The following is a 72,089-nucleotide window of genomic DNA, read 5'->3' on the forward strand; positions in this document are numbered from 1 at the left end:
TAGCAACATAAAGAATCTAGCATAATATATGTTTTTAGACCTTTTAATGATAAGATCTTCAAAAACAAAATTAGCTAGTAACATAAAGAATCTAGCATAATATATGTTTTTAGACCTTTTCTTAATGTCTCCTAGCTTAAATCCTAATTCATACAGAACAGACTCACTGAAGTTATAGTACTTATCACTAAGCAACATATATAGCATGTTACCAAGTGAGTATGTCGCAACATCAAAGTTACTAATTTTTTCATAAAAGACTTTAATAAAAGAGTCATAGAGAAAGCTCCACTCCTTTCTAAGGCCTTCTCTTCTAACCTCACCTAGCTTGGCAGGGTCAAAAGAATAACCTATAGAAATAAGCATAGAGCTTACATCCGTGTCAGTGTGTGGAACTAGTGTATTATTCTCAGGAAATTGAAAACAAGCACAAATTTATCACTGTTAATGTAGTAATTTTTACCTTTAAGAGTGAAGGTAATTGTCTTATCCTTTAAGTTGTAAATAGCAGTGGTCCATACAACCTCAACCACTTAACAATAGATGATAGGAGACTCCAACATAGCATATTTCAGTTTGCAACTTCAAATGAAATTCATCATTTTGTGGTAATCTTTAGAAGCTGCAATCTCCTTGTTCACTAGTGCGACGAAGTTATTCTTCTCATAAACAAACCTAGTTTGGGACATGATCTTGACTACTGGTGCCATTGCTGAGAGTAAGAGTAATTGTAGAGAAGAAAGCTTTTGCTTTGGAGACGAAAGAGTTAGAGAAATTGCTTGAAAAAGATAAAAGTAAAAATTAAAAAGGAAATTTGCTTTTATACTATCTCAGAAATAAACGCTTAAAAAATAAAAGCAAAAATAAAATAACCCATCAAATTTGCCCAAAATAGCCGTTTAAAAAAATAAAAATAAACTGTCAAAATTCTAATGATTATCCATCGAAGTATACTTACAGGCTGTAACTAAATTCGACGAAGAATGCCTTGAATTAACGGCTAAGATTGAGAGCAATTCGACGGATAAAGATTAAAAGTACCCAGAATAATATATTATATTTCAATGGATAATGCAATGAAATTCAACGGATATTCATTTTCAACGGATAATGAACATCCGTCGAGATGTAAATTTTGACTTAGCCAAAATTACATCTTTCACAGTAAATATCAAATTTTAATCTGGCTGCATTTCAATTTGCTTAGACATCATAATAAGTTAAGAGTAATTAAGCATACCTAACTCACTTACCAACCTAGTAAAGGTTGATTCATCAAGTGGCTTGGTAAAGATGTCTGCAAGTTTTTCTCACTTGGAACAAAATGAAGTTCCACAATACCATTCATAACATGCTCTCTAATGGAGTGGTACTTGATATCAATGTGCTTGGTCCTTGAATGCTGTACTGGATTTTCAGTAATTGAAATAGCACTTGTATTATCACAGAAAATAGGAATCTTATTCACCTGTAGACCATAGTCCCAGTTGATTTTTCATCCATAAATCTGTGCACAATAACTACCAGCAGCAAAATATTCAGCCTCAGCTATAGAAGTAGAGACTGAATTTTGCTTTTCACTGAACCAGGATACTAGCTTATTTCCTAGAAATTGACAGGTTCATGTAGTACTATTTCTATCAATTTTACAACCTGCATAATCTGCATATGAATAACCAGTTAGATCAAAACCAGAATCTCTAGGATACCAAATGCCAAGTTTTGGTGTTCCTGTGAGAAATCTGAAAATTTTCTTAATAGCTACTAAATGAGATTCTCTAGGATCAACCTAAAATCTAGCACAAAGACAGGTAGTAAACATTATATCTGGTCTACTGGCTATTAAATACAAGAGTGAGTCAACCATGCCCCTATAGCTTGAAATATCCACAGACTTTTCAGTAGTATTTAATTCAAGTTTAGTTTCAGTGGTCATGGGAGTTTTTGCAGATGTGCAATCCATTAAGTCAAACTTCTTTAAAAGATCATAAATATATTTGGTTTAACTAATGAATATTCCATTACTAACTTGCTTAACTTGTAAACCAAGAAAGTAAGTTAGTTCTCCCATCATGCTCATTTCATATTTACTTTGCATCAGTTTGGCAAACTTTTTGCAAAGTTTTTTATCTGTAGATCCAAATATAATATCATCTACATAAATTTGAACAAGTATACTAGAGCCATTGACATTTCTAAAGAATAAAGTTTTATCAACAGTGTGAAATGATTTTCTAAGAGAAACTTTGAAAAGTCTCATACCAGGCTCTATGTAATAACCCCAATTTTTGAGAAATTTTGAAACCCTTATGAACAGTGTTTTTGCTGAACGAGAAAACTTTTCATGCCACGCTATGTAGGGGTTCTGTTATTGATCTTATGGGATATTATTAGTACTCTATGTGGTATATAAGTGTATGTAAAGATCGTCAGAATCCAAATCCGAACACTTTGATTTTTCCCGGAAATCCACTAGATACGGAAAGAATCGATTATAAGGTAATAGGATAAAAAGGATTTAAATTAAAGGATTAAAAGAGAGGATCATAAAAGGAATACAATATATTGAGAAAGGTTAAGGGAACCTAAGTAATAAGATCCCGGGTATGATCCCTCAAACGATAAACGAAAACGAAAGTTAAGCGAACCGTATAACAGATCAGCGGTCATTAGGCAAACGATTAGGAAGTTAATCAAAGGGATTAGTGGGAATGATGTCATCCAACCAATAGAAAGAGGACAAGGAGGGGAGGATTACATCACGAGGATGACATAGGTATGACAAGAAAGGAAGAAGATGTGGTGACTTTTTAACCACACAAAATCAAGGGCAACTAGGTAATTTACTAAATCAAACACAAAAACAAGCCAACCAAGCCAAGCAAATCATTTTCATCAAAACACAAAAACCATTCTCTCATCCAAGCAAGCTTGCTCTCGGCTTTTACTATTGCAAATGGAGGAGAAATTCAAAATCAAAGATCCAAGCTTCCTAAATTGGTGAGTTAATTCCCTAATCATCTTCATGCTTAGTTAGGACTATATCATGAGTTTAAGCCATTAATTCCTTCTCAATCTTCTTCATTTAATCAAAGAAGAAGACAATGAATAGTGTTTTCAAGTTTTTAACTTGAACTTTTTCTTGTTTTTCTTGAAGATACAAGCATTCTTAAGACTTCTCAAAGCTTCTTAAGGCTTCCTAGCTCCTCCCACCACTTCAAGGAAGGTATACCATCTCCAAACCCTAGGTTCCTATATATTATAAGATGATTTTGATTAGTAGGATGATATTGTAGCTTGTTGTTATGATTTAGAGTTTGGGATTTGGAATGGTAGTGAAATGGAATGGTAAATGTTGTGGTTTTGATTTAAAAGAACTTAAGTATGATTAAAGTTAAGTTTAGGCATAAGTATGAATGATTAAATTGAATTGGTTGGGATTGTTATGATGTGATAAGGATGGATGTTGGTTGTATGTTGGATTTGAGGTTGAATCGGGTTGTGATTGTGGGTTGATTGTGAGATGATTTGGAGTTGTTTAAAATTGGGTAATCGCGTAAACATAGCCGTCATAACGTCCGATTTTCTTTGGACTGTTTTTGTGCATAGCATTAGGACCCGAGAACCCCCTGCTAGTTTATGACCACTGCCATGTTTAGATAGCTCATGTTACGAGCTTCGTTTTGATATGTAGTTCGTTCGATTCCGATGCACGGTTTAGGAGAAACGACCGTTTCAAGTAACGGCGTTTCGCGAACGAAACTTTTCCCCTCGCCTTACTTTGAAACATAGGTTAAAGACCAAAAAGGGTTAATTAATGTATGAAACATTTATGGTAAGTGTGTTAGGCAGTTGGTAAGACACTCGCGAAAGAATCGCTTTAAAACTCGTAAAGGTTAAATTATTAAAAATGGTGGAGTCGAGGGTACCCGAGTGACTTAAGCGAATCAGTGAGCGCAAAACAAGCGTTAGAGTCTAAGTTAGTTAAAGTATAGATTTACAAGTGATTTTGGTTTAATTCCAACTTACTTGTTGTTTATAGGTTACCAGACTCGTCCCGAGCCTTTTATCACCCCAAGTCGCTCTGGCAAGTTTTCTACCCGTTATACTGTTGTTGTGATGTATATATGTACTTGCATTATCTTGCGATAGATGCATGTTGGTTAATTAGCAAATGTTGCAATATATTGAAGCATGCTGCTATGATATATATATATATATGCATGCCTGTTTCGTATTCTTTCAATATATATCTGTTGATTCCGTTGATAATACCTATGCTAGAGGATAGCGGTAATTTGCATATACCCTTAGTATAGGGACCCAAAGGTGGAAATATTTTCTAAAATCGGGAGTCGAGGATCCCGAGTAGATTTTGTATATATGGATATAAATATATATATATATACTTATATATATATATATGGTCATAGTTTTCAAAACTATTAATCGAATAAGGTTTATTTGATAACTTTAACTTTATTTTATTATTGAATATTATTTCGAATATTATTCGAAGGCGTATGACTCCTTTTATTTATTTATTTGAATATTATTTGAATATTCATTCGAGGGCTTATGACTCTTTTATATTATATATTGAATATTATTTGAATATTCATTCGAAGGCTTATGACTCAGTTTATATTATTTAATGGATATTATTTGAATATTCATTTGAGGATCTATGACTCCGATTATTTGCTGAGGTATATTCTTTATTTTATTAAAGAATAAGGTGTCAATAATCAAACTTATTTTCGATTATTCAAATAAAGATAATACTTTCATATAAGTATATCTTTGGTTATTTAATACTCGTTTCAAGTATAAGTTTTAATACTTCTACTTCAATTATTTTTATAAAGATTATTCTTTATGGGAATATTATTTAATTAATAATATTCAGTCATTTTCTAAATATTCTAGGGACTGATTTACTTCATTAAATCAGCTTTACTCCAAACACTCTATAAAGTGTTTTCGAGTCTTCAAAATGATTTTTAAAGTCAGAGCGGATCCCAAAACTCATTTTTATATTTAAGATCTTCCTTTTTTAAGGGGATTTAAATACTCGCTCAAAACCTGGGGAATCCGGCTCTATGGTGTATTTTATATTCGCAACGAGGTTGCAGTTTTGGTAAATGAATTGATTACTTTCCCAATGTTCGGGAAGTAAGCCCATCTAATTGAGTCGGCATAAGCGACAGGCCGGGGTACGGTCTATTATTGTGTAAGTGGCTGGGTGGCAGTCCATCAACGCGTAAGAGGCCGGGTGGCGGTCCAGCACAAGGTCCTTATGAGGCCAGGGTGATGACCGGTGGGGGATTCATCCATCTACTAGTAGAAAAGGTTACTTATTGGTATCTTTGCCTGATCAGCAAGATATCTGGTTTATGCCAAAATTCTTTTCCTTTCCAAAATTCATTGGATGTTTCAAACTCTGTTCATACTTTACATAACAGAGGTTCCAGGAAATGTTTAAGAGATATATATATGTGGATATATACATATCGGGACTAAATAAAGTATCTCGTAACTTTATTTCATTCAATAATATTTCAAAGATTGAATCTATTCAAATCTTGTCTTGTAGTCTCATCTATGTGATGAACTTTTGAAACTGGTTATAACTTGAACGGTGGTAGTTCAAGTAGTATTGGGAAAGATATAAGTATATTGGGGTATTTGGTAACCTCATCTTTTAAACTTATATCTAATTAATAATTGTCTTATGAATGACAAAGATTTTCAGAAAAACGTTGAGACAAGGTTAGATATATGAGATCACCTTGCAACGATATTTTTTTATATACAGTTATACACTGGGACTTTGTGTATATTATGCATGGAAGAGGACTTCCAATATTTTGAAAAGTATATATGTATATATACTGAATATTTTGCGACTTCATCGCATTAAGATATCAAACTTGGTTCATTTCTTTTGACCAAGACTTTCATGAGTATTATGAGTAGGCTCATATATTGTAAATCATTATACATATTATTTTGGTGGGCTTGCTGCTCACCCTTACTTTCTTCTTTCATCACACAACAACAGTTAGGAAAGATGGCCAGACTCCAGCAGACCCAGCGCAAGCGCGTGGGAAGCGTCCCGCGTCTTCTCGTTGATGTTGTAGCTGCTATAGCTGCAGAGGTAGATCTATTGTAGATCAGACCATCTACTTTTGAGAATCAATTATGTATAATTATAACTTCTGGCAGATAATGGCAATTAACTGTAAATTTATCAAGTAATCATTTTGGGTTGTAATAACTTTTAAATTGTGGATTCAAAGACTTGTACTTATTTAAGTTTCATCTCTGAGACTATAACGGGTTGTGGTGTGTGTTAGTGTGGGGTCACAGCATAAGGTTATTTATTATTAATTAAGTGAAGTGATATTGTGGAAAGAAAGACCGTGATGACCCGGATCCCCGACCCCGGATCTGGGGGTGTTACACTCTAGGTGCTTGCTTTAGTCCATAAGTGCTTTCAAAAGATAGTAGACATAATCTGGAAAATTGGGGTCTTCAAAACCAGGAGACTGACTGACATAGACTTCCTCCTCTGAATATCCATTCAGAAAGGTACTTTTAACATCCATTTGATAGACTTTGAAATTGGCACGCCATCCTACACTCATGTGTAACCTGTATTGATTCAATAATCCAACAGACCCCAATCTCCTGCACACACACACACACACAAGTTATAGCCTTAGAAACTATGTACGAAATGTATTCTGCTTTTATTACACTCAAATGTACTTTACAGGATCTTAAACAATTATTCGTAACCTCTACATGAAGTTACAATAATTAGTACTAACATCTCATACATATCTGGATACTCTGGTCGATCTGAGACAAAGCTGTAAGGGATTGTCCCCATGATTTCAAGTGACTAAGTCCCACGCCGGCATACTGGTAATTTGTTGTATTTTGACATTTAAAAGAAAGCAAGAGTGAGCAATAATGCTCAGCCATAATAATCAACAGTATGAAAAGATTGTTAAAGAAAATATATTAATCCGTATAAAAATATGTATTTATTCAAATAGTTTTCGTGGTGATACACACCTCTTTTCAAAATAATTCTTTGATTAACTTATTATCCTGCAAATACCTTAATGGTAAACCCAGAACCTAGGCTTGGGTTACGGTATTGTATCTCAATTTCAATTGGAAGAAGAGGACATTCACTGGAGCCACCGCATACGATGATCAGTCGTACTACGGAAATAGTAACATTTTCTACTAGTAGAAGGATGATTTCCTTTTTATTATCGGTTATCACCAAGGCCACATTCGAGCCTTTTTTGTGTCCATCCCTCTCAGGTACACACTTCGTGTATATCCCTCTCAAGACACGGTTTTGCGTCCATCCCTCTCAGGTACGCATACTCCACATGTTCATCAATATATAAGATACCTTCTCATGTGGTTGTAAATTGGTAGTCTCCCCAGTCCACGAAGTACTTGAGTATAACCCTCCTCGTCCTTGAAAGAATATCATCATATATCTGGAACTTACATTGTTCCCCAAGCATATTGCTTGTTGATAGGTACAATTTGATTTATACGTATATATATGTACTTCCGAGAATTTTCGGAGGAAGTACTAAGGATGTGAGTTGACCGTTGTCAACATATTAATTAAATACGGGGGAGTTTCTTTTGAAACTGTATTCTGAATATTTAAAATCAGTTGATATAATATTTTTCGACGATTTGAAAGTATTTGAATGACTTTTTGAAATTCAGAAGGTATTTTAAAAGTAGGCCTTATGATTTTTAAATCATTTTAAATTACTAAATAAATATTTAATAATTAGATAATAATTATTAAATAATTAAACCTCGAATTTATATATATATATATATATATATATTAAAAGAATATTTGAAATAATATTCCTCAACTAGTTTATTTTGAAATAATTAAAGTAATCCTTAATAATATACTTAATCAGGTTTGAAATAAATAATCGTTGGAGAATACTTCTCCTATATTGAATGAATAACTTGAAATAATATTCGTTGCTCAAGTAATTAAATGTAGTTGAGGGAATACGATCTTTGGAAATTGTTTTAAATATATTCGAGGTATTTAATACTTCACAAGTGGACACCGAGTCCCTTGGGATAAAACAAGTACGGACTTTTGATCGTCCAAAACATCTCCGGGATGATTCCCGGGTTTATACTTTATATAAACTGACCAACTCTCGGTCTTACAACTTATACATCACGCTCTACTATAGCGTTAATATTCGTAAATAAAACAACTTCGGAATACTTCCGGGTTTTCATCAAATTATAATGACCGATCCTCGGTCTAAAATATACTCTTCATCTATACAACGCTACTCTCAAGCGTTATCGATTGAAATTCGGTAAACTTTATATAACAAAATCATTAGTATATCGTATGATATTATATGTCACAATTAGTAAATATCGTAGTACAACATCATGTATGTATATAATTTATTTGAAAACAACACAACACAACAGTTTTAAAAGTATGGTTTGAAAACTTGCCTGGAGTCCAAGATACGTTTCCCGACTTCCTCTTATTCCTCGATGGCTCGTAAAATTATATTATTTGGACTATTGGTTTTCTTCGAAAACTCAAGACTTCTGCATACACTCATTTAGTACGTATAACCATAATATGAACTCAGAATCTTAAATTAAAAAATCGTATATAGTGTGGTCGCAAAAGTTTTTATTAAACCGCAAGGTTATTATTTATAAAGGTCTTTTACCAATGTCAAAAGTTTGGGTTCTTACACTTTAGTAACCAATCTAGATTTGTTCCCGACTACTATGCCATTTTCATCCATCTTATTTCTGAATACCCACTTGGTGTCTATAAGATTCTTTCCTTTAGGCTTGGGTACCAGTTTCCAAACTTTATTCCTTTCAAATTGGTTTAGCTCCTCCTACATAGCTAAAACCCAATTAGGATCCAACCGAGTTTCTTCTACCTTTTTTATCTTTTAATTGATAGAAAGCTACTGTAAAGACATTCTTCTTGAGTTGCTTTTTTTTTGTTTGCACTCTTGAAGATGCATCACCAATAATTAGCTCCAATGGTTGATCTCTTGGCCATTTTCTGCGTTGTGGTAGATTAGCTCTAGATGAAGAGGCCTCAAAGTTGTCTTGATGAGTGACTGAGTTTCGATTAGCAATAACTCCCCCTGAGTTTATGGATCTTTGACCTGAAGTTGGGGTAATTTATGATTGTGATCTGTATTGGCTTTCAACTCCTAATGATGGTTCAATGGATGTTGATCTTTACCTTTCGACGGATGATACAGATTATCTTTCAACGGATGGTGCACTTGGTCTTTTGAAGGATGTTGAATTGTGTGCTTCAATAGTTGTAGATTTTTCTGTATTGTCCTTAGATATTGTTTCTTGATCACTTTCATCATCACTATAATCACAAATCATCTCAACATTACAAAATTTGAGTTTCTCATGGAAATCTCCATCTTGCAGTCCTTCAATATTTTTATCATCAAACACAACATGCACATATTCCATAACAATGTTGGTTCTGAGATGGTAGACTCTGTATACTTTTCCAACTGCATATCCAACAAAAATGCCTTTATCTACTTTGGCATCAACTTTCCATGTTGATCAGTTTGATTCCTTAAGATATAGCATTTACAACCAAAGACATGAAGAAAGTTTAATGTTGGCTTCATGTTCTTGAACAATTGGTAGGGTGTCATGCATTTTGCTTGATTAACCAAAGAAATATTATGAGTGTAGCATGCAGTATTTACAGCTTCTGCCCAAAAGTATGTAGGTAACTTTGATTCTTCTAGCATTTTTCTTGTAGCTTCGATAAGAGATCTATTGTTCCTTTCCACCACTCCATTTTGTTGTGGGGTTCTTGTTGCTGAAAACTCATGCATGATCCCATTCTCTTCACAAAATAATCTCATCACAGAATTCTTGAACTCAGTTCCATTGTCACTCCTGATTCTTCTAACTTTGAAATCAGGATGATTATTAACTTGCCTTATGTGATTGATGATGATTTCACTAGCTTCATCTTTGGATTTTAGAAAATATGTCCTAGAGAACTTTGAGAAATCATCCACAATTACTAGGCAGTATCTTTTCATTAATATGGACAATACATTGGCTGGTCCAAATAAGTCCATCTATAGTAATTTCAAAGGTTCTTCAATTGTTAAGTCAAGATTATTTCTGAATGATGCCTTGATTTGTTTACCTTTCTGACAGGCATCACACAATCCATCCTTTGAGAATTCCACTTGAGGAATGCCTCTTACCAAATCTTTCCTGACTAGTTCATTCATAGTCTTAAAGTTAAGATGGGATAGCTTCTTGTGCCACATCCAACTTTCATCTTGACTTGCCTTGCTGAAAAGACAAGTAACAGATTCGGCATTTGATGAGTTGAAGTCAGCTAGATACACATTTCCTTTTCTCATTCCAGTAAAAACCATTTTGTTGTTCTTCTTGTTGTCATAATATAGGCTTCAGAATCGAATGTTACTGAGTTTCCCTTATCACAAAGCTGGCTGATACTCAATAGATTATGCTTGAGTCCATCCACTAGGGCAACTTCCTCAATGATGACATTGTCTTTCGAAATCAAGCCATATCCCACAGTATAACCCTTGTTGTCATCTTCAAAAGTGATACTTGGGCCAACTCTCTCCTTGAACTCAATGAGCAGGGTAGAATCTCCACTCTTGTGCCTTGAGCACCCGCTATCCAAATACCAAAGATTCTTTCTATTTTCATGCACACAACAAAATCAAATCAAGTTGATTTTGGTACCCAAGTTTCCTCGGGTCCTGTTTTGTTAGCCCTTTTCTTAGGTTTCTTAGGCTTGTCCTCATTTGACTTAGGTATATGAGATTCATCCTTAGTCATTTGAGTAGAACATTTGAAACCATTCATTATTACAAAATTATCATGTACATGTTGATTTACATGGAAGAGCATATTTTGAGCAAACATGTTATTCCAGTAAGGCATGCTAAATGGAATTTGAGGCATACTAAATGTAGCATAGTAAGGTTTTTATACAAATGGCATATTATCAAATTGTGCATTCAAATTAGATGCATGCATAACATTCACATGCATGGTAGACATGTTAGGAAAAGAAGGAGGTACAGACATTGGTGTAGGCATACCAAGTTTGTAATTAACTGACAAATGATTAACACTACCACACTTCACACAGGTTTTTCTAGGTGCATATTTATCAGGTGTGGAGTTGTTATGTTTGTTAATTCCTACTTTCCCATTTCTATTGTTTATCCTTTTAGATTCTGCTTTAACCTCAATTTTCACCAGTTTGTCATTCAATTGCTTGATTGACAGATGGCCTACATTGACTCTCTTATTCTTTTTCACTTGACTTGTTTCTCCTGGAACAAAGTTCTTGAAAACTAATCCATATTTCTCATTTAACTTAGCTTGCTGGGATTTGCTAACTGGCTTTCTTTCAGTCAAGGGATGTGGTTCATTGTCTTTCGACAGATAATTTTTTTGATCATTCGACGGATAACATTCATCATCTATCAAATTCACATCCGTTGAAAGTCCTTCTTCCAAGTTGGAATTCAGTTTCTCTATACTCTTTTTTCAGGCTTCATCACAAAAGGATTCTATACCTTGAACTTTAGTAATTTGAGCATGAACATCTCTGGATGATTTCCATGCTTTGATTACTTCTTATTCTCGTTCAAGTTGCTTTCTTAAAATCTCCTCTTTCTTTAAGGATTCAGTTAGTTCATCTTTAGCAGTCTTGCACTCTATCTTCAGTTTCTCAAACTCAACAAATTGAGTTTCTAACACATTGTTTCTTTCACTTAAAAATAGATTGTTTTATTTAATTTTAGTGTTTTCTTTAGTAAGAGATTTGAGTGTTATACGCATATGATATAATTCAGTAGACATGTAATTTATAGCATCATTACACTCAGCTTTAGATAATGTGCTAGATTAGTGGTGATTACCTGATTACTTGAAGAACTAACTTCTGCTTCATCTGATTTGGCCATCAGCGCTAGATTGACATAGCTTGTATCCTCATCTTCATCCAATCTATCAGCAGCCCGATCATTTTCTTGAGTTAGAAAGGCCCTGTCCTTTTGTTTGAGCAAATCAAAGTACTTCTTTTTGTAATCCACAGGCTCAAACTTCTTTCAGTCAGAATCAGGCTTTATGCATTCACTTGCAAAATGACCACTCAAGCCACACTTGAAATATTTGGATTTTGACTTCTCAACCATGTTTCTGTTTGTCTTGGTTGCTCCAAAATTCTTCTTGAATTTGAGCTTGGCAAACCTTCTGGATAGAAAATCTAGATATTCATCTATGTCATCCATATCATCTTGACTAAGATGGTCTTCATGTTCAGCTACTAGCCCTTTTCCCTTGCCTTCACAAACTTTAGGGTTTGGTGCAGATTCCACAGCTTTAACATTTATCTCCTTCTCTTTCTCTTGCTCAGCAACCAATGCAATGGACCCTCCCCTCTTCCTTCCTTTTTCCAACTTCTCATCTTGCTCTATTTCAAACTCATAGGTCTTTAGAATCCCATACAGTCTGTCCAAGGTAAATTTCTTGTAATCTTGAGAGTTTTTTAGTGAGATTGTCATAGGCTTCCATTCCTTTGGTAGAGATCTAAGGAACTTGAGGTTTGAATCTTTGGTCTGATAGATTCTTCCATGTAACTTTAGAGCATTTAATAGTTTTTGAAACCTACTAAAAATGTCAATGAGTGATTCACTTTCTTTACTATGAAAATGCTCATATTGCTGAATCAAGAGTTGTATTTTGTTTTCCTTTACCTGCTCAGTTTCATCACATATAACTTGAATTGTATCACAGACATCCTTAACAGTTTTGCAGTTTATGATGTTGTTAAACATGTCACCATCAACACCATATCACAGACATCCTTATAAACTTGCTCAATATCTAGATCAGACCATTTTGCTCTAGGCTTTGGGATGGATGGCTCATTTCCTGTAGAAACTCTCATAGGGATATGGGGACTTTTCTTAATGTAGTCCACATATCCTTCATCTTGAGAAAGAAGATGCACGTGCATTTTCACCTTCCATTGGTGATAATTGTCTTTGTCCAGAAATGGAATCTTCACTCCAACATCTTTTCCGTTCATCTTGTTAGTTGTTGTGATCTTTAAACTCTTTGTACTTCAAGAGCTTTCTCTGATACCAATTGTTATTCCCAAACAATCTAACAAAGAATTACAGAAGGGGGGTTGAATGTAATTCTGGCTACTTTTTCAATTTTAAGAATTGTTCTACTATGAATATAACAGTGTTTGATTTAGCTAAAGTGCAGAATGAAAGTATTGAAGAAATCAAACACAAAGTAATCAAATACAAGTATTTAAAAACTTTCTGGTGGATTGAATTTATCCACCGGAGATACATATTAATATGAGAACTCTGTGATGCAAAGTTTGCACACAGCTTCCTACAAGTTGAACTTACAAAGAACAGAGAAATTCTTTGCAGATATGGCTTTTTCTATTTCTCTTGTAATTACTTACTTACTTTTATATTGTTCTACTTGCTATCCTTGGTTTATATATCACAAAGTTACATGATAAAAAGACAAACAAATAAGACATATTATTTCTAGTCTAATTGCATGCTTCTTCATTTCTCCATCCAGCTTCTTTAAATATCTTCAGTTTAGCATGGAAATGGAAATGTTTCTTTGTTCTCTAAAACCTGTAAATAGGCTCTCACATTCCATTTGCATATAATCAACACATGTGACTGTCAAGTCACTATCAACTGTATTAGGCACAAAACACGCGCTAATAATTCATGCAAGTATACGCGTTCGCAAGTAATATAGAAATTTCTAGTTCGTTCCCACATAGACTCAGACTAATTATGTTCAATTAACACTTACTCACCAATGTATGATTACTTCTCAATGTCAAGACAATAACACTTAGATTTGATTAGCTAATTATTAACTATAATTAACTACGAGAATTAAATACTTAATTGATACTTGAATTAATAATATTAAACACACATGAGATCATAACTTCATTACTACTTCGTTCAATAGTTATCGTTATTACCCTTAGCATGAAACGGTGATGATATTAATCCAACAACACGAAACTGATAAAAGCCAACTTTCGTTGTACTAATACCATTCTACCAAACATCCACAATTAAGATAGAAGTTGAATAGGCATCAATTATGTTGAGACCCTATATGTCTACAGAATTTGACAACATAACGATTTAAGCACAAGTTATTCCTTATGATTACACAGGGCAAGTAAAACGGCTAGAGTTACCCACTAGTCATGCATACACATACATGAACCTATGCTAGCATGGCAAGTTCTAAACTTCAAGATCCACTGTCGCTTCACAAGAGATTAACACCCCATCTTATATGTTCGCGACACACATAAGACGAATAAGCGCAACCTATGCTAGATATCATACAATCATCACACACTAAGGTATTAAACAACTAACTAAAGAATTCCATAGTAAATCCGTTACGAACCCATGATAGAACTCATCATCACCATGGGTTCATATGAAAACATGATAATAACACACAAGATAAACTAATAAAAACTTGTTAAAACCAGAGTACGTCACAAGAGTAATAAAGTTCAAAGTAAAGAAAACTAGCATCCACTCATACAATGAATAAACGAATCACAAGAAAATGTATGCTTCCTCTTCTTCATTGCGATGTGCTAAAACGATCTTCTTCTTTCTCTCCTTGCTCCTTGATTGATACCACACTTCTGTGAAATGTCTCTGAAAACTACTTATATAGAAGCCCACAAGACCCAGCCATCTCAGAAGTCAGAAGTCCAAAAGAATAAGAACTCTAAAAATCAGTATAAAAAATTACGCCCCTGAGCGGCCGCCCAGCAATCCTGAGCGGGCGACCAGCTTCCTGAGCGGCCGCCCAGCTTTCCTGAGCGGCCGCCCAGCAGGTTACTGGAAAATTCTTTTTTCTGCTCCCATTTTCTGCTGAGTTCTGCTCCTAACTTCCCACGTCCAATGCCAAGCACTCCCCTAAGCTTATTCCTAATGAAATCTCCCCAGAAACGCAAGTTATACCCTGAAATGCACAAACACTAGAAAAACGCATCAAATACATAAAATACTTGATTTTTAGACATCAATTCAAGCCATTATAAGACGTTCTAAGTGGTATAAAATGTCACTTATCAAACCTCCAAAGTTAAATCGATGCTTGTCCTCAAGCGTCACAGACTCAAAAACAAAACAAAAAACTTGCATGAATGCAAACTATATGAAATACAGCGATCCCCCTCACAATGACTAAACCAACCAACTCATGACATCTCAACAAATGCAATTAGGCGAATAAAGATCAATCAAATCATGCAAACTAACATACAACTAGAAACGTGGTGTGTGCGGATGCTTAACAGATATGCTTCGAAACTAGATCAATTATCCTAACTTGATTATCCTCAAGGAAATCACATGATTATACGAAGAATAAATTCTAGCACAAAATTACTTATAACACTTCAAGATCACCGGAGCTAATTACGGAATCATGCTTTTATTCAACACAACAATAAATGCTTACTTGACCGTGCAATGAGTGAGGTCCACAAAAGACTTATACAATGGCATCCATTTAGCGAGCGTTAGGTTAGTGGATCCCAGACTATAAAGGCCTTAGGTCACTAGGCACAAAGTCCCCTAAGAACTTAATAACTCAAATACCAAAGAGCCCACTCGTGATCAATTATGCAGTAACTCTTTATTTATTTTTTTTCCTTTATTTTCAAATTTCTGAGCAAGTGCGTTTCGCTCCATCTTGCTCAACCCTAGACCACTCGCATAAAAATACGAGTCGGCTACTAGCCAATTGACGCCTAGCCACAATTAGCAATGATTTCCAATTTTTACTCCAAATATTTTTTCTTTTCAAGCATTTTATCATTAAGAGCCTATCATAAATTCTAAGCATAATCAATAGATTAACCTCAAAAACTAATAAACCATGACAACCATCTAGTCCTTAAGCATACTCTAAGACTTAGTGAAATTACAAGTGTTTCTAGCATGCATGTCAACCTACAAGACTCACATCACTTTAACGCTATCACTACACTTGCATCAATATCACAAATCAATCTGTAAAGCAATGCGAAAGGGATCATGGTATATGCATGAGCTAAATGATATGATAAATAAAGCTATAAAATAAAATAAAGCTATAAAATAAAATTAAAAAAAACTATATATGGCAAAAATATGCAATTATATGCAACTAAATTATCATGAATATGCAACTACATGACACACACACACAAAAATATTCCTTAACTACCACCCCAAACTTAAAATCTTCACTGTCCCCACTAAAGGTAGTAGAAAGGAACACAGGGTATACCTACTCGGAGAAATCATCATCATCACCCTCAGAGGGTGGAGTATCAGGAGGCGGATAAGCAGAGTCCTCACCAAAAATGGGCCACTGGATGTCAGCTCCAAGGCCTCTGAAAGCAGTCCCAAGTGCAGGGGTGAGCTCCTGAGCGAACCTACTCTGCGACTCATACATCGCATCCATCCTCCTTGACAGCCTCCTATACTGGGCATCAGCCATCCCAACACCTTCCTGAGCTCTAGAAGAGCCTGCCTCATCATGACCCTGACTGGGCCTAGCCATGGTAGCACCAGCTGCTGGACGTCCTCCTGGAAGACGATATCCCAAACCATGCTCCTCGGGCTCTCCACCCATCCACTCCTGCATCGCATTCAGAGTCGCTGAGTCAATCGGAGTGGCCGGCATCTGCAGCTGCTCGTGAGAAGGCCAATGAACTCCCACTGCTCGGTATAGCTTTGTGACAGTAGATGCATAAGGGATGTTCATGTGCTTCGCTCCCCTCAAAAACCTCAGAATCCCTTGGTAGATGAACTCACCAAGGTCCACATAGTACTCCTCATTCAAGATCCCCCATAACAACCTTGTTCGCTCAACTATAACCTCATGTGCATGTGAAGTAGGCAAAATATTAGCAAAAATAAAGGCATCCATGCACGGGCATACTTATTCATCGCAATTGTCGGAAAAGAATGATACTCGTTAGATCCTGTCTTGAACCTCCAAACCATGCCCGGCTGACATAGAGTAGCACAGATCAAATCCAAATCAAAGTCCTCGGGGGTCTTCTCATTCCAATTTTCCTCCGTGGGCTTCCGCTATCGTTGTCCAATCACACGACGAATCTCCGCGGGCTGATAATCAACTGTAAGCCCACGAACAACAGTAAACCCATTCCTGTCCGCCTTCGCGTTCACATAAAACTCGCGAACCACACTCATTGGAACCGCCTCCGGCGACTCACATAAATAAATCCACCCCTTTTCAGCAATCATAGTTAACAACTCACCATCCCTCCTTGATGGTAAAAATCCCCTCTCCTTCAAAATCGGCTTAGCTAGAAGCCTAGTATACTCCTCCTCAGCAGCCCTATCCAACAAACGAGGTCTCGCAGCAGTTCCCCTCGAAGAATCAGCAGTAGGAACGGTGCTACTGCTATCAATAGTTCGGGATCTTTTAGGTGCCATTAAAACTGAGAAAAAGTGTTTAAGAGTTGTATTTTGAGTATAGGAGAGAGTTTTAAGGTTGAAAGTATATGGGAGTGTATATGGAACAGTTGTGTGTATATATAGGGTAGGAATTAGGGTTAAAATTTGATTAGGAGTGGGGTTTGAGGGACATAAAACATGGGTAGTGGAAAAGAAATTGTGGGCTGTGGCTTTATATTTTGATTTTGTGTTTTTCTGATTTTTTTGGATTTTTTTATAAGGCAAAAAAAATTTCAGACAGTCGGGACCTAAGCGGCCGCTCAGCAAAGCTGCGCGGGCGCCTAGCATCCTGAGCGGCCGCCCAGCAAAGCTGAGCGGGCGCCTAGAGGGTCTCTGGAAAATTTTTTATTCGCCCGAATTTTTCTGATTTTTTTTTGTGGTTTTGGATAGGTTACTAACTTCTAAGGGTTCCTATAGTCACAAATCTTGGGTTTCCTCCCAAGAAGCGCTTCTTTTACGTCATTAGCTTGACGTAGAGTACTTCGATCAAGTTGACAATAAAATGGCACTAACCACTTCCTGGTTTGCCGCGTCCCCATAGTAATACTTCAATCGCTGACCATTAACCTTGAATGCTTGGCCCGGATCATTCTCAAAAATCTCCACCGCTCCATGTGGAAACACAGTTTTGATAATAAAAGGTCCAGACCACATTGATTTCAACTTTCCAGGAAAAAGTCGGAGACGTGAGTTGAATAAAAGAACTTGTTGCCCCGGCACGAATGACTTAGGAGATAGCTTTCTGTCGTGCCACCTTTTCACTTTTTCCTTGTACATTTTGTTGTTCTCGTACGCTTGAAGTCGAGATTCATCAAGTTCATTCAACTGAAGCATTCGCTTCTTCCCAGCTGCATCTAGATCAAGGTTCAACTTCTTCAACTCCCAATAAGCCTTATGCTCAAGCTCCGTAGGTAAATGACATCCCTTCCCGTACACAAGTTGAAACAGGGACATCCCAAGTGGAGTCTTGTATGCTATTCTGTAAGCCCAAACAGCTTCATCGAGCTTTAAAGACCAATCCTTCCTTAACTGACAAACAACTTTCTCTAGAATGCACTTGATCTCTCTATTAGACACTTTAGCTTGACCATTCGTTTGCGGATGATAGGCAGTAGCAACACGATGATTTACATTATAGCATTGCATCATTGAAGTGAACTTACGATTGCAGAAATGCGACCCTTCATCACTTATGATTACTCGTGGCGTTCCAAACCTTGTAAATATCTGCTTATGGAGAAAACTCAACACTACCTTTACATTATTCGTCGTTAGAGCCTTGACTTCTACCCATTTTGAAACATAATCGACTGCCAGCAAGATGTACTAATTATTGCAGGACGAGACAAATGGTCCCATGAAATCGATTCCCCAAACATCAAAGACCTCGACTTCAAGAATCATATTTAAGGGCATCTCATCCTTCCTCGTAAGTTTCCCCACTTTTTGGCAATGATCACACCTTAAAATGAACTGATGTGCATCCTTAAACAAAGTAGGCCAGGAAAAACCTGCTTGTAGAATACGAGCTGCTATTTTTTCACCACCATAATGTCCACCATAAACTGTGGAATGGCAGTCTCATAATATCCCCTCCATCTCACAGAATGGGAAACATCTCCTGATGATCTGGTCAGCTCCTCGTCTAAACAAATACGTTTCATCCCACATGTACCACTTCACCTCATGCAGAAACTTCTTCTTTTGAGCTGCATTCATATTAGGAGGCATTATATTGCTGACAAGATAGTTCACAATATCTGCGAACCATGGCTCTTCCTCCTGAACTGCGAACAATTATTCATCCGGAAAAGATTCGTTGATCAATGTCGTATCATGTGAAGTAGAATCTGGATTCTCCAATCTAGAGAGATGGTCAGCTACTTGATTCTCAGTACCTTTTCTATCCTTGATTTCTAACTCAAATTCCTGTAGCAAGAGCACCCAACGAATAAGTCTAGGCTTCGAATCCTTCTTTGAGACTAGATAGCGAATGGCAGCATGATCAGTGAATACTGTCACTTTTGTCCCAAGTAGATAAGATCAAAATTTTTCAATACCAAAGACTATAGCCAAGAGCTCCTTCTCAGTAGTGGTGTAGTTCATTTGAGCTCCATTTAGAGTCTTACTAGCATAGTAGACCACATGAAAAAGATTATTTCTGCGCTGCCAGAGAACTGCTCCCACCGCATAATCACTCGCATCACACATCATCTCAAAAGGTTCTGTCCAATCAGGTGCCGTAATAACTGGTGCAGTTATCAAACTCTTCTTGAGAGTCTCGAATGCCGCCAAGCATTCATCATCAAATTTGAAAGGCACATCTTTCTCGAGCAAGTTGTACAACGATTTTGATATCTTCGAGAAGTCCTTGATGAAACACCGATAGAAACCCGCATGACCAAGAAAACTTCGGATTCCTTTCACAGAAATAGGTGGTGGAAGATTTTCAATGACTCCCACCTTGGCTTTGTCCAACTCAAGACCCTTTCTAGAGACCATATGCCCAAGAATAATGCCTTCACGCACCATAAAGTGACATTTTTCCCAATTGAGCACCAAATTAGTTTTCAAACACCTTTTGAGCACTGAACGAAGATTATTCAAACATTCATCATACGAATGTCCAAAGACGGAGAAGTCGTCCATGAACACTTCGACATTGTTTCCAATCATATCAGAAAATATAACCATCATACATCTCTGAAAAGTGGCTGGTGCACCACATAAGCCAAATGATACTCTGCGAAAAGCAAATTTACCGAATGGACAAGTGAAGGTAGTCTTTTCTTGATCTTCTGGTGCAATGCAAATCTGATTATACCCCGAATAGCCATCCAGAAGACAATAATACTCGTGACTAGCCAACCTGTCAAGCATCTGATCAATAAATGGAAGAGGGAAGTGATCCTTCCTCGTGGCTTTGTTCAACTTTCTGTAATCCATGCATACCCTCCATCCTGTGACTGTTCGAGTGGGGATGAGCTCGTTCTTCTCATTTTTTACCACAATTATACCTCCTTTCTTAGGTATATATTGCACGAGGCTCACCCAAGAACTATCAAAAATATGATATATAATTCATGCATCTAGCCACTTCAGAATTTCTTTCTTCACGACTTCTTTCATGATAGGATTAAGTCGTCGCTGTTGCTCATCAGTCGGCTTACTACCTTCCTCTAGAATAATTTTATACATGCAATACGAAGGGCTGATCCCTTTGGTATCTGCCATAGTCCATCCGATAGACGATTTGAATTCTCTCAAGATCCTCAAGAGCTTGTCCTCCTCACTACCTGAAAGGTCAGATGCAATAATAACAGGTAAAGTAGATGCATCACCTAAAAAAGCATACCTCAAGTGTTCAGGAAATGGTTTAAGCTCCAAAGTAGGTGCTTCCTCAATAGATGGTTTGAGCTTTCCTTCTGCATTCTTGAGATCAGTAGTACCAAGAGATTCAAATGGCATGTCTAGCTTTCGCCTCCATGGAGAAGCATTTAGATATTGTAGTTGCTCATTGCCATCCTCATCATCACTGTCAAAGTCCCCCACCAAGGCTTTCTCTAAGGCATCAGACATTAGCATATGATCAAGTTCTGAAGTTACCGGAGAATCAATCAAATCCACCTTTAAGCACTCCTCGTCTTCTGTAGGGAATTTCATCGCCTTGAATACTTTGAATGTCATATCCTGATCCTGCACCCTCATAGTAAGTTCACCTTTCTGTACATCTATCAAGGTACGGCCTGTAGCCAAGAAAGGTCTTCCCAAGATTATGGGAATCTTCTTATCTTCCTCGAAATCCAAAATGACAAAGTCTGTAGGGAAGAAGAGCTTATCCACCTTTACTAACACGTCCTCCATTATGCCTCGTGGGTATGTAATAGAACGGTCATCCAATTGTAGAGACATGTAGGTGGGCTTTGGATCAGGAAAATTCAACTTTTTAAAGATAGAAAATGGCATCATATTGATGCTTGCTCCCAAATTGCATAGACATTTGTCGAAAGACAACTTGCCAATGGTGCAAGAAATGGTGAAGCTACCTGGAACTTTAAGCTTTGGAGGTAGTTTTTGTTGCAGCACAGCACTACACTCTTCCATTAAAGCAACGGTCTCAAGGTCATTCATTTTCACCTTTCTTGAAAGAATACTCTTCATGAATTTTGCATAACTATGCATTTGCTCCAGAGCCTCAGCGAAAGGTATGTTGATGTGAAGTTTCTTGAACATCTCTAGAAACTTACCGAACTGCTTATCCAGCTTTTGTTGTTGCAATCTCTTAGGGAAAGGTGGTGAAGGATAGAGCTGTTTCTCCCCTGTATTACCCTCAGGTAGAGTGTGTTCAACAGTAGTCTTCCTTGGTTCCGCCGCTTTCTCCTTTTGCTTCTCTTCTTCATCAACAACTTCAGCTTCTCCGTCTTTCGCTTTTTCAGCATCAGCAACTTTTCCAGACCTTAAGGTAATAGCTTTGACTTGCTCTTTAGCTTCCTTCCTGCCTGGCACTTCAGTATCGCTGGGAAGTGTGCCAGGTTTCCGGTTGAGCACTGCATTGGCTATTTGACCAATTTGATTTTCCAAGGTCTTGATAGAAACAGCCTGACTTTTGCACAACTTGAGCTCCTCGAAATCAGCATTAGAAGGTGGAGCAACACCTCTTTGTTGAGGATATAATTTCCTTTATGCGTAATGCTGTGGTTGCTAGAATCCAGGTGGATTAAACTGTTTACTTACGCCTTGCTGATATGGTTGCTGAATAGCATTCTGATTGTTGTTCCAGCTGAAATTGGGATGATTTCTGTTGTTCGGATGATATGTAGCTGGCACAGGCTGCTACGGTCGCTGATAATTATTCACATACTGAACAGATTCCTTCACAAGAGAACACTGATCCGTAGCATGAGAACCTGCACAAAGCTCACAGACCATAGCTATCTGATTGACTCCATAAGTGGCTAAAGAATCGACCTTCAAAGACAGCGCTTGGAGTTGCGCTGCAATAGCTGTAGCTACATCAACTTCCAGAATACCTGCTACCTTCCCAGGCATCATCCTTTGAGTTGGGTTTTGATGCTCATTTGCAGCCATAGTTTCAATAAGATTATAAGCCTCAGTATAGCTTTTGGCCCACAAGGCGCCTTCAGCTGCTGCATCGAGCATGGGCCGAGATTGGGCCCCCAAACCATTATAGAAACCAGTGATCACCATCCAGTCAAGCATACCATGATGTGGACACTTTCTCAACATCTCCTTGTAGCGCTCCCAATCATCGCACATAGATTCTGTTGGTTGCTGCGCAAACTGAGTAAGAGCATTCCTCATAGCTGCAGTCTTTGCCATTGGATAGAACTTCACTAGAAACTTTTGCGCAAGATCTTGCCAAGTAGTGATGGACCCAGCTGGTTCAGAATGTAAACAGTCCTTAGCTTTATCCCTCAGAGAGAATGGGAAAACCCTCAGCTTGATAGCCTCATTAGTCACACCATTATATTTGAAAGTACTACAGATCTCAACAAAATTCCTGATGTGCATGTTGGGGTCTTCAGTCGCAGCACCTCCGAAAGAAACAGAATTATGCACCATCTGAATAGTGCCCGGCTTGATTTCAAAAGTGTTAGCCTGAATAGCCGGATGAAGGATGCTTGACTGAATATCATCAATTTTAGGCCGAGAAAAGTCCATAAGAGCTGGATCTGCCGGAACTAAATGATCACCCATGATTACTGGTTCTTTCTGCTCACTCTCTTTATCCGAATCTTCAAAATCTATCTTCTCTGGAATATCAAGAATTGAGTATGTCTCATCAGCCGTATCTAAAGTCCTCTTACGAGTATGAGAACGTGTTTGCATAAATGTTCGCTAAAGTACCTGAAACATAACCGGAAACAATAAGTAACACGTCTTAATCAATGAGTCCTAATGACCACTGATGGTAAGTACATAAACTAAAAAAATACGCCGAGTCCCCGGCAGCGGGGCCAAAAACTTGTTAGGCACAAAACATGCGCTAATAATTCATGCAAGTATACGCGTTCGCAAGTAATATAGAATAATTTCTAGTTCGTTCCCACAGAGACTCAGACTAATTATGTTCAATTAACACTTACTTACCAATGTATGATTACTTCTCAATGTCAAAACAATAACACTTAGATTTGATTAACTAATTATTAACTATAATTAACTACGAGAATTAAACACTTAATTAATACTTGAATTAACAATATTAAACACACATGAGATCATAACTTCATTACTACTTCCTTCAATAGTTATCGTTATTACCCTTAGCCTGAAACGGTGATGATATTAATCGAACAATACGAAATTGATAAAAGCCAACTTTCGTTGTACTAATACCATTCTACCAAACATCCACAATTAAGATAGAAGTTGAATAGGCATCAATTATGTTGAGACCCTATATGTCTACAGAATTTAACAACATAACGATTTAAGCACAAGTTATTCCTTATGATTATACAGGGCAAGTAAAACGGTTAGAGTTACCCACTAATCATGCATACACATACATGAACCTATACTAGCATGACAAGTTCTAAACCTCAAGATCCACTGTCGCTTCACAAGAGATTAACACCCTATCTTATATGTTCGCGCCGCACATAAGACGAATAAGCACAACCTATGTTAGATATCATACAATCATCACATACTAAGGTATTAAACAACCAACTAAAGAATTCCATAGTAAATCCGTTACGACCCCATGATCACGATTAGCCCATGATAGAACTCATCATCACCATGGGTTCATATGAAAACATGATAATAACACACAAGATAAACTAATAAAAATTTGTTAAAACCAGAGTAAGTCACAAGAGTAATAAGGTTCAAAGAAAAGAAAACTAGCATCCACTGATACAACGAATAAAAGAATCACAAGAAAATGTATGCTTCCTCTTCTTTGTTGCGATGTGCTAAAACGGTCTTCTTCCTTCTCTCCTTGCTCCTTGATTGATACCACACTTCTGTGAAACGTCTCTGAAAACTACTTATATAGAAGCCCACAAGACCCAGCCATCTTAGAAGTCAGAAGTCCAACATAATAAGAACTCTAAAAATCAGTATAAAAAATTACGCCCCTGAGCGGCCGCCCAGCAATCCTGAGCGGGCGCCCAGCTTCCTGAGCGACCGCCCAGCTTTCCTGAGCGGCCGCCCAGCAGGTTACTGGAAAAATCTTTTTTCTGCTCCCGTTTTCTGCTGCGTTCTTCTCCTAACTTCCCACGTCCAATGCCACGCACTCCCCTAGGCTTATTCCTAATGAAATCTCCCCAGAAACGCAAGTTATACCCTGAAATGCACAAACACTAGAAAAACGCATCAAATACACAAAATACTGATTTCAAGACATCAATTCAAGCCATTATAAGACGTTCTAAGTGGTATAAAATGCCACTTATCAAACTGCTCTTTTGAATTTGTTCATCTGTTGAAACTCGATTATATCATCAGTTGAAACTTTGTTGGATCATCCGTTGAGAGTCTTGTTGAACATCCTTTGAGGTTTTAGTTGATCATCGGTTGAAACCTTGTGGAATATCCATTGAGAGACTTTTCACATCAGTTAACTCTATTTCACTTATACAAGATTACAAGGCATCTAATATTTACAATTTTCCAACCTATCTTGCATATCAATCTAGTAGTCAACATGACTTAAAAGATTCTACAACATCTAGTTTTCTAAGGTATTACAATATGCAAAAATGTGCTACTAAACTTATTAATACATAAGCTACCCTTTCAACGGATGTTAAAGTGATCATCCGTTGAAAGCTACAAAATCAATAAATTAAATCTACTAAAGTGTTTTGTTTAACTTATCATCAAGTTTACAACATATCTCTAACACTTAATACCATCCACCAAAGACTTAGCCTCCTCTATCAAAGCTGATTTATAAGATCTAGCTGGGACTGTATCTAAAGTTGGATTCTTTTTCTCGGAAATTTCTCTCAAAGATTCCATATGTACAAGATCTGACGCTAGTTAAATAGTTTCATCCTTTAATCTCGATGTCTTTTCTAATACATTTGCTTCTATTTGAGCTTTAATAAAATTATTACCATGACATATATGACTTAGTACCTGATTTTTCTAGATTAAGTCTATTGCAGGAACTGGGATTATTTGAAGAATGGAGCTTCCCATATTCACCCCCACTTTTCCATTTCGTTCTTTTTTCAAGATCAACTTTTATTTTGTTCCATCCACTTCGCTAGATATCTTCAGTGACCCATAATAAATTTGATTGAGGGCCATACGTGTATCTTTCTTGTCTCTTTTATAAAGCGATTTAATAATGTTTGGGTGCAAAAAATCCTTATAGCTAGTGATGAAATTAAGGACATCTTGTTCTTCTTTTTCTTCCTCGAACTCCGATTTCCTATTATTGAAGTCTAGATCTCTAATCTTTAGGTTTTCCGCTCTAACGCACCACCCATTAATCAACAAGTAATAATAAATATTACAAATGGCTTCCTCTTCCCTTTTTTAATATTTCTTCTACCCGGTTTTGATTTAACTTCAGTAGTAGGAAAATGGGCGGAACCAGGAATCTAACATGGGGGACCAAATTGATAAAAGTAGACAACATTCTGGTCTATTTGAGACGCGCACGCCTTTCTTTGATTAAATTTAATGAATCAATGATCTCGTCAATAGAAATGGTCTCCACAATCTCCTTTTTAATATATAGTAGCAAATAATCTCTGATAAACTCATCTTCCATTCGATTTCGAATGCATGTTTTCATAATTTTTATAGTTGAAAACGCTCGTTAAGTTATTGCAGTACATGCAGGAAGAGTCAAGACAAGGCTTAATAGTCTATCAACTAACGGATACATGTTAGCTTTTCCCGTGGTTACCAATCCATGACATAAATCACCAAGAGTAGAAAGGTTCTTCAAATCTGGATAAACAGGAACATCTAAGCCGTAATGTTGTAGTTCACACTTTAAATGGATTTTTTCATCTCCCAAAAAATCTCCTGTATAAAAATTTTCAGCTAGCTTGCAAATGTTCTCTGTATTGAAAGACTTGTAACCATCCCTAGAATTTAGTAATGCACTTAAAATAAGAAACTCTATTGTTTGCTCGTTGTACCTATTGTTTAACTCCTGCAATTATTGGTCTATGACAACTGTAAAGATTTCTACTTTGTAATGATCACTACATAAAAAGTAGAATAGACATCGGCTAAAAACCGATGTCTATGAACAAAAAAATCCAATGTCTTCATTGGTGATGTTAAAGACCCCCCATTTAACATCGGTTTTATACTGATGTTAAAGAAGACATATAACATCAGTTCTTAAAGATGTTAAATTTCTAATGCATATCTAATGTTTATATATTATCATAATATGATATTTTTATCAATTTAAACATATGTGAGATAAGCAAAATATTTCCATTTACCCATTATACTGATGTTACTAATACCGGTAACAATGATTTTCAAGATAAACCGATGTAACATAACTTTTAACATCGGTTCTTTATTTCAAACTGATATCTATTGGTGACAAACCGATGTCTATAAAGCTTAATAACATCGGTTTTCTGTTTTAAGATATTTTATTGTTGTAGTATTTAACATCGGTTTTATTCGATATTACTGATATTAATGTTCCACTAAAACTGATGTATTAAGTTTTGATAGACATCGGTTTTTTATTAATGTACATTTTATAAATATAGATGCCAAAAATTTGCCAAACCAATAAACTGTCAAAATCAACTACTACTTTATATCAGTTGTCTATATATCTAACAACAAATATCCAAACATCAAGTACAACATTTTCATCTAATCCTAACATCAAATACTATACATATTCATCCATATATTCTAATTATTAATTATGCACTAGCTATAATATCCAACAACATGCAAACCTTCCGGTTCCAAACCTCAGAATTGTTTCAATGAGTGCTTCTACTTCTGAACCTCAAAAATTAAGGTCCCCTAATTCTGCGCTGGAAATAATCTGCGCTGAGAAGGATCTGGTCGCTTAGCCTTTTGGTTCGCCTGTAAAAATATCAAGTGTGTTTACATGCTTAGAAATTTTAGAATTCATAGTGTATACGAACTAAGTTAAGCGTCACCACTAACCGGTTTAATTTAGATACATAGACACATAAAAAATAAAAGAAGGCAAGACATAGCATAAAATTTTATTTAGTAGTTTACTATAACTGCTTAGGAGAAGATGGATATTAAACTCCATACGTGTGTGAAGCACTCAACAGCAGCTTGAAATTTTTTACGCCAAAAAGCAGCATCCCCTTTTTTCTTTGAGTTTATAGTTTCATGAACCTGATTTGTCCACATCTGAGATGACAGCTGCATCCAGATAAAACAAACCAGTGAGAACATAAATTACTGCATAGAAAATTTGGTAGATATGAGAACATGCTAAGTCTAAAACTGGTCCATTCATAGTTCAAGTCTTAGATCCCAGTAAGCATGTGAAGCCAATATACGGGCAAGGAATAAACGAAAATCTAAGAACATGTCATATTTTCAAATAAACTTCTAACAAGACCAAAAGGTATTTGAAAGGTTTAAGGGTTGAAACATCAATTCTCTTTTAATATAAAGAGAGTGGACATACATAGAGTTACATATCTTTTACAAAATTAAACTTCACTGATGGAGATGATAGTAAGTAGAACTATATACCTCAGTTGCAGCTCCCTCATCATCTTTGTACCCGGGTTTTTCTAGTATTTCATGTATAGCTGTCAAATCATTTCTCAAGCAGGCATCACCAAGTGGAGATAAAGGAAAAGCAACACTGCTGTCTGGTACCCCCATTAGCTCATTAGATGAGACCTGAAAAGGTAGAACAGATCCAAACAAAAGAAATCTGCAGTTAAATGCCAAGCCCACATTTCTCCAGTATTTTCCAAGGAGTCCATCAAGAACTTCAAACCACTGTCCTTACAAAGAAAAACCCATTACAGAATATCAATTTTATTTATTTGTATAATTTTGACAATGTAAAGATCTAAGTATTTATGCATGGTGATTGGTCATAGGAGTATTTATGTTACTATTACTTAAGACTGTCTGCATATACATAACTAATATACCTTTTTGGTAAACCAAACAAACTTGTAAAAAAATGTTTGGTAGATGGGCTGGCGGAAGTTAAATATATAATCATGGAAGAACTTACCTGCATGTCTGTGATGGGCAAAATTCTAGCTTGAATAAAAGAAAGCCATAATGGAAAATCTCCAGCATAGTGCTCTATCAGCACTCTGAAAAATCGCTCCTGGGACCCGAGAACTGCTCTATGAATCATGATGGGGAACTTTTTTCCCGAGTCAGAATCAACATATGTAATGGCAAAATGTTGAGGTAAATTAAAATTAACCTGCATATGAACAAGAACACTGATTTAACTAAGAACAACATATTATCTGTTTGCCAAAAAAGTACAGATTAAACCATACTAGAAAACAATTCAAATAGCACAGAAAATCTCATTGCTACGCAAAAAACATTTAATTATCAATATATATATAACCAAGTTTTGTGCTTAGACTTGCCTGTATAGTTGAGCACTGCCACTTCCTTCCAAGAGCATCCTCAATCTTGAGATCAACCTTTGGTCCATAAAAAGCACCACCGCCTTCATCAATTTCATAATTCCACCCTTTATCTTCTAAAGCATCCTTAAGTGCCAATGTTGCTTTTTCCCATATGTCATCACTTCCCACAAATTTCTCTGGTCTGGTGGAAAGGTTCACTTCATATTTCTCAAAACCAAATTGCAGTAATATCATAACTTGTTTGGTTAAAATAAATACTATGCATCGAGCTCTAATTAACCAAGAATATATATGATATATGATTACCCGTAATTCCACTTCGCACAAACATAAATCGATATTGAGACTATATCGTTATTGAGACTAAAAATTTTTGGACAAATATCGAAACTTAGTTTGTTACACAGTTATTAACCTATCATCAACTAATTAAAAAATATAGGGTTTTAAATTGAAACCCCCAATTTGAAAATTTGAAACTTGGTGTTCAAAGCTTACCCAGTTCAAGTTAGCCTCATTCTTGAGGTTCTCGCCTCTTTAAACCACCGCCTCCAAATTTCAACCTCTGGACTCGAAACCCCCAAATTGAAATTGAAGCTTTGACCTTGAAGCTTGTAGAGGGCAGAGTTGGGGGAGATATGCTTGTTGAAATCGAAGATTGTAGATCTTCATCAGCAATAAGTACACTGTTCTTGTTCTTCAGTGTTCCGTCTCGAGAGAGAGTAGAGAGAAAATTATTTCTTTCATTTTATTGGATCCGTATGTAGTAATTGATAAAGTGTGTTATTATATTTTTAATTTATGTTTTTAAGTGTAAAGTTGAAAATAGGGGGAAATGAAAAAAAAGGACTAAGGCAAAAACCGGGAAGTTGAAAGAGGGAATCCAAATTTTGGTTAAGGGGGAAAATAAAGAAGGCGCGCTCCAGTAATTTTTAAAATATACTTATAACATCGGTTGGGCTAAAATATCGATGTGTATATTAGCAAAAGACATCGGTTGGTTAAAATCGATGTAGAAAAACTTTTTACATCGGCTCCAGAAGTAACTGATGTCTAAGAGTCGATGTCTATTCTACTTTTTGTAGCAGTGGATGTTCCGTTGTCACCATTTGCTTTTGTTTTCCTCGCCGATGAAGAGATTTAAGCACATAAAAGTAGGGAACATTCATGTGTGAAATTTGATTGTGGCATTCGCAAGTCCATTAGCTTCATATTACCTTTCGATAGCGTCTTGATGAACTCCGTATCGAGAAAGAAAGTACTTTTAGACCTAATATATCTCCTCTTTTATGCAATTTTTCAAGACATGTTTAGTTTCGAATTTTTCAGTGTTAGAGTAGGATCAAATATTGGAATAATTATCTAGATCCTACTTCAAATTTAGATCACTTACTAATCCAAATTTGTTTCTATGATTGGACTTGCCATAATAATACTAATTGACACAAGTTCTCATGTATATAAGTTATATATCAAAGATTAATCGAAGAAATTACATATTATCTTTGGTTTGTAAATTGTTGTGCCTCTTAAACATTAAAATTATTATCCGCTTATTTTTTCTTTTATTTACTCTTTTATTGTCAATTTGTAATGTGCTAATTAAATTAAATATAACGGTTGACATGTTAGATTTCGAAATCTATGAATAGCCTACTGTATAAGTACATTATTGGTGGCTGAGGTTCAACTTAATTTTATATTACCCTTTCTAAACAGTTATCCTGCAAGAAATTATTACTGTATATTTTTTATTTTTCCTTTTTGCATGTAGCTGTTGCATATAGATCTAACTAGACTTAAATAATTATTTGAATTAATTTCTAGATAAATTATACGAAGGAGAAGATACAACAAGTGCAACTGCATTAATTAGTAATCCATCCTAGCCTCAAGATGCATTAATGTTTAGAATAATTAGTAAGTGTATAAATGAAATAAAATGTATATATATATATAATTTATAATTACTATTAACTTCAGTTTTTTTTCTAAACCATATTTAATCCTCAAAAAAAATTATATTAATTTACCCGTTACTATGTTCATTATTTTCAGACAATGTACCCCACTTAGGTGGAGCACGGTGAATTGGTGAATTTAGACATATGTCAAGTCATATATTTAGACATTTTGAGATTTAGTGTTGGGAAATATTAATATAGAAAACTTACTATTTATAATAAATAAATAACTTATAAGTGATAAACAGATAAATACTTATAAATGATATAAGTATTTGGATTAAAATCAGAACTTTTTTATTTAACTGAACAAAAATAAATAAAATTTAAATATAATTATCTTAATTCGTGAATCTTAAATTAAAAAATATTAAAAAATACCTATTTTAAAATTAAATTTAATAAAAAAGAGAAAATTTAAAATAAATTGAGAAAAATAGATTAGTACCACTATTTAACTTATAATAAGTAACTTATGAGCCTATATCCTTATATTTCATCTATTTATTGTAACTAGTTTAATTATATGATGCCCTTATATTTCAACTCTTTATTGTAACTAGTTTATACTAGCTTTGTACCCCTACCATGCACCGGATGATTATCATTTTTTATATTTTTTTAAAACTAAATTTTAATATAATAATTTTATTTTCAAAATGAATTTTATGTTTTTCGAAAAAAAATATATTTTTTTAAAATTATACTTTTTGTATTTATATATTTAGTTATTATTATATTTTATATTTGATCTTGATAGTCTGAATATAATATATGTGTTATTATTTATTTTATTTCTTATTTTTTAATATAAATTTGTAACAAGAATATTTTAATCATACCACATAATATATTTACGTAATTATTTTTCTTGTATTTATATATTTCTTTTCAGGAGTTTGATCAAAGATTAAAAAGTTGTTTGGGATTTCATCTTGCGGTGTTTGTAACAATATTTTTTATTTTTTTCTATTTTAGTAATGATTTTGAATAATATACTTTTCGTCTAATTGTCGTAGTACCTTTTTTTAATAACCAAGTGTCATAGTACTTTTAAATATATTATATTATATTTGTATTTAAATTTTGAATTATAATAATTTTTCATTATTATTACTCTAAATTATTTTATAGACAGTCCGTAATTTCTTATTTTACAAAATAAAATACAGTCGGGACAAACTCCCAACTGTCGATACAACCAGGTGGTAAAACAAATATCATACTACAAACAATTAGATGATTTGTTTTCTGGTCGTTTAACACATAGAATTTAAAAATTCTTGAAATTAAAAACGAAATCAAAAACATCTGAAGCGATCCAAATTGTACCAACATCTCTAAAAATAGCAACATCGCAATTGACTATATCACATAAAAACCATTGTTAGCCCAATGTTCAGAAACACCAACCACATAAACTGAGATTGTAGAAGCGACACCAACTATCTACTTACCGGACACCACTTATAGACATGATGAAAACATCCTAGCTATTTACATGCCGGATACCAGCTATAACATGCCGAAGGTGTAAATCCGTGAAAGATGAACAATCTTTGATTGCGAAAAGTGAGCTCTTGCAATAATCAACACCGCTCCAGATTCGATGCAGGCTTTGCAGATCACCAAGAATATCAATAAACCCGTTCTCAACTGATTGAACACCAAATAAACCCAACCATAATTAAACAAAAACATAACAAACCACTCCAAAAAGAAAGACAAAACACACACTTCAAAAGGAGAGGCTCACGTACACCTAAAAAATTGGATTTTATTGAAGGAAAATTAACTAGAACAAAAGAGAATGAAAGGGTTGGGACTTTCCACCAGATAAAATCAATGAAATTTCCTCGATTTACTTGAAAATGAACAAACTCTAGAAGATGAGACTAGGAAGCCGGCTAGGTTTTATGTAATACTTACGTGGTGTTTGTTTAGTATTTGAATAGTCCATAGATATACTTAATTAGCACGTTCAACCCACTCTTGTATGACGATTGTATCACCAAAACCCCCTACTTCAATTATATAAGATAATGATGTGCCTATGCATGAGTTACTTGTAACTAATTTATATAATTGATTTTCAAGTTTTTAGTAATCCGACTTCTTTGAGAAGTCGTATCTTTTCTCATAGATAAAAACAAAAAAAAAACAATATGTACTTTTCTCTCTTTTTCATGCTAATTTACACATTGTTTGATATTAAAATTGAAATCTGTATCTGTCGAGACTCTAGTTTCTTAATAGAGGTGAAGGGTTCATTTGCGTGAGTTGATCTATAAAATAAATGAATTAAATCCATTATTTGATCAACAAAAATGTTACATATTAATTCAGAATACCCGTACTAATATATTGATAAACTAATAGTCATATCTTAAACTTTTGTTTTTATCAGGAATCGTATCTTTCGAACAAAAATATATGTGAATTATTGTCAGAAACACGATTCAATTTACATCGAAAACAAAATGCGAAGATCTGTTTGTGGATACACATTGACATATATAATAGTTCTTCAATTATCGTTTTTGAGAAAGTGTCTCATACGCATTTTAACATAAATAGAAAGTACAGTTTTTTAAATTTTTTTTTTAAAAAAATCTTTTTTTCGAATAAAAATAGAATATTTAAACTTTTATTCAGAAAAAAAAACTATAAAACAATTATAAAATTATACTTTATATTCATCTTAGACACTTTCTCAGAAACAATAATAATTAGGAGGGACACAAGTTTTACTTAGAAGTATTAATTTTAATATAATATTATTTTTGTTAAGGCACTGAATAATTTTGTTGCAAGTCTTCTATGGTCAATGATCTTTGTGTTGCGGAATGTGGACTACTGCCTTATGCATGATAAATCCAAAATTTAATCAAAATTTCAGACTCTAAATTCGGTGAAATATTAGATATGCTCGATCTTTAAAAGTTAGTGATTACGTTTATAATTTTGGTTAAATTAGCTTTACAATGTTGTCAAGGTGCCGAATAAACTGAGCCTGAATTTTCTATTCCCCCCTGTGTTCCCTAATCCTATATTTTTCTATTGGTCAGTTTAATTACAAATATATTTGGAACCAATGTAAAAATCACCTAAAATGTAAAATATTATAAAATAAAATCAGTGACATATTACAGGACGCACGAAAAGATTGGGGGTCCGGACTCGAATAAATTTATAGTGAATTAAAAAATTTAATAAATTCAAACCTCAATTTTGATGAAACATTGGATCTAAAGATTTAAGGAGAAACTTTAAAAAGTAACAATAATATTTATGTAATTTTAGACGATTTGAAATTCTGGTGGTAAACACTAACAGAACTACAACAAAAGAAAAAGAAAGAAGGAAAAAGGAAGAGTGTGTAGCACCGGTGTTCAAAAAATCCGTCAAACCGTTAATCCGGACCGAACCACGATAATTCAGACAAAAAAAATTGAAACCAATAAAATCGTTATTGACGGTTCGGTTAACCGGACCGTTTAGACAAATGATTTGGTTGTGTTTTCTGATATTTTAAAACCGCTTAAACCAAACCAGACGTTATATAATACCCCCTTGTCCCATTGAATTATATACATTATTTTTGTCACGTTTTTCAATGCTTGTTAAAAGCATAACTCCATAATATATTTTTAATTTTTGTCTAAATAAAAGTTTTATGTTTAAACTTTTATTCAAAAAAAATTTATAAAAAAAATATTGTGAAACTATACTTTATACAAGTCTCGAAATGCGTGCAAATAGTGAATGTATAGAAACTGCTGGGACAGAAGGAGTAATATATAATATTCTAGTATATAATTATAAATTAAGATTATAAATTATAATTTTGTGTATATGAGTGTGTATATTATTCGAAAAGCATCATATTACTTTATAATTATATAAATATTTGAGTTAATTGTTAATATGTCGGTAATTTTACTAACATGGGTATATTTATTTGAATTAAATTTAGGTATACGGACGTCTAATGTAAACTAAATAATAGTACTTATGTATTTTATGTGACATTTTTATAAATAAGCGATTCATTTTTAGTTTAACAAAAACGAAACAAAAGTAAATGATTGAATTTAAACTGTGGTTCGAAACCAAATGATTCCGTTTTTCTTTGGTCGGGTTTGGTCTAATATTCTCATTTAACTGGTTTAGTTTGGTTTGGTTTTGGGTCTAGTTCGATTTGAAGAAAAATGAAAATTCGGATAAAGAGAATTCGGATTAAACAAATCAGTGAACACCCTGTATAAGCGATGCGAAGTGTGAGTGTGACGCCCTCAATCTCGGGGTTAGGAAATGAGGACTCACACACCTCTAATCTAGAATAAATAAGCATAAACCCCGATTAACTACTAACAGAATCAACTGGATAAAATATGAGACAAGATTACAACTACCAATCATAAAATATAACTTACAAACCCATAATATTATTAAATAAACAGTATCGATTCTGGCTGGGAACCGACAGATAACCCATTGTATCTTTAAACAATTCCTTCTAGGCGCGAGCTCACTCACAAATACCACTACCTGCTCTGGCAACCGGAAGCCCTCAACACGGTAGGGACCACCAGGTACGCTCTTACGAGCAGTGCGCCTAAGCCTGGCCATCTTCTTGCTTAACTGCCATGGTTAGATTAAAACAAAACAAATGAGTATAAAACTCAGCAAGTAACTATACAGCAGTTCTACAATATCAATTCACAATATGCTTTACCAATCTCAGGGCATTCTACTTTATTTGATCTAGGTGGCAGATTTCCAGCTTTTGGGTTAAGGAAATGTTTTGAAGGATAATGTGGGGCTTTCAAGGAACAAGGCTCAATGCAGGACGAAAGCCGACATTCATCACAAATCATTAAAGGATCAGAATAGATATTTCAATAGAGGAAAGCAACAGTATTTCATTATATGGAATCAATCATATGATCAACAGATTAAAAATCAGGGTTCTTGAGCTTTAAGCTACACATTAACATAATCAACTCTTTTCAAAACAATATAAACAAATTTCATTTTCAAGAATCAATTTACTGAACAGAAAGTTCCAGTTCCCTTTTAAAAAACCAATTAGAACCCTTGATTGGATCACTTTATCTTTCCATTTTATTATAATACGGGTGATCAGCCCGTACCGACCTCCATCCGGTCTTTAAGGTACCAATCGGCATAATTTCAGCCTTAAATTGGACTAGCCCCGCTAGCCTCTTACCATGACTGGACTAGTCCCACTAGCCTCTTACGTCTCAATCCAATCCATCAGGAATTCATTTGGAAAACCTTGCGTTGGAAAAAAAACAAATAGGTTTTCTAAAATCCATTTTATCATTACCAAGAATTTGAAATCATTCGGACTCTTTCAAGTCGAAACTCATTCTTAATTCAAATTTTAAGGAAACAAAGTTCAGGGAGTGATTCAAAGATACGCAAGGAACAACTGATAAGGATTCTGTATCAGGGATAATAAAGCACTTAAGTCAGAAGGATCAACATCTGTTTAGGGATCAATAGGGTGATCAGGTGAAAAGGGTATCATTAAGCAGGGTTAACAAGGATAATCAGAGGGTTCAATATAATCCATGGCTTAATAGATAACTTGAACAGAAAGGACAGATTATCAAAGGGTTGAATCATTAAGCTTATCAATAACAGTTTATCAAGAACAAAGGCAGGGTATCAATATCAGGGTTTCATAATTAAACAGTTCAATACTCTACATGGTATGAACAACATTCTCTTTATGACCATTTACACAAGTAATCAGAGTTACTTGCCTGAATTTGCTTTCCTGAAGGTTGAACTACTGCCACCTAGTATATCCTTCCCTTTCCTAGCCTGAATGCCCTCACACTCCGAATCTACAATCAAAACCAAAACCTTAATCAGATTCTCAACTCTCGTTCCCAGAACGATCACTCAATACGATAACTCGATTATATCTTTGACTCGAGTATACGATTATAGCTTATACACATAAGCACATAGCACATAGCATATAGCATATCCCTTTCTCGCAACTTTTATATCCTTATATTCTTAACAATCAAAGCGTACTTGCTTAACCTTAGCTATTTCTCAAATCACACTAATATAACTCTTTTTCGACCATAGCTGTCACTTATAGCTCTTAATAGCAAACGATTTAATTTTCTTTTTCTTTTATTCCTTAATTCGAACCATACATACAAAACACAACCACATATATTCAATTTTGATCTCATATAATCAAGCACAACTAATGCAAATCACAAGAGTCATTTACGCACTTAAACTTCATCCTTTTTAATCAAAAATCCGAATCATAATCACATTAAGAATCAAAATCAACGCCTTCTTTTAATCATCAAAATTCGAACATAAACATCACCCCAATCTTTGTCATGCAATCAAGTCTCCACTAGCCATTAAGATAATTGACAAAACCAACTTAATTCCTCTTTTTTTTTGCTCCTAAGACCCATTCGGGTTTTTCCATAAATCAAACATACAAGAATCAATTTTGTCATGCAAGGTTATATATCACATTTCCCACTTGTTTTAATCCTTTACTAGATCATTCCATTCATTTAAACACCAAACCATGCATCACCTAGTGATTCTAACTTTAATTAACTCATTCAACCAACATGCATTCACTTAATCAACAAATTAATCCCTTTTAAACTCATTTTCCATTCGACAAGAATCAAATTCACAACTCAAGGACTAAACATTGACATGCACAACTTGATCTTCTTTAAAACTAACATGCAATTACTTTTTATGCTTAATAAGCTTAGTGTTTACTAAGATCAACTCATCAAATCCAATTCCTCTTTTTAATTAGCAAAAAGCCGAAGTATAATCCAACATGCAAACCTTGATTTTTGATTTTTCTAAGCAACAATCACCTACACACATCCATTTACTTCCTAAAACAATCAATGAAATCATTTTATCAATCACATATTCGAGTTTCAACAAAAGAAACAAAACCCTTTTTCAAGCTTTCAAGAAACCATAACATGCAAAGCTAAAAATCAAATTATCATATCATAGAAACTCCAACGGCTCTCCTTGGATCATAGCCGGTGGTGGTCGAACTTGAGAGAGCCTATAACGGGTCTCCACTCGAGTTTATGACCCCAAAAATTTCTTGAAATCACTCTTATAGTTATGTATCAAGAAATCATTTTCCTTGAACACCAGTATAGTGACTAATCATCAAAATACTTGCAAACACTTACATGCAAATGGAAATCGAGAAGTATACCGAAAATAAAGTCTAGAGGAAGCAATATTTTTGAGTTTGAGTAAAGTTTGAGGGTTGCATGCAAGTGAGAGAGATGAGAGATGGAGAGAGCCGAGAGAGAGAGTGAGAGTGTTCGAGAGAGAGAGTGAAGGAAAGAAAGAAAAAGAGAGAAAGGGAAATGGGGTGCACGGGAGGAAAAAGAAAAAAAAAGGGGCAAATGGATTTATATACTACCAAAGCAAGGGCAATCTTGTAATTCACTAATTCCTTTTTATGCTCATTATCCCTTTTCTTTTTACTCAAATGCAACAAAAATTAGATATAAAATATTTCTCTCTCGGAAAGTCAGAAATTATTGCAAGTGACGATTTTAACACGTAGATCTCGAAATTAGCTTTTTAACCATTACTCATAATAGATTTTTGAGCAGACGGTTGATTTTATATGAGTTTCGCAAGCTCGCTTTAATAATAACATTTTCCACATAAAAATCAATTTAAAAATGCAAAGACCATCAAATAAATCCACTCATCATTTTTAAAAAGTCTCTGGGACTACTGAGAAGATATCAGAACAATTCCCATATTTTTATCTTACTCGGATGATTTTATAAAAATGCGTGAAGGTTAATTAAACGTTTATTTAAATCACATAATCCCTAAAAAAATGTCACAGAACACATAGTCATGCACACAGACAACAATTTCACATATATAATCACATAACAACTCAGGTCTGATCATAGAATTTATCCTTCTTTAATCTTTATCATTTTCTACGCGTACCGGGTCACGTTCAACCTGACGGCCCGACGCTCAGCATTTCGATTACACTTCTCATTATCATTATCAATCGACACGTCACTTAGGACGAAATACTTTATTTAAACATTCATTTCCTAATTCACATTTTATATTCTTTAACTCCTTATTAGGACGGGTTCCGTTCTACCTGACGGCCCGACACCACACCTTAACTTCTAAGCTGACTCTTTAAATTGGAACGTTTTGATTTACGCTCATATATTCTAATATACAGAAAAGACAATTAATCAGCACTTAGTCACATAATTATAATCATATCATATAACACATAATTTATTGACTTAATTACGTCACAAAATTCTCAGTCGTCACAATCTACCCTCCTTAAAAGGACTCTGTCCCCAGAATCTAATCTAAGCAAATAGATGGGGATACTTTTCTTTCATTTCGCTTTCTAACTCCCAAGTCGATTCTTTGACTAATGGATTTATCCATAACACTCTAACTAGAGGTACAACTTTATTTCTAAGCATCCTTTCTTTTTGATCCTAAATTCGCACTGGCTGTTCCACATAGGACAAATCTGGTTGGATTTCCACTGGTTCCAACTCGATCACATGGCTCGCATCAGCATTATACTTCTTTAGAAGAGATACATGAAATACATTGTGCAGATGTTGCATTTGCGGAGGTAGCGCCAATTCATATGCCATTTTCCCAACTCGACGCAACACTTCAAATGGTCCTATATACCTAGGACTCAACTTTCCTTTCTTTCCGAATCGAGTTAAACCTTTCCAAGGAGATATTTTTAACAAGACTTGGTCTCCAGATTCGAGTTGCACATCTTTACGTTCTTGATTTGCGTACTTCGCTAGTCGATCTTGAGCTGCAATTAATCTCTTTTGAATCATTTCGACCTTTTCCTTCGTTTGTTGAACTAGCTCTGGGCCAATTTGAAAGGCATATGTCAAAGCCTACTCGTTTATTCGAGTATTTAACTCAACTCAAATAAGAATGTAATAAGTAAATAGTGGATCAATCATCAGAGAGATCTCACAAAGTAACATCTGTCAAAGAATAAAGAAACATTGTTCATCTGCAGACTTGAAGATTCACTGGAAGAAGTTCAAGAATTTGATCATGCCTCAGTGATATAAATCAAGATCGTGGATTTAATCAAGTGACAGAGATCTCGTCAAGGTATCATTTATTACAAGGATTCAATCAGAACAACAAAGTAAAGACATGAAGAAACGTCACGAAAGTTAGTCACTCATGAACCAGACAGTACATCGAGTGTCATCATTGAAGTGACGGAATTGATTCATAAGTCTCAGTGACTTTCAGAAGATTGTCAGAAGAATGGTTGCTGCTCAGGGTTAGTATTAATTCTCCATTAATTAATTAAGTCATATAATTTAATTAAGAAAATAAATTATATCTGCAAGGATTAATTTATTAATTAATTGAATTAAATTGATTAATTAATTTAGAATTAATATTAAGGAATTACAGAATTTTAATTGGTTTAAAATCTATTTAAATTGAAACAAGGCAAACTGATTGTATTAGTATGACAATCGGTATGACAATCAATAGTCATACTGAAAGTCATGCTAATTCATTTAATTGTCTTGTTAGAATTTTTATTAGATTAAAAATCTGTTATTAATCTTTGCAAGACAATCTGAATTGTACTTATGTAACAATCGGTATGACAATCAATTGGCATACCGAAAGTCATGCTGGTTCAAAGGATTGTCATTGCAGTTCATTTGCATTCGGCTGTTTACTTAAAAAGAAACAAAAGAAGCAGAAGACAAGATCATCCAAAAAAAACTCAGCAAAAACAGAACATACAGAAGAACAAAAGAGAAAAAGAAGCAGAAAAATATTACATCTATTCTGCAACTTCAAGATCAATTTCTAGATTGTAAAGTTATATCCAATCAACTAGAAATACTTATCTTGTTCTTGTGTATCAATCTAGCGGATTAAAATCCCTAGAACTTAATCTCAAATCGCTTTTAGCATTTGATCTTTTAATTACAAAAATAGAAAAAGTTCATGTCGAATTTATTCTAAATTTGTAATAATTGATTTGAGATTAATCCCTTGTAACCGATACCGTAGTTGTAACACCTTTCAAGTTTAATAAAAGTTTTATTTAACTTGAATTTTGTTTCACAATTTTATTCCGCATTTTATTCGACTAAACGGTATTGTTTGCATTCAACCCCCCCTTCTACAAACAAATTGGGACCTAACAATTGGTATCCGAGCCTTCTGATTAACGTACAAATCTAGATCCTAGACTTTTGTGTTTCTTTCACTTCTTGAATTTTTTATTCACTCAAAAAATTCATAATGACTACACAAAAAGTTGGAACCGTTAAAATTCCACTTTTCGATAAAGAAAATTATGTTATGTGGAAGAAGAAGATGCTACTGTTTTTACAGGTTGCTAATCCCAAATATTTGCAAGTGTTGAAGAAGGGTCCAAAAATACCTATGGTTATTGAACCAGAGGTAATAGAAAATGATGTGGTGATCACCAAAGCGAGAACTTATGTGAAGGATCCTGAGGACTTCTCTCCTGCTGAAATAGAAGAAGCTTCCCTGGATGCTAGCCTTCAATTAATCTTAGTAGATTCCCTTAATCCCCTAATGAATAGACATCTGATGAATTGTAAAGATTCCAAACATATCTGGGAAACTATTGAGATTATTAATGAAGGCACAGAGGAAGTTAGGGAGAACAAACTAGAAATCCTAACCTCTGAGTATGAATACTTTAAATCCAATCCAGGAGAAGGAATCACTGAAGTGTTTGAGAGGTACAATGCATTGATCAACAACCTGAACATTAATGGTAAATACTATTCCATCAGGGAGGTCAACAAAAAGTTCCTTTTGACACTGCCAACTCATCTCGAACATAGAAGCAAGAGATCTGAGTGAGATTTCTTTGGAAAGGCTCTATGGTGTGTTAAAGACTTATGAGTTGGAGCAGATTCAGCAGAAGGAAGTTTACGGGAAAGGAAGAGTGGTCAGCACGTCTACTGCTCTAGTAGCTGATGAACAGCAACAACAACCACTATATCAACAACAATCTCAACAGTCAGATAGAATGGTACAGTCTTCCAAGGTTGAAGATAATGTGATAGTAGCAGAATTTGATTCTCCTACTACAAATCAATCAGGAGATGATTATTATTCCTTGGAAGAACTGGAGCAATTGGAGGATGAGTCAATGGCCCTGATTGTCAAGAGATTCTCAAATGTCAGATTCAAAAGGAATCCCAAGTTCAAGTACAAGTCCAACTACAACAGATTCCAGAAAGGTGGATCTTCATCCTCTAACACCAGCAGTGGTGGGTATAAAACAGGGATGGTTGATCGAAGCACCATTCGATGCTTCAACTGTAATGAGTTGGGACACTTTGCCACAGAATGCAGGAAGCCAAAACAAGCAAGGAAGAACTCTTACGATTCTAATCAGAAGAGTAAATCTGAAAGGGCGTACCTGGCAAAGGGAAGAAGCTGGGATGATACTGACAGTGAAGATGAAGAAGTTGGGAATCTTGCTCTCATGGCTAGTGATGCAAGCACCTCATCGTCAAGAAAAGAGGTAAAACTTTCTGATGCTGAAATGGTTTATCATCTAAGAGGTAACTTAGATTGTGCTCGTCGTGATAATGAATTGTTAAATCAACAAATCAAAGACCTTGAGAAAGAAGTCAATGAATTAAGACTTGTGCACATTAATCAAGATAAACTTAAAGATCAAGTATCTTTTCTAGAGAATAGAGTTGACTGTTATAGACAACTCGAAACTATTCTCAAAGACAAGATCACCGGTCTTGAGGCTAAGGTTAAAGCTTACTTTAATTCTTGTTCGAAGTCCAAAGAGTTTTACAATAAGCAAGCTGTTAATCAAACACACGGAATAGGTTATGATTACAATGCTGCTATTGGAAAATTAGGCATAAACTCCCCTCCTCATGTATGTGCTAAAGGCAGGGAAGTACCACATGTGCTTAAGGGTGTTGCTGAACCCCTCTATAAGGAATCAATTGCTGAACCATTTGATGAGACCTCTTTTATTATTCAAGAAGAAATCCGTGCTGAAGATAATGCTAATGGGAAAGCTGTCTCCAAGACAAGTGTGTCAAAAGTTCCAGTCAAGGTTGTGAAAGCAACTGAGACTAACTTAGACACACATGAGTTGGATAACACAAATGCCATGTCTACCATGCATAAGTTGCCTATTGTTAATCCTTCTCATAAAGCATGTGGTGTTCCTGATTGTATGTCTTGTGCTTTTAATCTGTTGTTTGCTTATTTTAATGGTAAGCATGTTTCTAATGATAAGACTACTCCTCGTCAGCATGTGAATAATAGAAAGCATGATAGGTCTAAGACTGCTAGTCCTCCTAAAGCTAGAAAGGAGACATTTGTGCCTAAGCCTAAACATAAATTTGATAAGGCTGTTTTAAAGGTCAAATGTTCAGTCATTGAGAATGTTGAGAATAGTGAAATTAAGAATGTTGTTTTGCCTGATAAAGGCCAATTTTACAAGTATGCCGGACCCAGCCAAGCTTGGGTTCCGAAGAAGTTCTAATCCATTTGTATTGCAGGGCATTAAACAGGTACAACCGGTAGTGTGGATTCTTGACAGCGGATCGTCAAGACATATGACCGGAGATAGAGCCCTGCTATCAAATGTGGTTGAGAAAGCTGGCCCAGTGGTTACCTTTGGAGATAACAGCAAAGGTTTAACGGAGGGATATGGCTGTTTGCAAGCTGGAAATGTTATCATTGAAAATGTATATCTTGTGCAAGGACTTGAACACATTCTGCTTAGCATTAGTCAGTTCTGTGACAACGGCTACAATGTTTTATTCGACAAGCTGAAGTGTCAGATTCTGCACAAGAAAAGTGAAAAACCCTCCTTAATGGGAATCCGGAAAGGAAATCTGTTCGTAGCTGACATGAACTCTGGAAGCAATCTTGAAGTCAATTGTTTCTATGCAAAGGCATCGTCAGATGAGAGTTGGCTATGGCACAAGAGACTTTCCCATCTCAATTTCAAAACAATGAATTCTCTTGTCAAAAGAGAATTGGTAAGAGGTCTGCCTCAGCTGGAATTCTCTCCAGAAGGACTATGTGAGGCTTGCCAGAAAGGAAAGTCAAAGAAAGCAAGTCACAAAGGCACTGACACATCTTCCATAACTGGTGTTCTGCAATTATTGCACATGGATTTATTTGGTCCAGTTAATATCCTTTCTATGTCAAAGAAGTGTTACTGTCTTGTGATAGTTGATGACTATTCCAAGTATACGTGGGTTTTATTTCTTCACTCTAAGGATGAAACACCACAAGTTGTGATTGATCATATCAAGATGATTGAGTTAGATTCTAACGTCCCTGTTAGAGCAATAAGGTCAGATAATGGAACAGAATTCAAGAATGCACTTCTCAATGGATTCTGTACAGACAAAGGGATTACCAGAAAATTTTCAGCTCCTAGAACCCCTCAGCAAAATGGAGTGGTAGAAAGGAAGAATCGTACATTGATTGAAGCTGCAAGAACGATGTTAAATGAATCAGGTCTTCCAATGTACTTTTGGGCTGAAGCTGTCAATACTGCATGTTATACTCAGAATCGAACTCTAATCAACAAAGACTTCATGAAAACTCCTTATGAGATTTTGAATGAACAGAAACCTTCTATCAAATACTTTCATGTATTTGGTGCCAGATGCTTCGTGCTCAAGGATGGAGATGATCGTCGTGGTAAGTTCGAGGCAAAGGCATATGAGGATATTTTTGTTGGATATGGAAGAAGATCATATAGAGTGTATATCATTGATCAACACAAAGTAACTGAAAGTGTCAATGTTACATTTGATGACACTAAACTCCCTAGTATCCAAACTGAAGATCCTTCTGAGAAACTGAAGTTTGATGATACGTCAGATTCAGAGTCAGAACATGGTCAAGAACCTGAGGTTGTTGCTGGTGAAGAACCTGTTAATCCTGATGATACTCAAGGTAATAGTGATGGAAACTCTGGCAACAATGGAGATACCACTGCTACTGACGGAGAATCTTCAAGTCAACATGGCAACAACTCAGGGGGAGATGCTGAAGGATCATCTAGTAGGACACAACATCACAATGAATTTCAAGGCGAATCATCAAGATCAAATCTTCCAAGACAGACTGTCTGGAATAAAGCTCACCCTTTTGAGTTGATTATTGGTGATCCAGATGTTGGAGTCAGAACTAGACGTGCTACTCAAAATGAGTGTCTGTTCTCAGGATTTCTTTCTGAGATGGAACCTAAGAAAATTGAAGAAGCACTGACTGATCCAGATTGGGTGATTGCTATGCAAGATGAACTCAATCAGTTTGAAAGTCAACAAGTCTGGAAACTGGTACCTAGGCCTGTACACAAGAAAGCTGTTGGTACTAGGTGGGTATTCAGGAATAAACTAGATGAAGATGGTGTGGTTACAAGAAACAAGGCAAGACTGGTAGCTAAAGGGTATTCTCAAGCTGAAGGTATTGATTATGATGAAACCTATGCTCCAGTGGCTAGACTTGAGGCCATCAGGATATTTCTGGCATTCGCAGCATTTTCAAACTTTAAAGTTTATCAAATGGATGTCAAGAGCGCCTTTCTGAATGGAAAGCTGGATGAAGAGGTATATGTAGAGCAACCTCCTGGTTTTGAAGATCCAGATCATATGGATTTTGTCTTCTTTCTTTTCAAGGCTATCTATGGGCTAAAACAGTCTCCAAGAAAATGGTATGACACTCTCTCTGAATTTCTTATTGAAAATAGCTTTATTAGAGGTGTCATAGACAAAACTCTCTTTTCTAAAAAACATAAGAATGATACTATATTAGTCCAAGTCTATGTGGATGATATAATATTTGGGTCTACTAATGATAATCTCTGTAAGAGATTTGCTAAGTTAATGCACAGCAATTTGAAATGAGCATGATGGGAGAGCTGAAGTTCTTTCTTGGATTACAAGTAAATCAAAGGTTAGATGGAACATTTATTTGTCAATCCAAGTATCTCAAGGAACTCCTCAAAAAGTACAATCTAGAGGATTCTGCATCAGCAAGGATTCCATCAACTACAGCTGTCAAGCTTGGACCATGTGAAAACTCCATTAAGGTAGATGTCACAAGCTACAGAGGTATGATTGGCTCGTTACTCTATCTTACTGCAAGTAGACCAGATATTATGTATGCTACATGTTTATGTGCAAGGTTCCAAGCGGATCCTAAAGATATTCATCTCGTTGCTGTTAAACGAATCTTAAGATATCTTAAGGGAACACCAAATCTAGGTATTTGGTACCCTAAAGAATCTGGTTTTAACCTTGTCGGATATACAGATTCAGATTATGCAGGAAGTGTTGTTGATAGGAAAAGCACCTCAGGAAGTTGTCAATTCCTAGGAAGCATGCTAGTCTCATGGTACAGCAAGAAACAGCAAACAGTTTCCAACTCAACGGCCGAGGCTGAATATATTGCTGCTGGAAGCTGCTGTGCTCAGATCTTGTGGATTAGGAACCAACTACGAGACTATGGCTCTGTATTGAACAAGATTCCTATTTTATGTGACAACACAAGTGCAATAGCCATCACCAACAACCCTGTGCAGCACTCGAGGACAAAGCACATTGACATCAGGTATCATTTTATTAGAGAGCACGTCATGAATGGTACTGTTGAACTATTTTTTGTTCCAACAGAAGAACAAATAGCAGATATTTTCACTAAACCACTTGACGAATCCATATTTACCGGATTAGTTGGTAAATTGGGCATGTTGAATAGTTTTAGTGATTAATTTAGTTAATATCTGGAATCTGTTCTTGAATGAATTTACAAATGAATTTTTCATAAATGAAAAATTCATCTGCAAATTTATTTTATCATTTTATCATATTTCTTGCTTATTTCTATGTAATATATATTATCTTATCTATTTTTATTTTCCCTATTTGTTAATTTAAAATATCTCAGAATATTTTATTTCCTCTAAAAATATTTTTCTATGAATTTTATTTACTAAAATTCAATAGAAATCTATTTTTGGAATAAAAATAATAAATTCTGATATATTATCTTTGTTTCTGTAAAAATTTTAAGTGTTTATTTCAGTTTTACTATCTTGTAATATAGTTTCAGTATTCAAATAGAAGTCTGTTCCATTTATTTTATTTTATTTTGTTTTCTACTGCAATGACAATCGGCAAGACAATTGAATTGTCTTGCTGAAAATCATTTCAGTACTTATATATATATATACTTATTTTCATATTAATTCTGTGTTTATTGCTGGTATGACAATCAGCAAGACAATTGAAATTGTCTTGCTGAAAGTCATTTCAGTGTAAATTATGTTAATTATGTTCTTCAGTATAGTTTTATACTGGCAAGACAATCGGTATGACTATTGGATTGTCTTGCCAGTTATAAACCATATAGATAATTATTTTCATTTTATTATTATACTGGTATGACAATCGGTATGACTATCAGATTGTCATACCAGTTATAATTTTAATATTTATTCTGTTATTTCTTTTCCTTCTTTTTGCCTGGTATGACAATCGGTATGACAATCCCGGATTGTCATACCAGCTGTTATATAAAGGCTTTTGCTGTTTTGTTTTAAACCATTTCAACATAACAGTTCATTTCAAAAATTTTGAACAGTTTTTCTCCCTAATTTTTCTCTCTTCTCTCTCTTCGAACCAAACCAACAATCTGTCTTCTTCCTTGCTCGAGTTTTTACTCAGCACACAAAATCATCACTTTGTGATATATACATACAAGTATATATATAAAGAGATGCTGTTGAATTTTTCTTAAATAAAAATTATTATAAAAAATGCAAAATCAAATAAAAATCAGTTTGCCCCTTCAAATTCCAGTTGTGTTATTGAATTTGAACCTTTTATTTTAATTTTAATTTCTGATTTGTGTCTTTTGGTTTGTCAAAACTGTGTTTGTGAGTTAAGAATTTTAACGAGATACATTTCTGTCTAAATTTTTCGATTATAATTAATTTAATTCGAATTATTAAATTAATTTAATTAATTCGAATTTTCTTAATATTATTCTTAAAATTCTGAAAAGCTTGTGTCTTATTATTATTTTATAAAATGGCTCTCAATTTCCAAATTGTCGCGCATAATCAGGTTGGTTATTTTAATCCGGAAAAATGTGATGTTGAAAAATTTAAGCCATGGATTAGATTTTTAAATGACCATTCGATTGTTAGCTCTGCTATTAAATCAAATGTGATTTTAAACGTCAATCTACTTAGAATTATTTGCACAACTTCTACTGTGGCCGATGATTCAAAATCTTTTTCATTCACCATCGCAAACACACAGTATGTAGTTGATGAAACAGTCGTCAATCGTGCGTTAAATTTTCCACTAGACAATTTCTGTAATTTACCCTCTGAAAATGATATCACAAATTTTTTCAATGCTATTCACTATCAGGGGGTGATCAATTTAACCAAACTTTCTAAATCAAATTTGGTGTCTGAATGGGATATATTCTTCGATACACTTTCCAAAGTGTTTGCCAACTGCACAAAATCTAATTTTCATAACATTACTTCCACCCTGCAGTATATTGGTCTTGCGGTTGTTTTCAATCAAAGGATCAATTTTGGCAAACTACTTTTTCCCATTCTCTTGAGACGTCTAACTTCTGCTTTACGTGATCATTCTACAAATCGTAGGGTATCATGTTACTATGCTCGTTTTCTTATGCTTATAGCAGATCATCTACTCACCCCTGAACACAAAGCACTTTTTGCTAACTCTGCTGTAACCGAACCCCCACCAGTTAGCAAAAAGATTTACACTCGCCAAGACACAACCTTCAAATTTATGCAAGTTCCAGTACTTGTATCTGCTTTCATGGCCAATTATATTCCCTTACCGATTTTTAATCTTCCCGGCCATGAACAGCAACCTCAACCTCCAGTGGTTCAAGCCACCCAGGCTCTTCCATTACAGGTAGTAACTCCTCACTCTCACTCTCTTCCTACTTCTGTTGTAAGACCCTCAGTGGTTGATAGGGCTGACCATGAAGTTGTAGAACCACAGCTTCAATCCCAGGTCATAGAGCCAAACACAGAGTCTCATTCTATCTCAACCTCTCCCCCACTGTCTAAAATGTTACCCAGGAGATTACTAGGAAGTAGTACATTGTCAAATATGAGTGAACCCTTAGCTCTGCCTCCTCCTAAGAAAAGAAAAACCTATTCTGAGGCATCTGAAAGCCCATCCTTGTCCTCCCAACAGGACATGGACTTTGAAATGGCCAATGAACAGTTACTAGAGGCATTCTCTCAACAGGATGCATCTATTGAAATTCGCCATAGGGCCATGGCATCTTGTACTGAGTCAAGCACAATTCCATTACTCACAATGGAACTATACACTTCCCCAGATCATACTCAGGACACACAGCGAGGAGTGCACGTAGAGTCGGTTACAGTGCCTGCCATAGTTACGGCAGAAGAGCAGTCACATGCTTCAGAGGGAAAATCTGACTCTCCGCCATCTTTAATAGAGTCATTTTCTCCCCTCCCAGATCCAACACCTCTGGCTCCCTTATGGGATTCTCCACTCGCAGATTTATCTGGAGAAAGTGGAGGGCAACTCGGTCAATCTATCCCTGAAGCAATTCAGACATCTATTCCAAAAGATTTGGTAGTATTGACTGAGGATCGGGACTCGCGAATTCCCATTGCACCACCACTGACCTCTCTTGAAGAGGCTAGGGTGATTTTTAATGCAGGTACACAAGAACAGCAACTGGAAGACTCCTCACGAGCAATCATATTGAGAGAAACACATGCACGTGAGATGAGTGAACCAAACACGAGTGAAATTCAGGTGAGAGCACACACAGACACTGATACTGTCAACCTGTTAGCTCAGATTGCTGCCCTGAAAGAAGAACTTGCTAAAAGCCAAGCTGAAGCTCAAGCATTCAAAGCACAAGTGGTTGAACGGTCTTCTTCTTCCACCTCTGTCAACAATCAGCTTGCAATCATAAGGAATGACATCTCAGATTTAAAGACTACTGTAATACCAAAGCTCAATTCTATTCAGGACACTCCAAATTTATCAGCTGATGATATATCCAACTTCTGCTCCCTACATACAAGAATGACTTCTCTTGAAGACCTCGTTGAGATGAATCATTCACTAGACAACTCAAGATTTCTAAAGATAGAGACGGGCATGGAACATCTAAATGAAGGAATGAAGCACTTATATTACATGATCAAGAATTCTCATTGCCCTAATGAAGAACAAAGAGCTTATTTTGAAGGACCGTCTGGTGGAGGATCAGGCTCTGGAGGTGATGGAAGTTTCAAAGGAAAGTCAGTAGAGGATCCCTCAACTAAGGGGGAGAAGAAAGGGAGTAGTACCAAAGGGAAAGAAAAAGATACTTCTGCTGGAGATAAAGGAAAGGCTGATGATGCCTACTACAGTGGAGAACAGGATGACTTCGATATTTTTGACATTCCCACTGAACCAGTTCAGGAAGATAAAGATGGGTTATTTGAAGCTGAAGAAGAAAGTGATTTTGAAGATTGGGAAGAAGAAGATACAGTGGATCCTAGGTTTGAGAAAGAATTTCAGAAAGAGCAGTCAGAGATGCAAAGAAAAGAAGCTGAACTCAAGAAGGTCTCACAGATCATTGACAGGAGAAAAGATATACAAAGAACAGAAACTCTTCAAAAGCAACGTCTTCATGACATTAAAGCTCAAGAAAGGAGAAGAGATGTCAGACTAAAGATTGGTGAAAAGTGGGATGAAGCTAGGAGAGTACTCGATATGCCTCAGCTATGCACTAACAATGATAGGCAGTTCTTACATCTTCTTGACAAGCTGGAAATCTCAAATCCTAACAATGACATGTACATGAATGCTATCAAGACTGAAGTCTCAAGGATCACAGCTGCTTTTGATAGATCCCTAAATGAGATGAGCATTTTTGTATACTGTCAGAGTGAAGGATCATTCAAGGTGTCACTTCATCTATTTGAGAATCGTTCGTTGTCAGAGATTTGGGTTCTTTTAAACAAAGTCAAAAGAAGCTCAGAATTGAATGAAGTTCTTCGGGAAAGGCTTAAAGAGTTTGCCAGCAGGGCTAGTCCTCAAGTGGTCAACAATCCTCATCAGGTGAGATTCTTTAAGTCTGATTGTCTTCAAATCTGTCAGCTAGATGTACAATCTCTTAAAGACTACTCAGCTAAGCATCTGGTCTGGATGGAATATCATTTGAGAACTGCTGGATATTCATCCATGTTGAAGACTCAAGCTGCTGAATTGATTCAAGCTTATTTTGAAAAGAATGTTAAAAGGTACAATCAACTCAAGAATAAGTTGAAGTCAGTTGGAGTTCAACCAGTCAGACCTGCAAGCTTCACTTCAGAAAAGGATCGTGTCTTTGACAAGGAATTGCTTCAAGATTTAGAAGAAGGTGAAGTCAGAAGAGAAGACAACTAAAGTCAATTAGCTCAAAACTCAATGTAATATGATTAGAGCGTTATGAATCAAGATAGACTAATGTAGTTATATGTTCAGGCTAAAGGAACATCTATCTTGTATTCACTTGTAAATTTCATTTGGAATCTGGAAAATGTTAAATATAATCCAGAACTTTTCTGCTATTTACTTTACATTACTGTTTATATCTTTTTCTTATTTGTTAGTTGAGTTATCCTCTAGGTATTTGTTGTTATTGTCTAACAAGCAAATAGGGGGAGATTGAAAGGCATATGTCAAAGCCTACTCGTTTATTCGAGTATTTAACTCAACTCAAATAAGAATGTAATAAGTAAATAGTGGATCAATCATCAGAGAGATCTCACAAAGTAACATCTGTCAAAGAATAAAGAAACATTGTTCATCTGCAGACTTGAAGATTCACTGGAAGAAGTTCAAGAATTTGATCATGCCTCAGTGATATAAATCGAGATCGTGGATTTAATCAAGTGACAGAGATCTCGTCAAGGTATCATTTATTACAAGGATTCAATCAGAACAACAAAGTCAAGACATGAAGAAACGTCACGAAAGTTAGTCACTCATGAACCAGACAGTACATCGAGTGTCAGCATTGAAGTGACGGAATTGATTCATAAGTCTCAGTGACTTTCAGAAGATTGTCAGAAGAATGGTTGCTGCTCAGGGTTAGTATTAATTCTCCATTAATTAATTAAGTCATATAATTTAATTAAGAAAATAAATTATATCTGCAAGGATTAATTTATTAATTAATTGAATTAAATTGATTAATTAATTTAGAATTAATATTAAGGAATTACAGAATTTTAATTGGTTTAAAATCTATTTAAATTGAAACAAGGCAAACTGATTGTATTAGTATGACAATCGGTATGACAATCAATAGTCATACCGAAAGTCATGCTAATTCATTTAATTGTCTTGTTAGAATTTTTATTAGATTAAAAATCTGTTATTAATCTTTGCAAGACAATCTGAATTGTACTTATGTAACAATCGGTATGACAATCAATTGTCATACCGAAAGTCATGCTGGTTCAAAGGATTGTCATTGCAGTTCATTTGCATTCGGCTGTTTACTTAAAAAGAAACAAAAGAAGCAGAAGACAAGATCATCCAAAAAAAACTCAGCAAAAACAGAACATACAGAAGAACAAAAGAGAAAAAGAAGCAGAAAAATATTACATCTATTCTGCAACTTCAAGATCAATTTCTAGATTGTAAAGTTATATCCAATCAACTAGAAATACTTATCTTGTTCTTGTGTATCAATCTAGCGGATTAAAATCCCTAGAACTTAATCTCAAATCGCTTTTAGCATTTGATCTTTTAATTACAAAAATAGAAAAAGTTCATGTCGAATTTATTCTAAATTTGTAATAATTGATTTGAGATTAATCCCTTGTAACCGATACCGTAGTTGTAACACCTTTCAAGTTTAATAAAAGTTTTATTTAACTTGAATTTTGTTTCACAATTTTATTCCGCATTTTATTCGAATAAACGGTATTGTTTGCATTCAACCCCCCCTTCTACAAACAAATTGGGACCTAACACAATTAATTTGCGCTCACCAACCTCGTCCCAATAAGTAGGGGACCTACACTTTCTTCCATACAACGCTTCATAAGGCGGCATGCCAATACTCGCGTGATAACTGTTGTTGTAGGAAAACTCAATTAAGGGCAAATGATCGTCCCAATTTCCTTTGAAATATATTGCACAGGTTCGCAACTTATCTTCAATTATTTGAATTGTCCTTTCACTTTGTCCGTCTATCTGCGGATGATGTGTCGTACTCATTTTCAACTTAGTTCCCAAATGATCATGAAATTGTCGCCAAAATCTCGAGTTAAACCTTGGGTCTCTATCGGATACGATAGACACAGAAACTCCATGACGCATCACAATCTCATCCAAATATAATTTGACCAACATTTCCAATGAAAACCTTTCATTTATCGGCAAGAAATGCGCTGACTTTGTCAACCGATCGATTACCACCCAAATCGCATCATGATTTGACTTGGTTTAGGTAATCCTACCACGAAATCCATCGCTATATGCTCCCATTTCCATTCGGGTATGTTCAGTGACTGAAGCAATCCACTTGGCCTTTGATGTTCCGCTTTGACTCTTTGGCACGTGTAACATTTACTTATCCATTCCGCAATTTCCTTTTTCATGTTTGGCCACCAATAACTTTCTTTTAAATCCTGGTACATCTTCGTACTCCCAGGGTGAATTGAAAATCTCGAGTTATGCGCTTCTTGCAAAATCTCGTGCTTTAGTTCCACGACATTAGGTATCCAAATATGTGAATTAACACGGTATATCCCTTTTCCATCCTTTTGAGCTTTAATTTCTTCTCCTGTCAACTTATCCTTTTTACGATTCATCACTTGCTCTTGACAGCATCGAATCTTTTCCAAAATCTCGGGTTGAAACAACATTTCATATATAGCTTCACCTCCACATTCTGGAGTCTGCACCTCTATTTCCATCTTTTCAAAGTCCTTGATCAATCCTTCTGATGACGTTAACATATTCAACCTTTCCTTTCGACTTAAAGCATCAGCTACCACATTTGCCTTTCCAGGATGATAGTTTATCGCACAATCATAATCTTTGATTAATTCCAACCACTTTCTTTGTCGCATATTCAATTCTTTTTTAGTAAAGATATACTTTAAACTTTTATGATCCGTTTAAATCTCGCACTTTTCCCCGTACAAATAATGCCTCCAAATCTTAAGGGCAAACACAATTGCTGCCAATTCCAAATCATGCGTTGGATACTTTTGCTCGTGCGGCTTCAGTTGCCTTGATGCGTATGCTATTACCTTCCCGTGTTGCATTAACACGCATCCAAGTCCTTTATATGAAGCATCACTGAATATCACGAATTCCCCTTTATCATCTGGTAATACCACCACTGGGGCGGTTACCAGTCTCTTCTTTAACTCTTGAAAACTATCCTTGCACCTTTCTATCCAAACAAACTTCTCTTTCTTTCTCGTCAACTTTGTCAACGGAACGACAATCTTAGAGAAATCTTGCACAAATCTCCTATAATATCCGGCTAATCCCAGAAAACTTCTGACTTCCGTAGAAGTCTTTGGTCTTTCCCAATTCATTACAGCTTCTATCTTGGCTGGGTCCACTTTGATTCCTTCTTTATTAACTACATGACCAAAAAATTGCACTTCCTTTAGCCAAAATTCGTACTTCGAAAATTTAGCATACAGCTTCTCCTTTCGCAGAATTTCCAAGGAAATCCTCAAATGCTCCTCATGATCTTGTTCCGTCTTGGAGTAAATCAGTATATCGTCGATAAACACAATAACGAACTTATCCAAATACTGCTTGAACACTCTGTTCATAAGATCCATAAATGCATCTTGTAATATCCGGGATATATCGTGTGATTATTTTGCTAATAAATAATTATTATGCGTGTTCAATATCTATTCCGTGAGTTAATTGTTAAATGTTATCTGTACTTGGATATTCAAAAATAATATTAATTGAGTATTTTAATTTTTATATGTCCAAAATAAAACATAGATAATTGTCATATCTTCCTAATTAATTTTATGATGATTTATGGATTTATAAGAATCATATGAAATTTCTAAAATCTTTTTCCGAGTATTTAAAATCTATTTTATAAAAACAGGAACCAACCGACGTCACCCGTTGTTACGTTTTTGGAACCCGAAACTCTTCCGAGAACTCCTTCCTAACCTAATTGTAATATTCCGAGCATATTCCATGTTTCGACTTTTTCGATCCGACGTACGGTTTGTTCTAGCGCGGGTCCCGGCGCAATATTTTCGATACAATACTCGTTCCGATAAATCAATAAAACCCGTATTTTCGATAAACGGGAGCTTTTTATTAAACTATCCCAATTATCACTTCGTAATACGTGTAACCAGGCGCTGAGACCAAGACCGCAGAACAAATTGTACTGATTTGGATAATTATCCCGAAAACTGATACCGTTTGGATCAGTTTTTACAAATAAACGTACCGTTTTATATCCGGAATGATCCAACGGGATACTAATATTCCGTAAATATAAATAGCCTTTTTCCGTATTTTATTTCGTATCAAAATCATTTGCAGATAGTTAATTCTATAATTTTCAGAGAAAACCCCTAATTACATAAACTGTTCTAAGAATCAAACAGCAAAACGAAGGCGTTACCAATCTCTGTTTTCAAAGCTTGAGTAACCAAAACGAAGGATTTGAAGTGTTCTATCAGATTCTGAGCTTTGTTTCACTGCAGAATCAAAGGTTTATTTTCTGGAAATTTATTTATTTTCGAATTTAATTTATTAAAAATATGAATTTTTGTTTGTTTAATTTTAATCGCAGCGGAGGGATGGTAAAACACTTTTACACATATAAAATCCAAATAAAAGCATATAAATCGTGATTAAAACATATGAATCGATTACTAACCTTTAATAGCGATCCAAAAGCAACGATCGGAGATCCTTAGCAGCTGCTCCTCAAACGTGAAGCACTCCACCGGTATCCACCAAGAAAACGATGCTAAGGAGGAGGAAGAGGTGGAGAGAATTAGGTTTTCTGAAAAATTTTGGGTTAGAATAAAAATAGGGTTTATAATAGTATATTTATAGGTAAAATTTTCAGCTGAAATTTTCCCATAAAATATTATTATTATTAACCCATTTATTATTCTCATTAATAATTAAAACACCTTTTAATTATTAATCCTTTTTTCTAAACACTTTAGAAATAATTCTCTCTCTTAAATTAAATTTCCAAAAATTAAATTCTTAATTAATAATATTAAAAACTTTTCTTAATTAATTTATAATCAATTAAATCTCATTTAATCAATTATTAAATTTGCCAAATAATTATTTATTTCATAAATAAATAATTATCAGCCATTATTAATTAATTCCTCCACCATTAAATCATTCTCTTTTTATGGTGTGACCCTGTAGGTTCAATATTAAGCCGGTAGTAGAAATAAATAATAATAAAACTATTTTATCATTATTTATATAAATTCTCTAATTTATTAAATATGATTAATTAATTAATCATATTTATTCTACATCGTGAGGGATACTTCTCAGCATATCGCGACTATCCGGATAATACGAATTCACTGCTTAGAATACCAAGAACCTATTCAGTGAATAGTTACCGTACAATAAACTCCTTCTACCCTACAATGTCCTGATTAAATACAAGGCATGGATCTTGTGTCAAGCCTATCTAATTTAATCACTTGCTTACTATTTACTATGCTTAGTTCTATGCAAATTAGAAACTCCTTTCTAATTTTATTCACTCTGGCCAGAGATTCCTGAACTAGCATAAGTGGATCAGCCTTGAACATTCGCTTCCTTCACTGGAAGGGGTAGATCCTTTATTGATCATACACTATCTTCGTGTACAAATTCTTATACCCAGTAGAGCCCTAATAATTGTCCCTGGAGACTAAGAACTAAACCAAAGCATAGTTCAGTGTACACAAGATGACTATGATGACCTCAAGTCTAAGGATACTTGTACAACTATCACTATGTGAATAACTGCTGACACGTGAGTGAACTCCATCAGCTGTTCAGCTGTGCGAGTCATGTTCAGTGAACTTATTCTATAATAAGCACCTACATACTAGCTATAGTGTCACCACACAAATGTCTATGAGAACAGACATCCTTCATAACGAAGCAAGCATAGTATGTACCGATCTTTGCGGATTATTAATTACCAGTTAGTAATCCTATGATCAGGAACTATTTAAGTTTAGAGTTATCATCTTTTAGGTCTCACTATTATGATCTCATCATAATCCATAAAAAGCTTTACTCTAAACTATGGTATATCTTATTTAAACACTTAAATAGAAAGAGCCCGTAATAAAAACAAAACAAGTCTTTTATTAATATCAATGAAATCAAAACAGATTACATAAAAAGTTATTCCTAAATCCTAATACATGATTGGACTTAGGACATATTCCTTTCAATCTCCCACTTGTACTAAAGTCAATCACTCTGGTATCTAATACCCATCTTGTCTTTATGACGATAAAAGTGACTTTCATAAAGTAGCTTTGTGAGTGGGTCTGCTGTATTGTTATGTGTGTCAACTCTAATTCAATACAACACAAGAAATGTTACCGCGCTCCCAATAACCCTTTTGTAGACACATGGTTCATCTACGTTTTTCATAAAACCAAACTCTTTGATTGTCTCATCAAAACGGATATTCCATCTACGAGAAGCTTGCTTTAAACCACATATGGTTCACAGCAGCTTACACACTAGGTTTTCATTTCTCTTGGAAAGAAAACCATCTGGCTAATTGCCAGATCTCATAGTCGTAGTAAGCAGCAATCGCAAGCAAAATCCGAACTGATTTTAACAGGGCTACAGGTAAAAGGTTTCATCAAAGTCAATCCATTGCCTTTGTTTGAATCCTTTTCCCAAAAGCCTGGCCTTAAAGGTCTCCACCTGGCCATTTGCTCTAATCATTCTTTTGTATCCCGTATACATAGATTTCATTCCGGATTTCATGGCACTATGCCATTTCTCTGAGTCAACACTACTCATAGTCTCATTATAGGTCACAGGGTCGTCATCATCAATGATCGACTACTCATTGTCATTCTCAATGACAAGGCCATATTACCTCTCAGGTTGGCGAGACACTCTCCCTGACCTACGAATGGGCTGTTCCACAGAAGGTTGTTCAGTCAGAATAGGTGTTTCCATTTGATCCGTAGTAGTTTGTGCTTCTTGAACTTCATCAAGTTCAATTTTTCTCCCACTGTTTCCTTCAAGGATAAACTCCTTTTCCAAGAAGGTAGCATGTCTGGAGACAAACACCCGATGATCGGTGTAAAAGTAATATCCTAAAGTCTCTTTAGGATATCCCACAAAACTACATTTTACGGATCGATATTCCAGCTAATCTGGGTCAACTTACTTGACATAAGCTGGACATCCCCAAATCTTAACGTGTTTAAGACTCGGTTTCCTTTCTTTCCATATCTCATACGGAGTTTGAGGAACAGATTTGGAAGGCACCTTATAAGTAAATATGCTGAGGTTTCCAATGCATAACCCCATAGGAATACTGGAAGATTTGCATAGCTCATCATGGACCGAACTATGTCTAACAAAGTTCGATTTCTCCTTTCAGATACCAATCTGGAGGCGTCCAGTGGGAGACTATACCATTTACTTTGAGATAATCCAGAAACTCTCCATTCAAGTATTCACCACCTCGATCTAATCGAAGAATTATAATACTATGTTTGGTTTGTTTCTCCACTTCATACTTATACTCTTTGAACTTTTCAAAGGCTTCAGACTTGTGTTTCATCAAACACATATCCGAATCTAGATCTATTATCCATGAAAGTAATGAAGTATGAAAATCCACCCATGGCTTGCGTAGACATTGGTTCACATACATCTGTGTGTACCATTCCTAGCAAATTTGCAGCCCTCTCTCCATGTCTACTAGATGGAGACTGTAGTGCCACAATGAAGTGAGATTTTCATCATCCCCTTTTCTTTTATTAGTTTGTTCAATCTGAAGTAAATTATGTCACATTTATACAGACCATTATTTAAAGTACCGCGTCCATAAAGAATATTATCTCTAAGAATAGAACATTCATTATTCTCAATAATAAATGAAAATCTAGCCAAGTCTAACATGGGAATGATATTCCTCACAATCGAGGGAACAAAATAACAATTATTTAAAAAACAATAGTCTTACCCGTAGGAATATGTAAATGAAATGATTCTACATCTTCAGCAGCAACTCTTGCTCCATTTCCCATCAGTAGAATCACCTCCTGTTCCTCAAGAGTCCTACTTCTCCTTAGTCCCTGCAACAAATTGCAGATATTAGAACCACAGGCGGTATCTAATACCCAAGTAGAAATTTTATTTAACGACATATTCACTTCTATCATGAACATACCTGAATCAGAAGCGGTAGTCTCACTACCCTTCTTCTTCTATAATTTTGCAAGGTAAACCTTGCAGTTCCTCTTCTAGTGCCCCACCTTGCTACAGTGAAAGCAAACAACTTTGCTCTTGGGGTCTTCAGCTTTTGGTGGAACCGGCTTTTCTTCACCTACTTTCTTCTTCTTGGAAGGGTTCCTCTTCCTTTTCTTAGGATTGGAACCTTCACCAATTAGAAGAACAAAACTCTTCTTAGGGGGAAAATTCGATTCCGCAGTCTTCAACATGTTGTGGAGTTCAGGCAGGCTGACATCCAACTTATTCATGTGAAAGTTCACAATAAACTGCGAGAACGAACTCGGAAGCGATTGCAAGACCAAGTCTTGGCTCAGCTCCCCATCCATGGCAAAACCAAGTTGTCCAAGACGTTCAATCAAATTGATCATCTTAAGTACATGGTCATTCACAGATGATCCCTCAGACATCCTACAACCGAACAACTCCTTCGATATCTCATATCGAGCTGTCCTCCCTGCCACATCATACAACTCTTGTAGATGCATGAGGATAGTGTGAGCATCCATATGCTCATGTTGCTTCTGTAGCTCAATGTTCATGGAAGCTAGCATGATGCATTGAGCAACATTTGCATCATCTACCCACTTACGATACACAACATGTTCATCATTATGTGCATCACTTGCAGGTTCAGTAGGCTTAGGTGAGTCAATCACGTATTCCAGCTTCTCAATCCTGAGAACAATTCTCAAGTTTCGAAGCCAGTCAGCATAATTAGGACCAGTCAACTTGTGAGCATCCAGTATGCTCCTGAGTGATAGTGTAGAAGACATAATGTATATTGTAAATCTGTAAATGATAAACACATAACAACACTTAGCAAATATTCGATTTCATTTTAAAACACTATATGAATCGGGTCTTTATTCATAAGTGGCTCCCACTAGTTTATCTAATTTATTCAACCCCCTACGTGAAAAATTAAGCATTCATAATGCTAGTGGGAATAGGGATCCTACATTCCATTACACAACCCCGGCTGTGGCACGAAGCGCCATGTAATGTTCAATAGGCAGACAACTCTTGTCAATTACATCTTATATTATTCCCTAATCTAACTTTAGCCTCTTGAATACGTGAGTCACGGCTGTGGCACGACAAACTCAATATTCTAAGTCAAGTCTAACCCAACATTCCGTACATTTGAATCAGTCTCCAACGGCCCACGGCTGTGGCACGTACCGACCTTTAGATTCTAATTCAACGTACACATCTCTATGTAATAGACAAGTATTTCTTATTTCGAAATCAAAGCCCTCAGCTGTAGCACGAACCAACAATGATTTAAAAATAAGAACTACTTTCTATCATGTTGGAAGGCTATGACCGACACAAGCCCGTTGTATCATTGGCCAATTACTACTTGATATTATTTAATTTTAGAGGGATTATATTACGTTACAATCATAATCATATTATAAAGAGATTCTTCCTTTTAAATTAAATATTTCAAATCAATAATCAATAATCAGATGATTCCCAGATCGGGTGGAGCATTGTCAAGAGGCGTCACTTAATAACCCTTTCTTACAGATAGAAATCTGTTGTTGACAGAATCATCCTTTCTCTCATATCGAAAATTCATATTCAATTACGTGTTTCATAAACACAAGAATCTCATGATTGTATTCATAATATTATTATTAAGGTTATGAAATAATTTCACTATACTAGGTTGTCTAACAAACGCCTTATGTTCATTTAAGTTCACCTAAATCTATCATCGCATGATAAACTAAGCATATATCACATATATCAACATGAATAAACATCAAGGTAGGCATGTTACATCATCTAGCATATTGGTCTAAGCATTATACATCTCTATGTATCACATGAAGCATTTAAAAGCATTTAAAACAGTTAAAAACAGCTTTAAAACACTTTCGGAAATATAAACAGTTCAAAAATTTTATATAAACTAAAATTTGATCACTCTATTAGATCCGTCTCGGAAAAAGGAATCCAACGATATATTGCACGCCCAAAACGGAGTTACGAAACTCCCAAAAAATCAAATTTAATGTGGACTATCGGGCTATAACGCATTAGAGGAACGCGTTACAAGCCCTGTAACGCATTCCGGTGATGCGTTACAACCCTTTTAAGCCATTAAAAGGTGTAACGCATTCCGTGAATGTGCCACAGGGTGTAACGCATTCACGGAATGCGCGACAACCCCACCCACCCACCCCCCCCCCCGCGCGCGCGCGTGCGCCACACGCGCCTGCAGCAGCCGCCGTTGTTTTTTTTCCTCGATCGCCACGCCTGACATTCTTTCTCGTGTCTGTTCCTTGCTTTGCTTCCCGTGCCATCAGTCAGACAAGCAGCAGATGCATAATATATATATACTTACAATTTATATATATATGATTATTTAATTACGAATTTAATTGCAACAACTTCAAAAATTCATAATAAAAAATCTATACATCATAAAATTATGAAAAAAATACTCAGATGATCTACAACACTTGTAGAACCCAGATAAACATTCAAAATTATTCTGAGAAACGATTTCTCATCAGACATAATTAATCCATAATATAACTTGTAAAAATCATAATTAATTCATACAAGCACATAAAATTCTGAAATTTTTACCACAGATCTATATGCATACAACCTAAGCTCTGATACCAATGTTTAATTTTAATCGCAGCGGAGGCATGGTAAAACACTTTTACACATATAAAATCCAAATAAAAGCATTTAAATCGTGATTAAAACATATGAATCGATTACTAACCTTTAATAGCGATCCAAAAGCAACGATTGGAGATCCTTAGCAGCTGCTCCTCAAACGTGAAGCACTCCACCGGTATCCACCAAGAAAACGATGCTAAGGAGGAGGAGGAGGTGGAGAGAATTAGGTTTTCTGAAAAAATTTGGGTTAGAATAAAAATAGGGTTTATAATAGTATATTTACAGGCAAAATTTTCAGCTGAAATTTTCCCATAAAATATTATTATTATTATTAACCTATTTATTATTCTCATTAATAATTAAAATACCTTTTAATTATTAATCCTTTTTCTAAACACTTTAGAAATAATTCTCTCTCTTGATTTAATTTCCAAAAATTAAATTCTTAATTAATAATATTAAGAACTTTTCTTAATTAATTTATAATCAATTAAATCTCATTTAATCAATTATTAAATTTGCCAATTAATTATTTATTTCATAAATAAATAATTATCAGCCATTATTAATTAATTCCTCCACCATTAAATCATTCTCTTTTTATGGTGTGACCCTGTAGGTTCAATATTAAGCCGGTAGTAGAAATAAATAATAATAAAACTATTTTATCATTATTTATATAAATTCTCTAATTTATTAAATATGATTAATTAATTAATCATATTTATTCTACATCGTGAGGGATACTTCTCAGCATATCGCGACTATCCGGATAATACGAATTCACTGCTTAGAATACCAAGAACCTATTCAGTGAATAGTTACCGTACAATAAACTCCTTCTACCCTACAATGTCCTGATTAAATACAAGGCATGGATCTTGTGTCAAGCCTATCTAATTTAATCACTTGCTTACTATTTACTATGCTTAGTTCTATGCAAATTAGAAACTCCTTTCTAATTTCATTCACTCTGGCCAGAGATTCCTGAACTAGCATAAGTGGATCAACCTTGAACATTCGCTTCCTTCACTGGAAGAGGTAGATCCTTTATTGATCATACGCTATCTTCGTGTACAAATTCCTATACCCAGTAGAGCCCTAATAATTATCCCTGGAGACTAAGAACTAAACCAAAGCATAGTTCAGTGTACACAAGATGACTATGATGACCTCAAGTCTAAGGATACTTGTACAACTATCACTATGTGAACAACTACTGACACGTGAGTGAACTCCATCAGTTGTTCAGCTGTGCGAGTCATGTTCAGTGAACTTATTCTATAATAAGCACCTACATACTAGCTATAGTGTCACCACACAAATGTCTATGAGAACAGACATCCTTCATAACGAAGCAAGCATAGTATGTACCGATCTTTGCGGATTATTAATTACCAGTTAATAATCCTATGATCAGGAACTATTTAAGTTTAGAGTTATCATCTTTTAGGTCTCACTATTATGATCTCATCATAAGCTATAAAAAGCTTTACTCTAAACTATGGTATATCTTATTTAAACACTTAAATAGATAGAGCCCGTAATAAAAACAAAACAAGTCTTTTATTAATATCAATGAAATAAAAACAGATTACATAAAAAGTTATTCCTAAATCCTAATACATGATTGGACTTAGGACATATTCCTTTCATTGTTCGGATGATTGTTTGTATGATTTCATGATTGCATGTTGTAGAGCTTGTTTTCCTGATGATTTTGATATATTATACGTCTGATTTGGAGTTCAATAACATGTTCAAATTTGAGTTTGATTTTCGAATTTTAAAATTAGGGTTTATAACCCGTATGAATGTTCTTAATTGAAATTTAGGGGTTTCTTATTCTGAAATAGATTGATGTTGTGGTATAGTGTATTGTATTCTCTGTGAAATTTGCAATCTAGTCGTACAAGTTTCATGAATCAACGAGGTCTGTAGAGAAGGGAGTTGTGTTTTGAAGTTTACGTCGAACCCGCCGGAAACCGGCGAGTTTCTTGATCAAATTCCGGCCAAGTCTGGGGTTATTGATGAATTTCGATTGCGGATATAGGTTCCTGGTGTTTTGTAGTTTAATTCTGGAGGTGGGGGGAGGATGCCGGAGGTGAGTTCTCCGGCCACCCCCGATTTTCCAGCGACTGGAACTGCAAAATTGCAGTTTAGTCCCTGTATTTTTGAAGATGGTGAAGTTTAGTCCCTCTAGTTTGCAAAGTTTTCAAAAATAGGATTCCTGTTTATAAAATGTTTAAAAATCATATTTCCTATTTATTTTTATTATAAAAATTCATTTTTAATTTCTGAAAATTCTGAAAATTATTATTTTAATTCCGAAAATTATTTTTAATTCAAAAATAAATCTAAATTAATTAGTTAATTAATTTCAGTTAATTTTGAATTAATTAGTTGGTCAATTAATTCGAAAATTAATTGATTAATTGATTTAATTAATTATTAATTGATTTTAATCAATTATTTAATTAGATTTATTTATTTAAAAATGATTTAAAAATTCCGAAAAATAGTTTCGAGCTTTAAAATATTATTCTAAATTATTTCTAAAGCTCGATAATTAGTATAAAATTGTCTCGGAGCCAGAATTGGCCTACCGAACCCTGTTTATTAACCCGAAATTGATCCAATGTACCATTTTAATTCCGAAAAATGTTTTAAAAATCATTTTAAATATCAGAAAGCCTATTTATGACCCGAGACTTTTTTATAAATAATATATCATTGATTACGTGATGTATTATGTGCTATATGTGACTTGTTGATTGACTATCGGTCTATATATTCAGTGTTTACTTGATTATGTGTAGATAGAAGTATGTGTTGAATAGAACTCTATGAGTCGATTATTGATAGATGCTTATGATATGTGAGCAGAAGAGGCAAGGCGTAGGAAAGGGAAACGGGTAGTTGAGGAGTAAGACGATTGTGATTGGAAACGAGTGCAGTGTAGTAAGCTAATACCAGGAAAGTATTCTGAACTTTCTCGAGATATTGTAGTACTTGATAGTCTTATTGATATTGCAAGTGCTTTGAAGCACTGTACCCTAAACCTTGATTCCAGGTATTGATCTTGAGCCGTAACCTGATTCTTTCTAGACCATTGATTATTGTATACCCAAACACGAACCTCAAGTATACGATCCTACTCCACAAATACATACAAACTAAATATTAAACACTGAACCAGATTGCTTACACAATCAAATCTTTGTATTTTATGCTTTGAAAGACCAAATCCTTGAAACCCTGAAACATTGATTCCTTTGTTATCCAATTCTTTCATTACCCAGCATCCAAGCTTTGAAATTACCTTATTGACCCTTACAAGGATTGAAACTCTTTCATTGTTAAACACTCATTGTCGTTAATGATTTTGGTTATTGATTATTATTGCTTATTGTGTTATTATGTTAGAATTGGATTGTTTTTATAAAATTGTTTACCAGATTCGTGGTCAGACCATATAATGGTCAAGTTAGGCCAATGTGTGCCTTGGATCCAGTAGTTAGAGCAATGCTGTGTGCTTTGCTCGGGGTTAGTGCGTGACTGATCAGCAGCCTAACCTTGGTTTTTAACATGAAAATTTAATATCCAAATCTAAATCATAATCCATCGTTCACTTGATATCATAATCATGTTCACTTGATGATCATTATTCGCAGTTTTATCATTGTGACTTGCTGAGCTAGTTAGCTCATTTGTGCGATATTGTTTCTGTTCTTTTCCAGTTAAGAAGGAACCAGTTGGTACCACGGATCCCCATTCCAGCGCGAGAGCTAGGGGTTCAGGTTGATTGAGCTGAGCTAGTAGGCTTCTTTTGGGATAATTTAAGTCTGTAAAAGTTTGTAATAATGTTTAATACTCAGTTTTGAGTTTGGAATAGTTGGGATTTGAACGGTATGTAATATAAGTAGATGTGTGGCTTGTGTGCATACTTTAACCTGTTGCGATCCGTGGTAGTTGGTAATTAGGGTCACTGCATATTATTGTTATCTTTATTATTGTTATAAGCAGGTTATAAATAAAGTGTGTATGTGTGGACCCCAAACTTCTGACCCGGGTTTGGAGGGAGCCACAGGTTTGGTATTAGAGCTACAGGTTATAAGTCACTGACACAAGCCTAGGTTAACGGGAATGGGTAGAGGGTTAGGATTAGAAGTAAGAAATAGTAAGATAGAACGTCGAGAGGTTGAGTGCTTCGGTATATCAGGTATTAGTGTAATTCGCGTTATGGTTCGAGATTCTTATATTGCGATATGATTTCAGATAGCAGCGATGGCCGACTCTTTTATTCCTGTATCAGCTGATCACTCAGAGCCTTCAGTTGGAGTGCCGTCTTCGGATCCACGTCCTGTTGTTCCACCAGTGTTGGCTATATTACCTCCACCTGTGTTGCAGCCCGTACCATTGCAGGCTATTCCACCTCCAGGCATGAGGCCACCTGTCAGAGGACCCCCACCAGCTGATTCAGATTCCACTGGGTATTCAGTTGTGAGTGCCCCATTCCAGTCTACATTGCCCCCAGTTCCTTATTACCGATATGAGGCCCTTCTATTGGAGCGTGATACCTTGTTGGCCCAGATCAGAGAGCTACAACATATTATCAGGGCTACAGATGTTGATTGTGGTGTGAAGGAGCTTCGAGAGGAGATTCATGTGACACGGAGGGTTCTGGAGGCTAGGCTACATGGAGCTACACTACCTGGCAGAGGCCCTGATGCACTGATGGGCTGGGCTACCGAGGTGATGGAGGACATTGAGAGGCTGACAGGACCATAATTTCCTTGGAGTTGAGCCAGAGATTCAGAGATGGAGATGTTGAGCAGTGTTGTTATGCTTATGTAGTATGTACAGTAGTGTGTAGTATGTATCAGTAGACTTTTGAGTTGTCTTTATAGACTAGCTATGTTGACTAGTGAGTAGGTTATTGTACCCTTTTGCTTTTACTTCCGAAGCGTCTTTACGCTTGTATTACCTAAAACTTTTGATCTATATATATCAGTACCTTTTTCCTTTCCAGCATTGTCATTTATTTTATTGCACCTGTTTTACCTTACCTTATCTATTGCACCAGTTATACCCCTGTGATACCATGTACCCTGTTTTCCATAACTGTTTATATATTCTGTAAAGAAGCATGCAATTTACTTAGTTACAACTGTTTTCAAAAAGAGATATTTCTGTTTTGCAAAACTGTTCTTTTATGCAAAAGATTGATCAAAAGCTAAATAAGTTGATTGATTCTTTACAGAAAATGCCTCCCAGAAGAAATACCCGCACCAACACCCAGAATGAAGAAACCAATAACAACAACAATAACAACCAAGATGATACAAATCCAAATGTGAACCCAGGACCCATGGACCCAGCCATAGCCCAGATTCTTCAAATCTTGGCCCAACAAACAGTTCTCCTGGCACAACAACAACAAAGACAGACCAATCCCCAGGTAACTTTTAAAACTTTTCAGGCAGTAAACCCACCAGAATTCAAGGGTTCTTTAGAGCCAATTGAAGCAAATGTTTGGTTAAAGGAAACAGAGAAGGCATTTGCCTTAGTGAAAGTAAAGGAAGAACAGAAGGTTGAGTTTGCAAGTTACTATCTGAAGAATGAGGCCACCTATTGGTGGGAAATGGTGAAGACATTGGAAGGTACAAATGTTATTACTTGGGAAAGGTTTAAGGAATTGTTTTTAGAAAAGTATTTTCCTCAGTTTATTCAGGATCAAATGGAGCTGAAGTTTTTAGAATTAAAACAAGGGAACATGTCAGTAACAGATTATGAGGGTAAGTTTGAGGAATTGTCAAGATATGTACCATCGTATGTGGATACTGACAGGAAGAAGGCTAAGAGATTCCATCAAGGTTTGAAACCATGGATCAGAGGGAAGGTAGCCATTTTTGAATTGGATACCTATGCAGGAGTAGTACAGAAGGCTATGATCGCAGAGACAGAGAGTGAGATGTTCCAGAAGGAAAAGGAAAGCAAGAAAAGGAAATTTGAAGGGAATGAGGGACAGTCACAACCAGGGAAGTTTTCAAATTTTAAGAAAGGCAAGTTTCAGCCAGGGAGAAATTTTAATTTCAGGAAACATAATGCAGGAGACGGAGGCCAGAGCAACCGTCCAGTTAATACAAATCAGCCAAATCAGTTGAGACTAACTTTTCCAGATTGTCAAGTATGTGGAAAGAAGCATGGAGGAGTTTGTAATAAGTTGAATATGGTATGTTTCAAATGCAACCAGAAAGGGCACTATTCGAGGGAGTTCCGAAATCAGCCAGCAAGAGAACCAGCAAGTAAGGATCAGCCTATCCGAAATCCAGCAGTAAAGGTTCCAGCCATTGGATTTACATGCTTTAAATGTGGAAAGCCAGGACATATGGCCAGGGATTGCAAGACATCAGTCCCAGTCAGTAATGCATTAAGGATTAGGGGATCTACCCCAGCAGTGAATGAGACTCCAAGGGCTAGAGTTTTTGACATGTCGGTGAAGGATGCGATCCAAGATACGGATGTCGTGGCAGGTACGCTTAATGTGAATTCTTTATGTGCCAAAGTGTTAATAGATTCGGGAGCAACTCGATCGTTTTTTTCACAAGATTTTGTTAGTAAGTTAAATTGTCCAGTTGAGTGTTTAAATGAAATAATGACTGTGGAATTAGCAAATCAAGAACGTGTATCTGTTAATCAAGTTTGTGGGAATTGTGAGATTGAGATTTCTGGTAGTAAGTTTTGTGTAGATTTGATACCATTTAAGTTAGGAGAATTTGACGTTATATTAGGGATGGATTGGTTATCTAGGCACGATGCCCAGATAGATTGTCAAAATAAGAAGGTAATGGTAAAAACGCCAGACGAAAGGATAGTAACGTTCAAGGGTCAAAAACAAGTAAAGAAGTTCTTAACGATGATTCAAGCCAAGAAGTTACTACGACAAGGATGTGAGCATTTCATGGCATATGTGATTGACAGAAGTCAAGAACCAACAAAACTTGAAGATATTCCAATTGTGAATGAATTTCCAGATGTATTTCCCGACGAGTTACCAGGACTTCCTCCAGATAGAGAAATTGAATTTGCGATCGACTTAGCACCTGGAACAGAACCAGTATCCAAGGCCCCGTATAGAATGGCGCCCGTCGAGATGAAAGAGCTAGCGAAGCAATTGCAGGAGTTGTTAGAGAAAGGAGTAATCAGACCCAGTGTATCCCCGTGGGGAGCCCCGGTATTATTTGTCAAGAAGAAAGATGGAAGCATGAGATTGTGTATTGACTACAGGGAGCTCAACAAGCTGACAATCAAAAACAAGTACCCGTTACCCAGAATTGACGATCTGTTCGACCAGTTGAAGGGAGCCAAGTATTTCTCCAAAATTGACTTAAGATCGGGATATCATCAACTAAAGATCAAGCCAGAAGATATACCAAAGACAGCTTTCAGAATAAGGTATGGAAATTACGAGTTTTTTAGTGATGTCTTTTGGGTTGACCAATGCCCCGGCAGCGTTTATGGACCTGATGTACAGAATTTTCAAGGAGTACTTGGATAAGTTTTTTATTGTGTTTATAGACGATATTTTAATCTATTCAAAGACGGAAGAGGATCATGCGGAACATGTGAGAACGACTTTGGAAATTTTAAGGAAAAAGAAGTTATATGCTAAATTCTTGAAGTGTGAGTTTTGGCTACAGGAAGTTCAGTTCTTAGGGCACATAGTCAGTAACGAAGGAATCAAAGTGGACCCGGCAAAGATCGAGGCAATTACGAATTGGGAGAGACCGAAAACACCCATCGAGGTAAGAAGTTTCTTAGGATTGGCGGGATATTATCGTCGATTTGTTCAAAATTTCTCGAGGATTGCCACACCATTAACAAAGCTTACATGAAAGAATGAGAAGTTTATATGGAACGATAAATGCGAGGAAAGTTTTCAGGAGTTGAAGCGACGATTAATCACGACACCTGTTTTGTCACTTCCAGATGATCAAGGGAATTTCGTAATTTATAGTGATGCTTCTCACAAAGGATTAGGATGTGTTCTAATGCAACATGAAAAGGTGATTGCGTATGCGTCAAGGCAATTGAAACCACACGAACAGAAATATCCTACTCATGATTTGGAGCTAGCAGCCATAGTTTTCGCTTTGAAGATTTGGAGACATTATTTGTATGGAGAAAAGTACGAGATTTTCACGGATCACAAAAGCCTAAAGTGCATATTCACACAGAAGGAACTTAATATGAGACAAAGAAGATGGTTAGAGTTGATCAAAGATTATGATTGCTCGATTAATTATCATCCCGGTAAAGCGAACGTGGTAGCAGACGCATTGAGTCGGAAGGAAAGGTTGAATGTGTTATCAGTACCTGAAGATATATATAAAGAATTTCAGAAATTGGAATTGGAGATTAAAGTTTGCAAGCCTGAGGAAGCGAAAGTATACAGTATGACTTTCCAACCGGAGTTATTTGAGAAAATAAAGAAATGTCAGGAAGATGTAATGAATCAAGATATAAATCGCTTGGTAGGGGAAGAGTTATGCACGCAGAAAGATGACCAAGGTATTCTGAGGTTTTCATTTAGAATTTGGATTCCACCAGTGACGAAGCTGAAAAATGAAATTCTACAGGAGGCACATAATTCAAGTTATTCCATCCATCCAGGGAGTACCAAAATGTACAGAGATTTAAATAAGAATTATTGGTGGCCAGACATGAAGAGGGAAATTGCGGAATGGATTAGCAAATGTTATATCTGTCAGAGAGTTAAAGCAGAGCATCAGAGACCAAGTGGATTGTTACAGCCATTGGAGATTCCAGAGTGGAAATGGGAACATATTGCCATGGATTTCATAGTTGGATTACCAAGGACAAGGGCTAATCATGATGCTATTTGGGTTATAGTGGATAGACTTACCAAGTCAGCTCATTTTCTGCCTATAAATGAAAAAATTTCGCTCGACAAGCTGGTCCATATGTACTTGAAAGAAATTGTAGTTCGTCATGGAGTTCCTGTGTCTATTGTATCTGATCGAGACCCAAGGTTTAATTTAAGATTTTGGAAGAGTTTTCAAGAATGTTTGGGAACAAGACTGAATATGAGTACGGCCTATGACCCCCAGACGGATGGCCAAAGTGAAATAACGATCCAGACAATCGAGGACATGTTACGTGTTTGTGCTATTGACTTTAAAGGAAGTTGGGATGAACATTTACCTTTGGTAGAATTTGCTTACAATAATAGTTATCATGCCAGCATTGGGATGCCACCCTATGAAGCCCTTTATGGACGCAAATGTAGATCTCCAATATATTGGGACGAAGTAGGAGAACGCAAAATACTTGGACCTGAATTGGTGCAGCAGACAAAGGAAATTGTTGAAATTATCCATAAGAGATTGATAGCCGCACAAGATTGTCAGAGGAAATATGCAGATCAGTCAAGGAAAGACATGGAATTTGAAGAAGGAAGTTTAGTATTACTAAAAGTATCACCATGGAAAGGACTAACGAGGTTTG

Source organism: Apium graveolens, chromosome 3 (assembly GCF_009905375.1).
Source record: "Apium graveolens cultivar Ventura chromosome 3, ASM990537v1, whole genome shotgun sequence".
Taxonomy (NCBI): domain Eukaryota; kingdom Viridiplantae; phylum Streptophyta; class Magnoliopsida; order Apiales; family Apiaceae; genus Apium; species Apium graveolens.